Here is a 72,089-nt window from a genome sequence, read left to right on the forward strand (position 1 = left end):
GTGTAGAGTGATCTGCACCCCAGTTGGTGTTGCTCAGGCAGCAGAGGGCAGTGAGGTGCTGCCAGCACTTCCGCTTAAGCTGACGAAGATGGGGAAGCCAAGTCAATCGAGTGTCAAAATCCAGTCCTAAGAATTGATATGTCTCCACTACCATGAGTAGATTGTCATGCAAGTAAAGTTCTGGTTCCGGATGAACGGTACGACGCCGACTGAAGTGCATGACACACAACTTAGCAGCTGAAAACTGGAAGCCGTGGGCTACAGCCCATGACTGTGTCTTGTGAATGGCTCCCTGTAGGCGCCGTTCAGCAACACCAGTACTGGAGGAGCAGTATGAAATGCAGAAGTCACCTGCATACGGAGAAGATGAGAGCAACTGCTAGATAATTAATGGCCACTAAAAACAGAGAGACACTCAATACGAAGCCCTGCGACATGGAAAGTATGGAGTGACGAAGTTTTGGATAAAAATCAGGAGCAAGCCCCAGAGAGCCCACTCATACGATGTGGCAAGGATATGACGGCGCCAGGTCGTGCTGTAAGCTTTATGTAAGTCAAAAAAGATGGCAACCAGGTCTTGGCATCTGGAAAAGGCTGTTTGGATGGTAGACTCGAGGCACACATGATTATCAGTGGTAGAGCGACCCTGGCGGAAACCGACCTGGCATGGAGCCAGTAGTTCCCGTGACTCCAGGAGCCAACACAACTCCTGACTTACCATATGTTCTAACAACTTACAAAGAATATTGGTGAAGCTGATGGGCTGATAGCTATCCACATCAAGCGGGTTTTTGGTGGGTTTGAGCACAGGAATGATGGTGCTCTCCCGCCATTGTGATGGAAAGATGCCATTGTACCAGATCTGGATGAAGATGACGAGGGGATGTCGCTTGTAGGCAGATGAGAGAAGTTTGATCATGTGACTGTGGATCCGATCTGGCCCAAGAGCTGTGTCAGGGCAGTGGGACAGGGCGCTGAGGAGCTCACATTCTGTAAATGGAGCATTATAGGTTTCACTGTGACGTTCAGTGAACGAGAGGACTTTCCTTTCCATCTCTTTTTTAAGGGTGCACAGTGGCTCGAGCATAGTGCTCAGCAAAGTGCTCTGCAATTACGTTTGCGCCATTGATGTTAATCCCAGGGACACCTGTCAGGGTCTGATACCCATAAGCACGTCTGATCTTCGTCCAGACTAGGGAAGGTGACATATGGCACCCAATGGTCGAGACGTACCTCTCACAACACTCCTGTTTAAGTCTTTTTATAAGCTGGCAAATGCGGGCACGGAGTCATTTAATAGCAATTAGGTGCTCTAGGGAAGGGTGCCACTTATGTTGCTGCAGAACTCGCTGACGCTCTTTGATGGCCTCAGCGATTTCCGGCGACCACCAAGGTACTGACTTTCGCCAAGGGCACCCTGAAGAACGAGGGATCACGTTTCCCGCCGCAGAAACGATCGTCCTAGTGACCTGCTCAACCACCACGTCGATGGTACCATGTGGAGGAGAAAGCTTCCCAGTCTGCCTTGTTTAAAGCCCATCTGGGTAGTCATCCATGGGCATGACACTGGGGGAGTGACAGGAAGATGACAGAAAGCTGTGGAAGTGGTCACTACCACACAAGTCATCATGGGCTCTCCAGTGGACAGACGGGAGAAGTCCTGGGCTGCAAAGTGGTAAATCAATGGCCGAGTAAGTACCATGAGCCATACTGAAATGTGTGGAGCCCCAGTATTTAGGAGGCAGAGGTCGAGCTGAAACAGTAAATTTTCGACATCTCTACCTCGGCCAGTAAGCATGGTGCCACCACACAAGGGGTTATGGGCGTTAAAATCTCCCAAAAGTAGGAAAAGTTTAGGGAGTTGATGAATCAGTGCAGCCAAGATGTTCAGCAGTACCGCACCACCTGAAGGAAGGTATATGTTGCAGACAGTTATTTCCTGCGCCGTCCTTATCCTGACAGCCACAGCCTCAAGAGGAGTGTGAAGGAGCACAGGTTCACTAGGCACTGAGTTCGGGACATAGATGCAAGCTCCACCTGACACACTATTATATTCACTATGGTTCTTGTAATATCCCCCATAGCCGTGGAGGGCAGGGGTCCACATTGCCAGGAACCAGGTTTCCTGGTTCGCAATGTAGAAAGCAGGTGTAAAGCTTAACAGTTGCCATAGCTTGGCCAAATGGTGGAAAAAACCGCAGCAATACCACTGGAGGATGACGTTTTCGTGGTACAGGGAACGCATGAAATGCTCAATGAGGCAGTTTACGCCTCAGGGTCACCTTCTGCCACTGACTGAGTACCTGTGCGAACAACATCCATTGTTTCTGGTGGCCCAGCGAGATCTAGGTCCTCAGCAGACGACAGAATCTCCAGCTCATGCTCAGACACAGAGCTTGGGGTAGTGGTGTGGGTGCCACCACAATGTCTGGGTTCTTGGGGGCCTTCTTCTTTTTGGGTTTCTCTCGTTGCTCCTTAGGTTTTTCAGGCTGGGAGGGCTTCACTGATTCAGTCTCAGGGACTGAGGTGGACTGGGAAGCCGTACGACCAGCTACCTGTGGTTGCTTCAGCCACTGGCAAGTGTCTGCTTTGCCACTGGTAGGAACCTGGGAAGGTAGTGACCCAAGGGACCCCTTCCTAGTGAGAGGAGCTAAAGAAGACTTATGCTTCTCCAGCCGAGAAATTGGGACTGATGTCCCCGATGGTTGGGGGGGGGGGGGGGGGTGTTGCTCCTGAAGTAGATGGTGCAGGAGCAACAGGGATAACTGTGCACAGGGATAACAGTGGTCTCTTACAGCACTGGGAGCCAACTGTAAGTGGTGGAATGGATGGGGGCTGGAACAGTAGTTATAGCAGCGGCATAGACTGTTGTCATGCACGCGGGATGGAGCCTTTCAAATTTCCTATCAGCCTCAGTGTATGCCAGTCGGTCGAGGGTCTTTTATTCTATTATTTTCCTTTCTTTCTGTAAAATCCTTAAGTCTAGCAAGCAAGGGGAATGAAGCTCTCTGCAGTTGACACAGGAGGTGGGGCTCATGGAGTATTGGGATGTGAAGGACGCCCACAATCTCGACATGTGACACTGGAAGTACAGAGGAAGTCCTTTAGCACTGCATTGGTGAGGGATATATGGCTTGACATCACCCTTGACTTTCTAAGGTAATGTGTCACGCTCAAAGGACAAGATGAAGGCACCGGTGGCAACCTGATCGTCCCTCGGACCCTGATGGATGCGCCGGACGAAATGAACACCTTGACACTCTAAATTGGCAGACAGTTTGTCGTCAAACTGCAAAAGAAGGTCCCTGTGGAATATAATACCCTGGACCATATTTAAGCTCTTATGGGGCATGATAGTGACAGAAACATCTCCCAGCTTGTCACAAGCGAGTAATGCCCATGACTGGGCAGAGGATGCTGTTTTTATCAAGACTCACCCTGACCACATTTTGGACAATCCCTCCACCTCCCCAAACTTGCCCTATATATGCTCCAGAAAAAACTGAGGCTTCATCGACACAAAGGAGTTCCCATCAGCTCTCGTACATATAAGGTACTGGGGTGAATAAGGTTCGCTGCAATCGTTAGCCTGGTGTTCCTCCCATGGTGTGGCCAGGGAGAGGAATGATTAGGGTCATACTTCCATGCATTGAACTGAGACCTGGAACACTTAGAGACTGCTGGTGTTTGATCACCAGCAAGTGATGACTTGGTACGCTTCATTGCGTGTCATCTGCCCTGTTGCCACCCACTCTCACCAGGGACCCTCCCCATGGGCATCACCCAGCAACAGCACAGGCCACCTGGCAGGATGGCCATTGCCCGGAGTCCCGATGCCCCAGGATGACAGGCATCTACTCCTTGGCATGTGTGGGGAGTTAACGACGCAGGCATCAGCAGATCGATCCCTGTGTAGTCAGGGGGCTACAATAAACACAGTACATGGTGGCCCCACCACAATGGACTGGCAGCCGTACTGGATATGAGGTGCATGGTCATCGTCGGCACAGAAAATGACACTGTATAATGGATGGAGGAAAACGCACCCAGGAAGGTGTCCTCACCCAAGAGATGGAGAATGATTGTAACTGCAAAGCCACAATGATAAAGGATGCTGAAGGTTTCAGTGCATGATGGACACAATGCACCGTGTAAGGCGCCCTTCCCCAATTGGGTCGCTCTTTGGGAAAATTCGGAAAAATGGAGGTCAAACCCTACAGGGGACCATCACATAAAGGCCAAAACATGTGAGACTCCTGTTAGTTGCCTCTTACGACAGGCACGAATACCTTGGGCCTATTCTAACCCCCAGACTCGCAGGAGGGTGGTGTACTGGTCTTTCATCAGTTGACAGTCTGTGGAAGAAGATAGCCCATACTGCCTGCTTCATTTTTAGCAAATCTTCAGTATTATTTCTAATGGCCATTCCATAATATTGTTGTAGCTCATATTTTGTGTGTCAGCTTGCCTCTAATGGTTTTACCATCAGAAAGTTTCTTGTCTCTCAAACTTTGTTTCAACTTCCTCAGCCTGGTGCCCATTCTCTTCTGGACATGACCAACACATTTCGGTTTTGTAATAATCTTCTCACCATAAGGCTGAGCAGCTACTACACTGTTATATGCTTTTGAGCCTCCATCACCTAAGAACTTAGTGTAACACACTCCCCTTTCGTTCACAGATCGACTAAAAATTTCAACAGCTGCAGAGGCCTCCATGCCACCACTTGTTTCTTCATAATTTCTGTTACAGATATGCCCTTCTTCATTCCCTGATTTACATATATAACAGCGTTTGGTTAAAATCTAGAAAACTATTACCTTTCCAGTATCCACACTGGTCACCTTAGCAACAGAATTCTTAGAGCTGTAGCCGCACTTCTGCCAAGTGCCATCAAAAGCTACTGGTATGTCAGACATACCATCATTTATTTCAACAGCTTCGTTTGCAGCAACCTTCATTGTGTCACATGCAACAGGTTCCACAGCAGATCCAATAAATCCTGCATACTTGCCGATTTTACAAGGTGGGCGTGGCATATTCATCATGGCACACATTGTTTCTGCTGCAATGTGTTCTTTGCCAATAGCTCTCAATCCATAAAACTACCTAACATTTACTTCAAAATAATTATCTTCACACTTATCAGAATTCCAAAATGAATGATTACATTTACAACTTGCTAGTTGATTTGATACCTCACTGTCTTCATGTAAACTGACTGGCCCTCCATATATTTTACAACAAACACATTCACCTAATACCCTTGTTAGGATGTGTAAATCTATTGGAATATAACCTAACCTACCATTTACATCACTTTCGTTTTGAGAAAACTATGTATCACAATGTTTTATTTTAATCTTCGAAGCACTAATGGGCGTTTCTCAAGATTATGACGAGTTTGCTTGTATTTCATTGTCTGTAACTTCACGCGCCACATGTTAAAACAGTGTTTCCCTTTATTCGAAAATCTATTACCATGAAACCCACATTTCTTAAAAACACTTCGTTTTGGTGTCATACTTTACTTTTGAGAGATTTATCAATCTATTCATCACTTTCCCTTGAAAAAACATTAGCACTTCGGCATACAATGCGTGTTTATACTATAAAATGATATGATACTGTTTTGGACAGTGTTATCAAGACAAACATGTAATTTAACCTTTATAACACAGCAATCTACAGCCTTCTGTATAAAAAGTTACCTATTTTATTAGAGCGTGAAATAATGCACGTAGAAATTTTAACATTTTCAATCGGTGTAGATTATATTTAAAAAAATAAAATAAAATACTTCCCATGTGAGTTTATAAGTGATACATATATCATTTTATTTGGAAAATTGCAAATTTCAGTTCTAACTCCCCTTACAAGTGGGAGCAACAGCCCAAGATGTGACTGTAGCAAACCCATCACCGAGTTCATATCACAGCGCACCCACATTCACAGCAGTCCATATCACTTTTATCTATCATTTGGAAGTGAGCCACTTTAGGCTTCATTATCTTAATCGATTTGAATACAGAAGATTGTAAGTTTATTATAGAAATCTACAATTTTGTTCCCACCTTGATAAAATTTACAACTCAACCTTTTTTTAGGGAGAAGATGGTAAGATCACGGTCAACATATTTTTTCAGCAAAAATATAACTCCGCCTTTACTATGCTTTGAGTAAATTATGTAAAAGTGGATGTTTAATATGAATATATTAATAGTTTGAGTTTTATATTGTGCTGTTAACAATATTATCAACATACGTAAATATTTAAAATTTGTTTGGCCTCAAATGATAGCTGCCACTGTATTTAACTTACAATTATTTTTAATATTTTGTTGCAGGATGGAGAAGTGGCTTGACCCTTTGGCTGCTATGAATATGCTTGTTACATTCTGTGGAGAACACGGCTTTGTCGTGGTCCTATACTGCTGCCAGCACTGCAAGACCATGATCAGACCACTAACTTGGGCATGCCTATTTCGTCTGCCAATCTGCGTTTCAGTGCCCCAATACAAAAAAAAAATAGTTACTTTAAGTGCACTAATTTACAACTACTCTAGAAAAGAATCACTGTGTAGACAGATACACATGAATGTCAATATTGTTTCACACATAAGAATTGCATCTTTCCTTAAGTTTTTAGTAAAATGTTAAGACTACGACAAAAGCAAAGTGTCACCTTTGATTCATCTCACAAGGGAACCTCCCCATTGCACCCCCCTCAGATTTAGTTATAAGTTGGCACAGTGGATAGGCCTTGAAAAACTGAACACAGATCAATCGACAAAACAGGAAGAAGTTGTGTTAAACTATAAAAAAATAAGCAAAATATACAGAGTAGTCCATCTGCAAGATATGCAACATCTAGAGTAACATAATCTCAGGAGCGCTGTGGTCCTGTGGTTAGAGTGAGCAGCTGCGGAACGAGAGGTCCTTGGTTCAAGTCTACCTTCGAGTAAAAGTTTAACTTTTTATTTTCTGTTTATGTGACAAACTCTTATGTTTTCGTCACTTTTTTGGGAGTTATCATCACCTCCAAAAGAAGACCTAAATCGGGCAAGGTAGAAGAATCTTTTTACCCATTCGCCAAGTGTACAAGTTAGGTGGGTCGACAACATATTCCTGTCATGTGATGCACATGCCGTCACCAGTGTTGTATAGAATATATCAGACGCGTTTTCCTGTGGAGGAATCGGTTGACCTATGACCTTGCGATCAAATGTTTTCGGTTCACATTGGAGAGGCATGTCCTTTCGTCTACTAATTGCACAGTTTTGCTGTGCGGTCGCAAAACACAGACACTAAACTTATTACAGTGAACAGAGACGTCAATGAACGAATGGACAGATCATAACTTTGCGAAAATAAAATTTTCATTCCATGGAAGACTTGAACCCAGGACCTCTTATTCTGCAGCTGCTCACGCTAACCACGGGACCACGAAGCTCCTGAGCTCATACTATCCTAGATGTTACCTATCTTGCACATGGACTACTCAGTTTGTATATTTTGCTTATTTTTTTCATAGTTCCATACAACTTCTTCCTGTTTTCTCGATTGATCTGTGTTCAGTTTTTCAAGGCCTATCCACTGTGCCAACATATAACTAAATCTGAGGGGGGTGTGATGGGGAGGTTCTCTTGTCAGTAACTTATAGTTCTGTCATAGTTACTCTTCCATAAACCTGCTGTCCTACATATAGTCGTAAATGCGAGTACTCCGTGAAAGTATTAATCTATCACTGATATCACTCTAATACATCAGCAGTCATTGGAACTACAGTAATAATGTTTCCACTCCATGCCTGTTGATTCTGTTCATGAATTGTTAGTGACATGGTTGAGCAGACATGTGGCCCACAAATGAAATACTTATCATCTGATTCTAAGAACACTGTCATGTTGATTAATTGGGTTTCTGCTGGTTATTCGCGTCTTTCCTGCACGATATTTCAACTGCATGATTCATAGTCTTCTTCAGGTGCTGTCCGATACTGCTTCCAGTGTGGAATGAGTCCAGTATTTATGGCTACGTTGTGCCAGGCACCACGTCTGGCGCTTTGTCCATGGTGTGCGCTGACCAGTAGCAACGGCTGTAGCATTTTCCTTCTAGCCGCGACTGTTCTGAACGCTGTGCGCGTACTTTGTGTATATTATCAGTTGTCAATCTAGGTGAATTAGGTTCTGAATGATGTCCAAGCTATGCTAGACGTTTTATCTTCTGATTGTCATCATTTGAGCCCTTCTGTGAATTCGGACATTCTGTTCCCATGGTGTGCTGTGTTAAGCATTCCATCCAAAATTCCTGCCCCCCAGGAGTGGCTGCAGTGTTATTTTCAGGCTGATCGTGTTCAAATTGCTGCTGGAGACTCAGAAGAATGTCCTCAGATATTGTGTCTGTTGTCTTAGGTACCATTTCACGTACGTCCTTTCTTTCATGTACTGAGCTGTTATCTCTAATTCTGTCTTTTATACTTGTGTCCCTTGGGGTCTGAACGTTGCCTCTGTTGCATCTTCAGAAGATTGAGTGTTGGGTTCCAAGCCGAGCTCAGCTAGAAACCGGTGTCCTTGTTAATGAGATTCTCCGCGACCTTGATCTCAATAGATTCTTTGATGACACTGTCCCAGTATCTCAATATTTGTGTTAAAACCTTGGCATCATTATACTTCATAGTTCTAAACAATGCTCGGCAATCGCTGACTTGGTTGCCTGTCTCAGCCTGATGTGCCTTTGGTGCTCTTTGCACCTGTGTCAACAGTCCTGGTCATCTGGCTGATGTATGACATACCAATGACAAAGGACAGCATGGGGTGGCAATGGGCAGCCCTCTCTCACTGGTGGTGGCCACTCTCTTTATGGAAAGATTTGAAGAGAATGCACTTACATCAGCCCCAGATCAGCCGAAATGCTTTTTTAGATATGTGGATGACACCTTTGCCATATGGACCCACAGGGGGGAAAAAGCTCGATGTTTTTTTTTTTGGACCACCTAAACTCACGCCACCCAAACATTAAATTCACCATGGAACTGGAGAAGAATGGACTACTCCCTTTCCTAGATGTACTAGTTAAGAGTAAGGCAGATGGTACCTTCAGTCACGATGTGTACCGCAAACCCATTCACACTGACTGGTACCTGCAAGCCAGCAGTTGCCACCACCCGGCACAGAAAAATGGTTTACTCAGAACTCTGGTTCACTAGGCACGAACTCTGTCAGATCCGGATAATTTGGCGATGGAGATAAAACATCTACTATCTGTGTTCTACAAAAGTTGATACTCTTCAAAATCTTCAAAAGGCTCTGCACCCTGTTTCCCCACGAGAGGTTCCTGAAGAGATACAAGAAGAAACGTGAAAGGTGGCATATTTGCCATATGTTGGGCCGATATCTCCCAAAATCAGCACAATTCTCCTCAAACATAACATTAAAAGAGTATTCCATCCACCCACCAAGATTAAGGCTCTGCTAGAGAGGGTGAAGGATGACCTGCATCTACAGAAACCATGTGTTTACCAAGTACCATGTAAATGTGGTATGGCATACATTGGCCAGATGACGATGACAACTGTTCCAACTGTTGACATCAGGTGCAAAGAGCAACAAAGGCACACCAGACAGACAGGCAACCAAGTCAGCGATTGCCGAGCATTGTTTGGAACTCAATCATTCTACAAAGTATAATGATGCCAAAATCTTAACAGAAACATCAAGATACTGGGACAGCATCATCAAAGAATCTATTGAGATTAAGGTCGCGGAGAATCTCATTAACTGGGACACTGGTTCCCAGCTGAGCTCCACTTGGAACCCGACACTCAACCTTCTGAAGATGCAATGGAGGTAACATCCAGACCCCAAGCGACACAAGTATAAAGCCAGAATCAGAGATAACAGTCCAGTATATGTAACAAAGGATGTACCTCAGACAACAGACACACATTCTTCCAAGTCTCGAGTGTCAATTTGAACACAATCAGCCTGAAAATAACACTGCAGCCCTCCTGGGGGTGGGGCAGGAATTTTGGATGGAATGCCTAATACAGCACACCATGGGAACAGAACGTCCAAATTCATAGAACGACTCAAATGGCGGCAATCAGAAGATAAAACGTCTAGCACAGCTTGGACATCATTCTGAACCTAATTCAGCTACATTGACAAGGGATAACAACGACAAAGTACACGCACAGCTTTCGGAACAGTCGCAGCTAGAAGAAAATGCTACAACCATTGCTATTGTTCGGCACACACCACAGACAAAGTGTCAGACATGGCGCAGACCGCAGAGGGAATGCCTAGCACAACGTAGCCATAAATACCGGACTTGTTACACACTGGAATCAGTATCAGACAGCACCTGAAGAAGATTGCGAGTCACACAGTTGAAATATTGTGCAGGAAAGATGTGAATAACTGGCAGAAACCCGATTAATCAACATGACAACACCTCGCCAGGAAAGCCTGAAGAATTACATTTAAGAACACTATTTGGCAAAATTTTAATTCTTTCACTTCTTTGCCTGATGAACTGAATTTCTTTTTGTTATTTGTTTGTGCTGCATCCAGTTAAATAAAACACTGAATGAAATTTTAAGATTTTTGCAGAAGTAAAAACACATTGTGTAGACTTTGCATATGGTTCATTTTAAAACATTGATTGCAGTGTATTAAATGTAGCTAACATATCAGAATCCTACATAAAGATGACAGCAGAGCGATATATATCACTACTCTCAAGATACTGGCTTTTATACCCATGAGAGAGTTCCACATATTGTGTCTGGTGTTCTGGCCATGCGCAACATAAATCATATGGTCATAACAGCTGTTCTATTTCATAAACAGTTCAATTTATTGAAATGAGGTTTTATTTGTAAATAACAGCATGCAGAGAGCTGCATATATTGGTGTATGATTAATACTCTAAACTTTTCTAGCTACCAAGATATAGACGTAACTATAATTTTTTTCAATGGAGAGATGTAGGCTACTTCTTTTAACAGCATTTAATATCTCATCAAAAAAGAATATTGTGGCATTAGACACATTAACATTTACAGTATTCTTCGTGGGATACGAAACCTATTTGTTGTTACATCACAAGATGTACACGCCACTGGAATGGTCTTTATACTAAGGCATCTGATCTTCTACTTCTGTTTCTTTTTTCTGTGATGTCAAGTACCAAGTGTAACTGCCTGTCACCATCCTCATGGTTTCTTCCTCTACACAACCACAGCAACATGCTATTTTCTCAGTCAGAAAAGATGATGGAAACAGCAACACAAATAAGGTCACCACAGCAAACACACACAAACCGAACGATGGAAAGCCGCTTAGTACTGTGGGTGGAAATGCAGCTACTTGGCCGCTCTAACTGGGAACTTGGCCGCTGGGTAACTCGTGCGTTAATGTGTCCAGAGCATACAGAGATCCCAACTGGCCAACCATGTTAATACATAGGAAGCACAAAGGCAGCAGTAAGGGGGGTGCATATATACGGTTTAGAGCATTTGACAGAAAGATCAAAGGTGCACATAAAAGTGTCCAGAGCAGTCAAAGGCTTAAAAAAAAAGAAGGGGGCATTCTAAAGGGTTTTACTGCAGAACCCTTGTCTTCTGCTTTGAACTGAGCCACTAGCTTTTTGCTGGAGATAATTATGACAAGAATGTGAGTGATACCAATGAAGTTATCTCAAAAGAAGATGGGTCAATTAATTACTCTACAAGTAATCAATCCAGAGAAATTATTAAAAAAATTTGGAAATATGTTGAAAGTTACGTATCTTTACAATTCAGAGGCAATAATGAAAATCCTCAGGATATTTTCTCCAGCAAGTCCCCCAAACAGCTCTATGGCTCATTTAGTTTCTATTCATGATGACCTTAAAGAGAAGAAGTCTTCATTCTAAGGCACGATGAACTCAAAGTTACAATACTTATGGTTCAAGGCACAAAAATGAGGATACTTAGTCAGCTATCAGATAGCTGGAACCATGATGATGCCTACTCAGTAGTTTTATTCAAACATTCCACTATGAGACTGGTTAAATGTATGTTAAGTGAAAAATCAGCAAAAGAAACGGCTAAGATCACACTTTCAGTTCTTTAATATATCCTGAGTCTTCTAATGTTGGTAAGCTATCAGTTTATGCGTAGTTAAAATTTCACATTGTCCTTGATTCACTGGTATTGTTTTAGATGCTATCACCTAAATGCATTTCACAACATTAAGAAAAGTTGTATCAAAAACTCCAAATGAAAATGAAGTCCCCTACACAGTTGTAAGGTAAAATAAGAATGTTTTAAGCACTATGTAACTGATCAATTATGTTCTCCACAATTCGGTACTTTCCTGTGATTACAATGCAAAGCAAAATTAATGAAGCAAACAAAAAAAGTCAACACAAAATAAATATATTTATTTTACAAACACCAGAGGACATCACAACAAATCAGGTACTGCAGGATATCAGTAGGAAATAGTAACTAGCATCATATTGTCTTTACATAACGTTTTGCACTGGCGTTTTACAGTTTCAAGCAGAACACTAATCGAAAAGCAAAGGAAATGCATCTGCATCTCAGGTATACATAACAAATAGGAACTAACTGTTAGTGTTAACAGCAACAAAAGACAGAAAATTGAATATTTAAGAGTGTGTCCACTTGAGTTTTTGAAAATAGTTTGCTCAGATTAAGAAGAAATGGCATTAACTGATAGTAGAAAAAAATTTCACATCAACTACAAATATGAATACATTTATCTAATGAAGTTAAGCATATCATTTATATCAAAAGTATTTGTTGAACTATTCACAATAACACCACTGTTAAATGAAAAACTGAAGCTTTGGTCATCAAAAACAAAAATGTGCTTTATGCAGTCTAATTTTCTTTCCTAAAAAAGCAACAGAACAGTGATGTAGATACGTAGATAATACCAGGTGGAGGTTGGGATTTTTAGTAATAATAGGAATATATGAATGTCTCATCTTGTATGTGCTACTGGCAGTTCAAAATGTTAAATGAGTATGTGATATGCAAGACATATCAAAATACAATGACAGATGGCACCTTACAAGTTACAGAATATTTCACCAATTTAAGTATTTTTGTTAACTGAAAGCTTCCGGATACTTTATCAAGTTTTATTGGTTGTTACCCATAAAATATTGTAAACATACAAAGCACATGTATCTCATCCAACATCACTGCAAACATTTAACAATGCATTATGAGTGGCAGGATAAATGTACACGAAATGAAATAATGCAAGTGTATGAAATCAAGCGACATTCCCCTGTGATACCACAATTAGATTACATTTACAAACGATAATAGCTTGTACACTTAATACTGTGAAAATCCAATGCAAGAGAATTAAAGTTTCTCACATGAAGTGAACATCACATGGAAAAATGCATTTATGAAAGTGTGTTGTTTCTGATCAACTAAGAATGTTGAAATGAGAGAGAAAAGTCTTAAATGAACCTATCTATTCTACTGATGATATATTTCACTGAATACAATTAAGTACAGAAACTGATTAACAACCATTAAAATCTGTAACTCAAATTGTTTACATGTTGTTCCACTTATTAAATACTCATACATCCATGTGGAAATTCACAATCATTTGTACTCTCAAATAAAATGCAGCAGACCTCACTATTTTCTGTATGTACAACATTTATTATGTCACAAATTTCCTGAGTTTCAATGTTTTCTTCTCAACACAAAAGTTCTAACTCGCTCACTGTATGCAACCAAACTTATCTGAAAATGTCATACTAATTGTATCTGGTCAAATATTAAAATTCACTAGTTTATTTACAGCAAGGGGAAATCATGTATCTCTTATATGGGCCCTTTGTTATCACAGAAAAATAAATGCTATCACTGTTATAAAGTTCACATAACATAAAGTAATTTTACTAGACATCCACCCTTTTCTAAACCATTTATAAACCCATATACTATGAGTAATCAACCATCTTCTACAAAATAGTTCACTGAAAAGTTTTACAATTATATGGTAACATGAGACTAGATAATATGTACATACCACCACAACTGAGATTCACAACAAATGATTCAATACTTGTTCCTTGCTTTGTCAACATATTGAAGTAGGAAAGTGTTGACAAATTTACTGAGCATCACAAGGCCAAATATTGCTGTTTTACTAGGTGACTAGTGACTAATGATGGCTTTTAAAATATTTATCACTTAATAGAATTGCACATGTAACTTAGTTCACAAAATGCTCAAATTTGAATCATATATATATAACACTACTTATCTGATGACATCCTTTAACTTACATTTTGAACACAGAATTTAATGAGTAAATGATTTAAGTATTTTAATATCTTTCTACAGAAAATTGATAAAAATATTCAGTAATTCAAAAAGCTGAAATACAACTAATGGCAGCAAAGAAATTGCACTGATGTAATGAATTTTTACACGATAACAAACTGTATTCCATGTTAAGGAACAGCACAAATTAATGGCTCTGACATTAGTGCATCTGAATCTGCAGTGCAGTATTTAGACCTCTGTTTAGCATATAATATGGTTACTTAAAAACTGTAATACATGATCATAAAATTGAAAGCTGTTTTTTATAAATTTGGTCACCTAAGCAACTGATGGATAATAATCAGGAGGCAAAATGTGGACAAATGTTAATTTAACTAATAATGTATAGCACAGCAGATATACAATACAATACATTGACTGTTAGCTTGCCACAGATATGGAAATAAGCAAAGTAAAAAAAAATATTCATGATTTACTGTGCTTCATATTTAATCATGGGTCCCGCAACAAAACTATGAATTGTTAATGGGGAACAAACTTTATCCTTCTGAGCTTCTGATTTGTAACATCAAGTATCCCCCTCCACTCCCCAATTTAAAAGAAAAATTATGTAGTTGTGAAAAGAACAATCTTATGAAATCACTGGAATTCAAATCCTCTGATAAAATTTTCTGCATGCATACATTCAGTTAATCACGTTCAGGATAATACTGCTTCAATTTGGGTACAAGCTCATTAGCTAATGACTGAGTTCCAGCACACAACATTCGTCGACTCATGACATCAAGTGGACCTCCTGTAAAAGAATAAATTATTTTCTTCAACAAACAGGAGTGTAACATTTTACATAAAGTCAGAGTTGCCAAAAACTGAATCTTTAATTCTAAATGATGTCGTTTTGTTTTTGTATTGTCAAAACTTCAATTTATTTGCCAGTAAACAGTGCAACAATTTGGTGGTTTGCCAACATTTCTTCTGAGGTGTGGAGTGAGTCAGTCTATGATACGTTGACACTTTGGTAATACAATCTGGAGGGTACAGCTAACACATCATATATAAATGACACAGAACACACACTGAGAAAATGTAGAAGAGTGTTGCCTCAATTAACATTTGTTCACTGTAAGAAATGTAATGTGACATGTTCATTAATGAAATGAATTATTAAAGAATACTCGATCAAAATCTGGTTCACTTGTATTACTTATGGGCTCCAGGGCAAATAAGCAAGACATATATTTTTAAAAAAGACATACACTTATCATTAAATTTTTTTGTTCTTATGTATTATGAGAAATGGTGGACAGAGATTTTATTAAGACAGAAAAAAAACTGGCACTCATGTTGTGTGCATTATCACAAGTTAACACTTCAACATCACGAGGACACCACTATAAATGAACATAATTTAGTTTACATAAGTTCTACAGCGACAATGATTAAATGCATATCATACTGAAACAACCTTTCACATCCAGCACTAGTATTTAGTGAGGCTACCAAATGTTATACTGTTAACAAGAGTTGTGTTGCAGCATCTCGTCAAACAGGCTTTGAACATGTCCCTGAGGAGTGAACCTAGATACCTCACATTTGTGTCTCTAAAACTAAACACTGCCGGTCAATACAAAAGCCCATTAAAAATTAACCAACTACTGAATCAATATCTGAAAAGTCAGGTGATTGGACTGTTCAGGAGAACAGCAGCATTTGTTCTGTAAATAAATATTCAGGTTTCTTGCAACATCTACACAGCTATCTGAAAACTGACATTTACCTTACACAATTGTGCATATGGGCCCTTTAGCGTAATCTAAATTAAAGGAGCATTCATTTTTTTTTAAACAAGTGTGATTAACAGGCTAATTAAAGTCTTTTTTTGATTGCATGCCACTACATCTTATTCATTCAAATTACATCTCATTTGACATCACAAGACAGGGTGCATCCAATTTGAGAGGTAACCACCACCATCCCCAGCAATTAGGAATGATGTTATGTTCCATCTTTGTGGATCAGCCTTATTCATACAATCTCTTCTTCAGCCTTCCAAAACCACATATATCCTAGTCTGTAGTGGTAATTCCGCTCTCACATTCTTTCCACACTGTTCTTCCATTTATTTCTGTATTCACCTATTACACTGTTCACTGTTCAATTTTTAACTTTTTTTTTTTTAATACCTACATTTTTGATTTCATCTAAATTTGTACATCCTTCCACATCCCTTAGAAATATCATATTTCAGATGCTTAAAGCTTATATATCTATTCTTTGGTAGGTGTCGAAGTCTCACCACCATAAAGAAATATAGAAGCTACAATAGTTTTACATAATTTTAGTATATTTCCTCATCTTATTTTTTAAAGTTCTGTTCACAGTATCATGCACATGTACTGAATTTTACATTTTTTATCTACATCATCATCATCATCATCATCATCTGGATAACTTATTTGATTTCCAAGATAGCTGATCTTATATGTTTGACTCCTTTAAATGCCATTACTTCTTAGCAATAGATATTCATATTGTATTCTTGATGCAGTTTCCTCGACTTGTATGCAGTGATTAAGTTGTCTGTCTTTTTGTTCAAATGCCTTCATATAATATATATAGGTATATGCTATGAGGGTTTTGTTAATGTACTCTCTTCTTTTTGCTATTAGTTATTTCATAATAGGCATGTTATCGATACAAGTTCTGCCCTTTAAAAAAAAAACACCCTTGCGAAAGAAGTGCTTCATTCATTATTTGTACTTTTTACACATAATTCTGATGTATATCTTACATTCCATGCCTATTTGAGACACACATCAATAATTTTCACATTCATTTCAATTTTTTTAAAAGAGAGAGCAATGGCATTCCTCTGTGACAAGCACAGGTTATGTAAACACAGTATCCTGATGTTCAGAAATATGCCACCATAATTTATAAAATATACATTAATTCCATGTTCTCCTGTTGCTTTTTGGTTTTTTGTTTTGAAAAGTGATTCACTGAGTTCTTTACTTGTAAGTAAATGCTATGTATAAGCAGTATAAATTTTTAATGAAAGTTCTGGCAGAACGAAAGTACTTCAGGAGCAAAGGAGACTACACACAAAAAGCTGAAGTCTTGAGTCACTGACATGCACACACAAAAAAGAAAGAAAACTTGCTACCCCCCCCCCCCCCCGACACGCCTTTTCAAGTCCTCTTCAGAATTTGTTTGGGAACTGCAGGTAACATATATGTCATAAATAGAATGTGTATGATGTTGTTATGTATTTACAACTACTACAATTTGTGTTTCAATATTTATGTTTCAAGATTAGAAGTGCAGCCCTTTAGGTCAAGCCTTTGCAGAAGATGCACACCAAAGTTTTGGTTATTTATGACTCACATGTTACCTGTAGTTCCTAAACAAATTCTGAAGATGCCTCGAAAATGAAACATGTAAATAAAGTTCCTCCCATCATTTGCAGCTTAGATTGTTTTTCTTACTGAAAATATGACACTAAGGTTGATGCACTATAACCATGGAGTGGAAGGATTCATATACTTCTGCTTTTCGAGGAGTGATCTCTTTTACTCTGTGTATAAACTGCTTATGTTACCTCAGTATCTTCAGCCACATTACTTCTGTTACAGGAGAAAGAAAACTGGCGTTCTACGGATCGGAGTGTGGAATGTCAGATCCCTTAATCGGGCAGGTAGGTTAGAAAATTTAAAAAGGGAAATGGGTAGGTTAAAGTTACAGACGAATGGAAAAACTAGTAGAAGCCGACCTCGGGGAAGATCAGTTCGGATTCCGTAGAAATGTTGGGACACGTGAGGCAATACTGACCCTACGACTTATCTTAGAAGCTAGATTAAGGAAAGGCAAACCTACGTTTCTAGCATTTGTAGACTTAGAGAAAGCTTTTGACAATGTTGACTGGAATACTCTCTTTCAAATTCTGAAGGTGGCAGGGGTAAAATACAGAGAGCGAAAGGCTATTTACAATTTGTACAGAAACCAGATGGCAGTTATAAGAGTGGAGGGGCATGAAAGGGAAGCAGTGGTTGGGAAGGGAGTGAGACAGGGTTGTAGTCTCTCCCCGATGTTATTCAATCTGTATATTGAGCAAGCAGTGAAGGAAACAAAAGAAAAATTCGGAGTTGGTATTAAAATCCATGGAGAAGTAATAAAAACTTTGAGGGTCGCCAATGACATTGCAGTTCTGTCAGAGACAGCAAAGGACTTGGAAGAGCAGTTGAATGGAATGGATAGTGTCTTGAAAGGAGGGTATAAGATGAACATCAACAAAAGCAAAACGAGGATAATGGAATGTAGTCAAATTAAATCGGGTGATGCTGAGGGAATTAGATTAGGAAATGAGACACTTAAAGTAGTAAAGGAATTTTGCTATTTGGGGAGCAAAATAACTGATGATGGTCGAAGTAGAGAGGATATAAAATGCCGTGTACCGCAAGTCTCTAGAGGAACGGAGGGTTCCAAATGATTGGAAAAGAGCACAGATAGTCCCAGTCTTCAAGAAGGGTCGTCGAGCAGATGCGCAAAACTATAGACCTATATCTCTGACGTCGATCTGCTGTAGAATTTTAGAACATGTTTTTTGCTCGAGTATCATGTCGTTTTTGGAAACCCAGAATCTACTATGTAGGAATCAACATGGATTCCGGAAACAGCGATCGTTTGAGACCCAACTCGCTTTATTTGTTCATGAGACCCAGAAAATATTAGATACAGGCTCCCAGGTAGATGCTATTTTTCTTGACTTCCGGAAGGCGTTCAATACAGTTCCGCACTGTCGCCTGATAAACAAAGTAAGAGCCTACGGAATATCAGACCAGCTGTGTAGCTGGATTGAAGAGTTTTTAGCAAACAGAACACAGCATGTTGTTATCAATGGAGAGACGTCTACAGACGTTAAAGTAACCTCTGGCGTGCCACAGGGGAGTGTTATGGGACCATTGCTTTTCACAATATATATAAATGACCTAGTAGATAGTGTCGGAAGTTCCATGCGGCTTTTCGCGGATGATGCTGTAGTATACAGAGAAGTTGCAGCATTAGAAAATTGTAGCGAAATGCAGGAAGATCTGCAGCGGATAGGCACTTGGTGCAGGGAGTGGCAACTGACCCTTAACATAGACAAATGTAATGTATTGCGAATACATAGAAAGAAGGATCCTTTATTGTATGATTATATGATAGTGGAACAAACACTGGTAGCAGTTACTTCTGTAAAATATCTGGGAGTATGCGTGCGGAACGATTTGAAGTGGAATGATCATATAATATTAATTGTTGGTAAGGCGGGTACCAGGTTGAGATTCATTGGGAGAGTGCTTAGAAAATGTAGTCCATCAACAAAGGAGGTGGCTTACAAACCACTCGTTCGACCTATACTTGACTATTGCTCATCAGTGTGGGATCCGTACCAGATCGGTCTGACGGAGGAGATAGAGAAGATCCAAAGAAGAGCGGCGCGTTTCTTCACAGGGTTATTTGGTAACCGTGATAGCGTTATGGAGATGTTTAATAAACTCAAGTGGCAGACTCTGCAAGAGAGGCGCTCTGCATCGCGGTGTAGCTTGCTCGCCAGGTTTCGAGAGGGTGCGTTTCTGGATGAGGTATCGAATATATTGCTTCCCCCTACTTATACCTCCCGAGGAGATCACGAATGTAAAATTAGAGAGATTAGAGCACGCACAGAGGCTTTCAGACAGTCGTTCTTCCCGCGAACCATACGCGACTGGAACAGGAAAGGGAGGTAATGACAGTGGCACGTAAAGTGCCCTCCGCCACACACCGTTGGGTGGCTTGCGGAGTATAAATGTAGATGTAGATGTAGATGTAGACTGGCAATGGCAAGGAAAGCGTTTCTGAAGAAGAGAAATTTGTTAACATCGAGTATAGATTTAAGTGCCAGGAAGTCATTTCTGAAAGTATTTGTATGGAGTGTAGCCATGTATGAAAGTGAAACATGGACGATAAATAGTTTGGACAAGAAGAGAATAGAAGCTTTTGAAATGTGGTGCTACAGAAGAATGCTGAAGATTAGATGGGTAGATCACATAACTAATGAGGAAGTATTGAATAGGATTGGGGAGAAGAGAAGTTTGTGGCACAACTTGACTAGAAGAAGGGATTGGTTGGTAGGACATGTGTTGAGGCATCAAGGGATCACCAATTTAGTATTGGAGGGCAACGTGGAGGGTAAAAATCATAGAGGGAGACCAAGAGATGAGTACACTAAGCAGATTCAGAAGGATGTAGGTTGCAGTAGGTACTGGGAGATGAAGAAGCTTGCACATGATAGAGTAGCATGGAGAGTTGCATTAAACCAGTCTCAGGACTGAAGACCACAACAGCAACAACACGTCATAATACCACAGATTTTCGTAATGTGTAGTATATTTCTTTACCAATGCACTGTTTATATTAGCTGTGTCCTTTTCTTCTTTGTTACAATTTTTCATTACTTCGTAGACCATTGTTTGCTTTCCATGAATGTTGTCTTTGATATTGCTCACAAACTGATCCCATGATTTGTTCATAGTTTCTCGATTTATGCTTTTAATAATATTAATTTGGAAGTATATATAACCTTATCCAAATCTTCACAGGTCTGCAAATAGGCTTTGTAGGTTTTTCTCTTCTCTTCTATAGTTTTACATATTTCATCATTTCATAGCTGTGGGCCTCTTTTTTTGTGTGTTTTCCTAAAGCTTTGGGTGCAGTTTTATGTTTTTCCACTCAGCTTCTTTATTTTTATCTGTCACTTCCAATTGTAGTAGTTATTCAGTCTCTCTGATCTAGTAAATATACTTCCATAGGCTTATTCATTAGCATCTTATTTTTGATCATACATTGTTATTTTTCTACACTGCATATAAAGCTATTATTGCAACTTACAGAAAATAGTCAGAGCATATGTCACTGCAACAGAATACCAAGTCTTGTATTTGCTTACTAATCAAACATAAAATCAACAAATCTGAAGCCAGGAAACTGACCTTCCAAAGGCCTTTAATGTTAATAAGCACATCTGAAACAGATTTCAGATTACACGACAGGTCAACACGAAATTTTATCTCCGCCACTGATATTGCTGAGCATCAATTAAAAAAGTCAAAAAGCATGATATGATATGCTTTAGATCGATATGTGCCGAACAAAGTTGTGAGGAATGGAAAAGAACCAAAATTAGCATAAGGAGGTTCATGCAAGAAGTATTCACCAAATTTGAAAGAAAAATTCTACCAACTTGACGGACAATCCTAAGAAGTTTTGGTCTCATGTTAAATCAGTAAATGGATCAAAGACATCTGTCCGTGACAATAATGGTACGAAACAAAGGACGATCGAGAAATCACCAAAATACTAGTGTCTTTTGCCAAAACTGTTTCACAGAGAAATATAGCACTGTAGTCTCTCTTTTAAATTGTTGTATGAGCCACAAAATGAAGTATTGAAATTAGTAACAAAGGGATGGAAAAGCAACTGAAATCCCTCAACAGAGGAAAGTCTTCTGTATCTGACAGGAAACCAATTTGATTTTGTGTACAGTATATGAAGGAACTTGCTCCTTTGCTAGCAGTAGTGTACCATAGGTCCCTGGTGGAGCGAAGCATTCACAACAATGGAAAAAGCACAGGTCACTCCCATTTTCAAAATGGTCATCGAACAGACACACTAAAATATAGGGCTATATCTCTGACACTGGTCTGTTGTAAAATTTTGGAACATGTTATATGCATACATATAATAACATTTCTAGAGACTGAAAATCTCCTCTGTATGAATTAACATTGGATCCCATAAACAATGATTGTGTGAAGCCCAGCTTACTCCATTCATCGATGAGACCCAGAAAACAGTAGATTTAGGAATCCTGGTAGATGCTGTGTTCCTTGACTGACATCCATTGGAAGAGTTCTCAGGAAGCGTAGTCTATTAACAACAGTAGTAGCTTACGAAACACTTGTTTGATCACTACTTGAATATTACTCATCGGTCTAGGATCCATACCAGATAGGATTTATAAAGGAAATGAAAATCCATGGAAGAACAGCACACTTTGTTATAGGTTCACTCAGTGAGCTCAGTGTCATGGAGAAGCTCAGTTAATTCCAGCGGCAAACACTGCAAGAGAAGCATTCTGTACCACAGTGTGGTTTACTGTTAACGTTCTGAGAGCATATGTTCTTGGAAGGGTCAACAAATATATTGTGCTTCCACCTACACATCTCTCAGACAAAATTATTGAGATTTAGCCCACACACAAACTTACCAGCAACTATTTTCCCTGCGAACCATTCGTGACTGGAACAGGAAAAAGGGAAGTGAAAATGGTACACAAAGTACCCTCCACCACACACTGTAAGGTGGTTTGAGGAGTACAGCTGTAGACAAAACCAGAGGCAACTTCTGACTGATCATACACCTTTGTGCAAGACTGTTATCATAAAGCAACTTTATAAATGCTAGTACACTTCGTGGGAGCTTGGACATCACAGCCCATCTTTGACAATGTACAAGGGCATGCTGAAAAGTAATGCCTCCAAATTTTTAATGTGAAAACTCATGAAGCTTTCTAAATAACACAAACTTTATTAACATTCTACAGCTTTATTCTTCATGTCAACATTTTAATTTCTCAACATAGTCATCTTGACGACTATCATATTTCTGCTAATGAGAGAGAAGTTTATCGATATGTAGAATGTTTGACTTTGTTGACAGAACCACTACCTCACCTCTGCATGCACCACTTCATCACTATCAAATTGTAGTCACTGAAGGTGTTCTTTAAGTTTTAGAAACAGATGAAAATTGGATTGGGCAAAGTTGGAGCTGTTTGGAGGATGATCAATGACAGTGAACCCAAGACTGTTGCAGATGTCGCATTGCTCATGTATGTTATGGCTTTTTTTATACTGAAGGAGAGGGTGTTTCACGTGTAGACAAACTCTTCTCCAGTTAAAAACACTGTTTCCTGCCCATGAACATAATTACATTTACACACCGCTTTCTCACATGCTACAATTTGGCCACCCCCACAAGTAGAGGGTTGCAATGTGTGTTAGCGAAGTGGGAATGTCAACTGAGTAATAAGCAACACAAACAATACCTCAAACCGATATTGAAAATGGAATAAAAATTTCAGAGGTATCACTTTTCAGCATGCTCCCGTATGAGAACAGAGGATCTGTCTGAAGTTCTTGCTCAGCTATTAGCTTTTAGTGTGTGAATGATTGGTGTAAGCACAACTATGAATGGAAACTGAAACATGTTAAGATTGTCTCAAGATATGTAAACAGGGGGAAAAAATCGTTACTGGTTCCAACTCTGCATGGAGTGATGTAGGAGACTTTATTAATGCCTATCAATCCAACCACACCATTTTCAAAGGAACTGTCCCAGGAAAAATCACAAGAAACCACAGTCTGGATGGCCAGACTGTTTCGAACACTACTCCTCCTCAGTAAGAACCTAATGTCTTTCATGCTGTGCCATTTTGCTCAGTAATAGTTATCATCAGATTCCGGCTAACCGATTCTTTATAGCAACGGGAATGTCCCTGCAAAACGAGCCAGTCCATCACAAATTTTCACTGTCATCATTCCATTATACAGCTGATAGTAGTCCATATTCACAACTGTGAATACTTTTCATGATGGCTGTAGTCACCGCAGCGTCTGTTCCTTTAGATATGCATGCATGTCCAAATGAACTTCACATCATATTTCGGAATAACACAGGCACTGCAACATTAGATAATTTAATGTTTGACAATAAGTGTGGAAGGGTATGAGAGGGAGGGGGAGAAAGAAACATAGAAGGGGAAAGGACTGTGTAGGCACATTGGAGGGGGAGGGGGGGGAGATGAAACAGAAGGCATGTCTGAGGCTTAAGAGGGAGCAGCGAAGGACGTAGAAACAGGTCGAAGACAGGAAGTTATAGAATCATGGACGTATGGAACATGGCTTCTAGGTCTTTTACAGCAATATGGGCCATGGAGTAAGATGTAGGAGCAAGAGTGAAATAAAAGCAAATAAGGATACTGCATACTCCTTGTCTTACCCCCAACCACCAAGCATACCTGTATAATCATTGCCCTTCTCTCCTTTCAATGTGCCTGTCTGCCACTCAACACTACCTCTATGTGCTGTGTAGTTATCTATCCTGTTTCATGTTATTAAATCCTGGAATTTTTTTTTGACTGATGATAAAATCAAGCAGTTTGCGGGGGATATTTCTCATTTAAGGACACAATAAGCGAAAGTCCTAATCCTGGCCACCCACAAAACCTACCCAATATCCTTGTCCATCACTACTCTACTCCTTGTCTTACCCCCAACCACCAAGCATACCTGTATAATCATTGCCCTTCTCTCCTTTCAATGTGCCTGTCTGCCACTCAACACTACCTCTATGTGCTGTGTAGTTATCTATCCTGTTTCATGTTATTAAATCCTGGAATTTTTTTTGACTGATGATAAAATCAAGCACAATGTGTTGGGTTGGCACACTCAGCTGCCTCAAAGTCTTGTAAGGGATCCGTGATCCCACGACAATAGATGCTAGTATCCGACGCCCAGGTCGATAGTAGACAGGAGTCGATTGTCAAGCGCTGCAGGAGGCAGTGAGACGAGTGTCGAGTGCAGAGTAGTACTAGACAGCGTCGAGTGAGAAGTAGTGCGGGAAAGACGGGCAAGAATGGTGGTCGAGTAAAATTCACCGGAGTATGACGAGTGAGCACGTCCCCCTGATCGTCGTGGGGTTGACCCTCACTAATACCGATTCGCGAGTGATGTGAAACCAAAGGTGACAAGTGCCGAATTACGTGTTTCGCGTCAACCGCGTCGGCCAGCAACAACCATGGATTGTAGTGAGGATTGTTGTGAATGTTAACCATCAGCATTGCGTGTGACGAAGGACTGGAAATCAGCAACCAATAAAAGATATAACTGTGATTAGTCGTGTAAGGCGAAGGCAGCAACTGCCCCAGCATTTGTGTGTTAGTAGGAAATATATATATCAGTTTGTACATCGCAACCTTTGTGGTCCTTAATAATAGACAAACTTTCTATCATTTCCATTATTCAATCTCAGAACAGCCGCATTCGGTTGAAATGCCCCCGAAACCAGCAGGAAAAATGATAGCCTTCATCCATTAAGCACACAGTCATATAATCATAATAATTAACTGTTTGGTGGCTTCAATAAATTACACAAAACCCAATAAGAAATTAAATGGGTGTGTTTCAGTCTGTAGCATCTGAATTCTTCTCACTGACACCAGGTTTATGAACTGTGCAGGTGAGAATTGTCCACACAGAATATTCTTCATTCCTATGATCACTTAGGCCTCGATCTTCAGTAGTCCTGTCATCCAAATGGCTTTATACCATTTCTTGCTCTCAATCTAACCTCTCACATACATGTCATACCCTATCAAAGCCATGGCCATCTGTGAAAGCTCCGTGTGGTCTACCAACTGAGCTGCAACCACATTTCATCTCCATAGTGCTATACTTCTGCTCCCTCCTCTCCTTTACCACTCCAGCACAGCCTCCCATTCTTTCAAGTTGTCTTCTTTGTTTTATGGTGGGTCCAAGGTCATCAAGAGAGTATGTTAGCAAGCTGAGCCTCAGATATTTCTCTTTTCATCAACACTTCAACCTCAACACCCTTCTGATAGCAGGAAATTGCTATGTATAGCCACCAGTGCAAATGAAACTGAAAATGAAACTGCATTCTCAATGCAGTTCAGCAGAACATTTTGTATCTCCAATCATGAGTGGGACAAAGTGGTTTGTGTACACTGTTCCATCCATCCACATGCCTCAGAGGTTAATTTCAAGTTTAGAATGTGCAGGCATTAGTACTTTACAGTGGAACAGGTCGCCATGAGAGGAAGTTGCCTACCAAATTTGCATACACCACATAATGCCATTCAAACATGCAACCGCTCTCGTGAAACTAACCTGAAAGATCTGCCTCTTAGTGGTTGCCAAAGGCCAACACAAGCCAGTGACTACTAAATACAAATTATGGCTTGTAGGTATTCCAAATAGAAGGCAATACAGCTGTGCACTGCCTTTTCTTCTTTTAATGCAATTAGGATGGTGTCAATCCAGACAGTACGCACCTGTGTCCACATGAACAATTTCGTATCTAGGCATGAATTATGAGCAGCAGTACAAACCTGAAGCATAGTGCATACGAAAGATGGGCAAGGGAACACCTGCAATGAAATCTGGATCAGTGACATTGGGTTGTCTTTACCAACAAGTGTAGGATTTCTCAGCTGCCAGATGATCATCACTGAAAGGTACTAATGCACATTTCAGGCATGCAGTCGCATAGGCACAACGGAGAGGACCGTCAAGTCATGTTTTGGACTAGTACACATACAAATATTAGATACAAATGTTATCAAGAGTAATTTGAGAGCTGCGCAGTATGAGACAGACACCTTCACCTTATTATCTAACTCCCGAGTTAATATTTTGGTAACAGATTAATCAATTCAAGACTATAGTATATAAGCACACTGCACAATCCTCACTAACACCTTCCTCCAGGACACATCTGCATGTGGTATTCACTGGCATGAATCCGAATGAATGTGTTTGGGACCTGTTGCGACATGTAGCGCATCATTGCAACAACTCTATCCACACACCAGATGACATCAGGAGGACCACTGTCAATGAGTGGTACATGTCTCTACCACCTAGTGGAGCACCACAACAATAGATTATGATGTGCAGAATGCCTTTATTTTCATTATTATTGTGGTTTTTTTTCCATCACAATGCTCATATTTTTAGTTTTCATAAAGCTTTTTTTGCTATTCCCTGCTCCCCTTAGATTTAAGCCTACACACATTCACATGGGTGCAGGTGGTGGAAAACCTTTTTCATCAGTTCATACATAAAAAAAACCAAGTTGAACTGCTATCCTTTACTTTAATTTTTGACTATGCATGTAAGAAACCTTAAACTGCTGAGCTGTATCACAGAAGAGGGTATACATCTTTGCCAGAAAGGTAACAATAGGTTTCTAGATAACATCTGTCTGTGTTTGTTGTAGTATTTACAAGTATATTTTGAACATCATAAAGATGTTAAGAGTTATGAACAATATGTCAAATCAAAACACCTTTCACCTGTCTAAATTTCCAAATTGTTATTTTTATTGAGCAACCAGTTTTAGCAATATATTACGTCCTCTTCAGGCCCCTGACCCACGTGTAGGAAGATTACCACCTACGGTCCAGTCAAAATAGGGGCCAGCATTCAACAACTGATATCTGTAAATTTCTGACACAGCAATCCCTTCAATCATCATTAGCTGATAAGAGATGATTGAAGGGATCACTGTGTCAAAAATCTATGGACACCAGTAACTGAATGCTAGCCCCTGTTTTGACTTGACCACAGGTGGGAATCTTCCTACATGTTAGTCTGAGAGCCTGAAGATGGCATAATACCATATTTATCCCAAGTATAAGATGGCCCTGAATATAAGACAACCCCTATTTTTAAAAGGCTCCTTGAGAAAAATTTATTGTTTAACATGTTCTGACTAATCAAAATTACAACATTTTATTGATATAAGGTATCTGCTTAAAAAGGACCTAGTCTCAACTTATGCCATCTACTGCTTGTCTTCGCCATTATAATACAAGGTGAAATAAAATAAACAAAAAGTAATTGTTTAGATTAATTTTTACCTTTACTGCCTTTTTTGTTTAGTTAGCCTGTCATCTGTGCTACCACTTCTTAATCATCATCATCATCATCATCATCATCATCATCATCATCATCATCATCATCATCATCCTAACAGGGCAGCTGTGAAACTTAAATCATCATTGTTACAAATATTTGGCTGTTTCTTTTTAACACATTGTGTTTTTTTTAACACACAGCGAGCGAATTTTGCTTCTAAATTGTTACAAAGACATATCATCTGCCCGCTGCTTTCTCACTGGTTGTGTAGAGCGAGCAGCCAACACATCCCTCCAATCATTTTCATCATACCCCATGGAGAGCATATACAACATTGCAGCAAGTAATGCTCCGATCTAGAGTTTTAGCATCTCCTATATTAATGTATGCTATTTTGAATATTTATCCAATTTTAAAGTCAGTTTGATTCAGAGTACAAATGGATTCAGGCAAACTGCCGCTTAAACAAGGTAGATGTTCATAAAAAGCCAGAGTACACAGTACAGCTTTCCAGTGTCGGAAGCAAGACAAAATTTGCTGCCAATTCAGCATTTCCATCCCTGCACATTATAGTTTTAAGCTAAGCTTCTGTGACGCTGTGCTTGAGCAACAGTGAAACACGGATGGCTATATCTTCTAGGACACCTGTTACATTTGGTGTATGTAGTATTTTTAGTAGACCTGTTGCGTTTTCTAAGTGTTCTACCAAGAACTCACAGTCTTTGGTTTACTTTCCACACAGCATTATCCATGTGATCATTGCAATGTAAGTTTTTCATAATTGTAAACCCTAAGTATTTAGTTGAATATACAACCTCCAGAAATGTGTGTTTTATCCTGTAATCGGAAATTTAGTGGATTCCTTTTAATGCTCATACGGATGACTTCAGACTTTTCATTATTTAGTGTCAATTGCCACTTTTTCCACCACACATATCATTTCTAAATTGTTTTTTAATTTCCTACAATCATCTGATGACTTTATAAGATGGTAAATCACAGTATCGTCTGCAAACAGTGTAAGAGGGCTGCTCAGATTGCCTCCTATATCATTTATGAGATCAGGAATAGCAGAAAGCCTAAAACACTTCCTTGCAAATGCCATATATCATTTCTGTTTTACTCGATGATTTTCTGTCAATTACTACATACTGTGACCCTTCTAACAGGAAATCACAAATTCAGTCACACACTTAAGACAATACTCCATAGACATGCAATTTAATTAAAGTTCCTTGTGAGGAACTTTAAGTTTATTGCCATCACCCGACATATTCATTTGTAATTTACACTAAATGTTTACAGATACACACTTACAGCTACACTGCTACATGAAAGTAACATTGATATCTGAACGAATAATCTGGTCGCTCTGTGAATGAAACTGCACTGTCGCGAAATTCGGCAACAACGCAGCCTGCAGAAGAGAGATTCTGGTAGTCTAGTTTGTAGCTCACGGCTAGGTGCTCGGAGAGAGAATGAATCTTACTGGCTGCTAGCAGTTCAGGGTGGGGGATGCACAGAATGGTTGAAAATAGGACTGCCTTCCTACATTATGCGAACTACAGGATTTATTTGATAACAAAAACACATTTGCAAGATAGCTTATTCAGCAACAAAGAAGAATTGCAGGTAACTGCCCACGAGTGGGTAAATAATATCCTAAAAAAGTGATACCATGATGCAATAATGAAGTTGTCAGAAAGCTGGCAGGTATTTATTGATGTTGGTGGGCTGTACAATATACTGAGAGATCTCATGTACATTGACTCATGTTAATCACTAAATTAGGTACAAAAAATATTGTTGTAAATCATTTTTGATTACCCACATCCAAGAGTGTTCACTTATGCACCAACTGAAGCAATAATGTTTTCTTTACTCCTCTTTGGAGGGGGAGTGGGGGGGAACAATGAGGAAAAAATGGAAGACCTTTTTGCAGATAAATTTAAAAAAACAGTAAATTATTTCCTGCACCCGCAGGTGAAGAAAATGAGTGAGGAGGAAGCATATCATTTCTGAAGGAGGAAGACAACAGTTTAATGTCTCATCAGTGGTGAGGTCACTGAAAATGGAGCAAAAGATTAGATAGGAGGAGGATGTGGAAAATAATTGACAGTGTCCTTTTGTAAGGAATTATCTTGGCATTCACCTTCACAGATTTAGTGACACATGAGAAACTAAATCTGGATGCCTGAGTAGCAATTTGTAGCACATTCCTTTGCAAAGTTATTATAGTGCTTTAACCTCGATACCATCTCACCAGGTGAAATATGTTCTGCATAGCACTATTTTACCAACTCACGTTACATATGAATCTTGTGACTGATACTCTGTGCATGGCTGAGCGATTTGCTTTCATCATCTTACTTGTTTCTACCAAACAAAGCTACATTATGTAAACAGAGACAGACACATCCCTTACTTTAACTGATTAAACACATCAGTTACTAGACTCCTACAATTTTTCCTGTATACATCATTTAAAGAATTTACTTAAAAAAAGTATGAGTTATGTGTGAAATTTAAAGCTGATTCATCATTTAAAGTTTTTGTGTTTTCAGTTTCTTACTCAATATGAAACACTAAAAAAAAGAAGTTGCTGTGTACATACCTGCAGGATCCAAACACACACCACCTGCCTCTCTTACAATAAGATCTCCAGCTGCAATGTCCCAAGCATGGATTCCAAACTCATAATAAGCATCAGCAGCACCCAGGGCTACCATGGCCATATTCATTGCTGCAGACCCTAGTGATCGAGTGCTAAATAAAATGTGATGAAAATAATGAGGTTATTAATTCTCAATATGGAAGTAGGAAATGCAATTTTTAAAATCAAATTTACAAGTAAAAGAAACTAGTGATTTTCTTTGTACCCACACCACAAGCGGAAAGAATGAAAAATTATCTTATCTCATAATGAAGTCATATATACTGGCAATGTAAGCACAATAAACAAGGCAATTTTATAATTATTTGTGTATATACTTCTCACTCTAGCAATTAAATGAGAATTTTTTTTAATGTACCGAGTGATAAAGTCAGCATAAATTTGAAAACTTAATAAACCATGGAATAATGTAGACAGAGGGGTAAAAATTGACACACGTGCTTGGAATGACATGGGGTTTTATTAGAGAGAGGAGAAAAAAAAAACAGTTTGAAGTATTGCTAGATGCATGAAAGATCTCTTGCGCGTGTCGTTTGGTGATGATCATGTGCTGAGCCGCCACTTTCGTCATGCTTGGCCTCCCAGGTCCCCAGACCTCAGTCTGTGCGATTATTGGCTTTGGGGTTACCTGAAGTCGCAAGTGTATGGCTGAAAGACAATATCAGACACCAATGCCTCACCATAACTCCGGACATGCTTTACAGCGCTGTTCACAACATTATTCCTCGACTACAGCTATTGTTGAGGAATGATGGTGGACATATTGAGCATTTCCTGTAAAGAACATCATCTTTGCTTTGTCTTACTTTGTTATGCTAATTATTGCTATTCTGATCAGATGAAGCGCCATCTGTCAGACATTTTTTGAACATTTGTATGTTTTTGGTTCTAATAAAACCCCATATCGTTCCAAGCTTGTGTGTCAATTTGTACCTCTCTATATACATTATTCCATGATTTATTCAGTTTTCAAATTTGTACTGACTTTTTGATCACCTGGTACAATTATGACTAACACAGTATGTTTTTGTAATTGGAAGTTGTTTTTTTTTGTTTTAGTAACATCAACAACATAATCACCATACTTCTTCAATTTTTCCATAAGTGTATGTACACTATCTGATAAAATGTCTCTGCTCAACTGTTGGTGGACATTAATGCGGTGTGTGTCCACCCTTCACATATATGATGGCATGATCTCTGCTGATGACTCTTTCAATGAGGTACCTGAATGTCTGGAGGAACTGCAGCCAATTCTTCCTCAAGATCCAAAACCAGAGAATGTAGTCATGTCAGATGCTGGGCTCTGGAGTGAAGTCGACATTTTAACTCATGCCAAAGATGACCCATTAGGTAAAAGTTGAGACTTTGGGCGGGTCAGGCTATTGCAGGAATGCTATTGTCCACAAAACATTGCCTCAAAGGTGCTCCTTTATGACAGGGTGCACTGTTACAAAAATGCTTGACTCCGAACCATTCCTTTACTAATGCAGTACACAGTGAGATAAAATACGTTCATATCCTTCTGGATTTCATGTTTTCTTTAAGCATAATAAGGGGCCACACACTAACCACAAAAAGTATCCCCATAATTTAACACCTCCTCCTCCATACTTCACTGCTGACACTACATAAAATGGTACGTAATGTTCTCCAGGTTTCCACGAGATCAAAACACTTCCACTGGACTGCTACTGTGTATAGTATGATTCATCACTCTAAATCTCTCATTACCAGCCATCCAGTGTCCAGATGCGGCACCCTCTACACCATCTCTAGTACTTCCTAGCAATGACTAATAAAATGTGGGGCTTATGATGAACTGCTCTATCTCTGTACTTTATCCATTTTAACTGCTGACACACAGTCACTGTGCTAGTTGGTCTAGTGGCAGCACTCTGGGAATCATAAGTGATTATTTCTTCTGATTTTATGTGAATTTTTATGACTACCCTCTGAAATGTTGGATAGTCCCTAGTCCCTGTCTGTCAGTACATGAGGTCCACCTTCCCTTGTTATAAGCTGTGGTTGTTCTTCGTATTTCTACTTCACAATCATGTCACCAATAGTCGACGTGGGCAGCTTCAGAAGGGTTGAAATGTCCCTGATGGGTCTGTTACTCACATGACATCCAATGACTAGTTCACTTTTGAAGTCACTGAGCTCTCCTGACCAGACCATTCCACTGTTACTGCTCCTCTACTGACAACACAATACTTCCTGCCTCCTTTTATACTAGCAGGTCCATCTCTTGTAATATCTAGTGGTTAATTCCACATTACATAGGGGTGCCTGGATACTTTTGATCAGATATGTACATTACAGATGTACAGTAACATGAACCAATGAATGTTTAACAATAGAAAATCCAGGTAGGAATGTAGGAAAAGACAGATTGCTACTTACCATAAGACGACACGTTAAGTTTCACACTGGCATAATTAAAATACTCTTAGATAAAGCTTTCGGCCACAGCCTTCAACAGAAAAAGAGAGACATACATCATTCATACATACCTCACATGCACACGACTGCCAACTCCTGCATCTCGGGCCAGAATGCAACTAGCACATGGGATTCAAGCACCAGTGTGGAGGTGGTGGGGAAGGGGAAGAGATAATAGTGTATGGGTGGGGACAGATACGAACACTGTCTAGGGAAGTATGCAGGGACTAGAATGCCAACAGGTGCAGTGTCAGGAGGTTGTGGGGCAGGGAGGTGGGGAAAAAATGAGTGAAACATGAGGGGAGTGGAGAAATGTGGGAGGACCCTTTGGCAGAGCAAACGGAAAGGTTGGGAGATGAGAATGGAAAGGATATAATAGAGCAGAGGGGGTGGAAACTGTTGAGTGGAGGGTGTGGGGACAATTACATTACTGTATGTTGAGGCCAGGATAATTACATGGAGCAGAGAATGTGTTATAAGGATAACACCCATCTGCGCAGATCAGAAAAGCTACTGGTGGGGTGAAGGATCCACATGGCTTTGTTTGTGAAGCAGCCATTAAAATCAAGTGTGTGATGTTCGGCTGCATGTTGTGCCACAGAGTGCTTTACTTTGCTCTTGGCCACAGTTTGGCCGTGGCCGTTCATCCTGGTGAACAACTGGTTGGTAGTCATACCAACATAAAAAGCTGTTCAATGATTGCAGCAGAGATGGTAGATGACATGGCTACTTTCACAGGTGGCCCAGCCCCTGATGGGGTAGGATAAAAATGTGACAGGACTGCAATAGGAAGTGGTTGGATTGGATGGTTTTTTTTGCACCTGGATCTTCCACAGGTATATGATGCTTGGGGCAAGGGGTTGGGACTGAAAGTGGCTAGAATGGACTAGGATGTTGTGGAGGTTCCGTGGAAGATGGAACACCACTTTAGGGGAGGTGAGAAGTATCTCAGGTAGGATGTCCCTCATTTCAGGGTATGACAATAGGTAAACAAAGCCCTGACGAAGGATGTGTTTCAGCTGTTCCAGTCCCAGATGGCACTGGGTGATCAAGGGGACATTCCTTTGTGGCTGGTTCTTGGGGGTGGTGGGAGGATTGAAGATGTGAGGGAGAAATGGCATGGGAGATCTGTTTGCGGACTAGGTATAATGCATATCTGTGGAGGCCTTGGTGAGACCCTCACTATACAGAGCAAGGAAGTTTCTGTGACTGCAGATATGCCATACCCTGGTGGCCAGGTTGTATGCGAGGGATTATTTGATGTGAAAGGGATGACAGCTGTCAAACTGCCGGTACTGTTGGTGGTTGGTGGGATTAAAGTGGACAGAGGTGCAGATGGAGCCATCAGAGAGGAGTAGGTCAACATCTAGAAGGGTGGCACGCTGGGTTGACAAGGACCACATGAAGCAGATGGGAGAGAAGGTGTTGAGGTTGTGAAGGAATGAAGATAGAGTGTCTTAGCCCTGAGTCCAGATCATGGAGATATCGTCAATCAATCTGAACCAGACTATGGGTTTGACATTCTGGGAGGCTAGGAAGTCTCCTCTAGATAGTCCATAAAAAGGCTAGTCTATGAGAGTACCATGCAGGTGCTCATAACTGTGTCGCAGATTTGTTCATATACCTTCCCTTCAAAGGAGAAGTAGTTCCGGGTTAGGATAATATTAGTGAGGCGTATGAGGAATGAGGCAGTGGGTTTTGAGTCTGAAGGACATCGGGGAAAGGTAGTGTTCAATAGCAGTACAACCATGGGCATGAGGGAGGTTGGTATATAGGGAGGTGGCATCAACAGTGTTGAGCAGGGATGCAGGACATAAAGGGGTGGGGATGGACAAGAGTCGGTGAAGGAAATGGTTCATGTCTTTGATGCTGGAAGCTACATTGTGGACATTTAGTTGGAGGTGTTGGTCAATGAGGGCCGAAATTCTTTCAGTGGGGGCACAATAACCAACCACAATGGGGCATCCAGGATTGTTGGGTTTGAGGATTTTGGGGAGCATGTAGAAGATGGGTGCGCTGGGTGTCATAGGGGTGATGAGGGAAACGGATTCAGGGAGGGGAGATGTTCTGGGAAGGTCCTAAGGCTTTAAGCACAGATTGAAGATTGTATTTGACTTCTGGGATGAGATCACTATGGCACCGTTTACAGGTGGAGGAGTTAGATAATTGGCGGAGGCCTTCTGCCAGGTAGTCACTGAAATTCGTAACAACAGTAGTGGAACCTTTGTCTGCAGTTAGTATGATTAGGTCAGGATTTGTTTTGAGGTTGTGTATGGCTGTTGTCTCTTCTACTGAAAGGTTGGTGTTCTGAGGAAGGGACCTGGGGAAGGATGGTGAGGCTAAGTTGGAGGTAAGGAATTCCTGGAAGGTGACCAGCAAGTGGTTAGATGGGAAGGGAGGTTGGAATATGGTTGGAAGGTGGTATGAACTGGAAGAGGCAAGGTTCAATGTTGGAATTAGGGTGGTTTGGTTGGATGGATAAGGAGTGCTTCCACTGCAGGGATTGGGAGAAGGACAGTAGATCTTTGACAAGTCCAGCATGGTTATATTTGGGTGTAGGGTTAAAGGTGAGGCCTTTGGATAGAACTAAAACTTCAGTGGGGCTGAAGGTTTGGGTGGAAAGATTAACAACAGTGTTATAGGAATGTTCTGGCTCTGGATTTGGTGGGGAGTCGGTAGGGAGTTTTGGGTGATGTTGCAAGTTGAAAAGGTCAGCTAGGCACAGTTTAGCTGCTATGAGGGGTGGACGAAGAGGAACACTGTGGGTACAATAGGGGCTGGATAGCAGTGCCCCAAGGCGGCAGTAGGTTGTCAGCAGGTTGGATAGCTTCTGGAGGTGACATCTGGAATGCTCCTCCAAATGCTGAAGAGTAAGGGAATCAATTACAGAAAGGTGATGATGGAGTAGGGACTGCAGAGAAGTAGTATCTTGTGGAGGGAGCAGAGGTAGTTCTGGGGAGTCTGTGCTATGGATGTGTGTTTTTGCAGTATCATGTTAGTGAGGGTCAGGGTTTGGCAGAATCTGAAAAGGTGAAAAGGTCATTGTGAAAGGAGGGGTGGGATCCACAGAAAGGAATCTTTATGATTAGGCCCTTTGGGGGAATCCGTGGTTTAGGCAGCACTTGAGAAACACGATGTGGAACTGCATTTTACCCAGGGAATAAGATTTTTTTCGTAAACTGGTGCAGAAAGATGGAGCAAGGTCCATTGTGCAGGAGTGGTGTAAAGGAAATGGGAATGATGCAGTAATGGGCAAAATAGGTGTGAGTGGTTGTGAGAGGAGCTGGATAAGTGAAAACGACATGTAAAAATGCATAAAAAATATGTAAAGACACATAGAAACATGATCTGATAAATAAAAATACGCACAGATATGTAAAAATATCCACAAATATGTAAAAACATGAAAAAACAGGTCAAACTCAGTGAAACCACATAAAAATACACATACATATGTCAAAAACATACAGAAACTTGGAAGTAAAGAAATGATGAGATATGTGTGTGTGTGTGCGCGCGCGTGTGTTACGATAAGCGAAGGTGGTGGGGGATGAGAGGGGGAGGGATGGATTAGGTCAAGGATCAATGGTTCGTGTGGCATGGGCAGGTGTGGAAAACAAAATACTGAAGTATGTCAGGATGGATGGCGTTCCATTGCCCACCCACAACCTCCTAGTCCATACCTATGCCACTCCTAATAACTGTTTTCCACAAGCATCACATACCTGTGCAAGTCACAGGTGCAAAACCCATCCAGCACTTCGTATTCCAGTCCTGTCACAGGTTTATCCTACCCCCTCAGGTGCCAGACCATCTGTGAAAGCAGCCATGTCATTTACCAGCTTTGCTGGAATTATTGCACAGTTTTTTATATTGGTATGATTATCAACCAGCTGTCCACCATGATGAACAGCCACTGCCAAACTGTGGCCAAGAGCAAAATAGACCTGTGGCACAACATGCAGCTGAACAACACACATTTAATTTAATGGCTGCTTCACTACCTGTGCCATCTGAACCCCTCCCTCCACCATCAGCTTTTCTGAACTGCGCAGATAGAAGTTATCCTTACAACACATTCTCTGCTCCTGTAATTATCCCAGCCTCAACCTAGAGTAACATACTACAGTAACATACTGTCCCCCCAACCTCCACCCAACAGTTTCCACCCCCTCTGTCCTATCATCTCCACGCCATTCTCACCTCCCACCCTGCTTATTTGTCATCCTCTGCCAATGCATACACAAGTCTTTCCTCACTCCTCTCCTGGTTTGATCCTTTTTTCCCCACCTTCCTGCCCCACAACCTCCTGATGCTGCACCTGTTGGCATTCTAGTCCCTCCACATTCCATAAGGCATTGTTCGTCTCTCTCCCCAGCCATACACTACTATCCCTTTCCCTTCCTCGCTCCCTCCAGATTGCTGCTTGAATCCCATGAGTAGCAGCATTCTGGTCTGGCAGTCACATGTGCATGAGGTGTGCTTGTTTATGTGTATGAATGATGTGTGTCTCTCTTTTACTGATGAAGGTTGTGGCCGAAAGCTTTGCGTAAATGTCGTAATTGTGCCTGTCTGCAACCTGTCTTCTTTATGATAAGTAGCAATCTGTCTTTGCCTACACTGTCAATGAAAATTTGAGGAGATAGTATAAGAACTTACACAAAAATTAAACCCGGAAGAGAATATTAAAATTCATAATTACCCATGAACTATTGGCACCAATTCTGTGACATTCTCCAAAACAACTTTCAGTTTTTCAGGGTCACGACTTGTTCCCATTTCAACCAGCAGTAGGGCTTTCGATAATTCTAACAGGAAAAAAAGAATTACAATTAATATATGAAAACAACTGAAGCCACAGGTAACTTCTTATTTAAATTTTGAATAATTTGCATCACTACATACAACATCAGTTACCTGAAATTTGCTAGCATAGGTGCAGGCACACCCCCACTGGTTTATGATAACACATAGGTACAGAAAGAACCACATTCATGAAATATTGCCAAGATGACACTGCTCTGCCACTTGATTTCTTTCTTTCTTTCTATTTTTTGTTTTGTTTTGTTTTTTGGGGGGTGGTGGGGAGGGGGGTGGTGGGGGTGGGGGGGTGGGGGGGGGGAGATATTGCAATCCATAGTATATTCTACTAACACAGACTAGGAGGAAAGGAATCAAAGGGGAAACTGCTTGGTACAATTGTGAACAGAAGACAATTTAATAATATCTAATCTAATACTTAGGTTAATAGTCATGTCTTTAGAAGGTTTCATATAGGCCTAGGTTATATAATGGCAAGGGTTTTCAAACTAAGATTTTAAACTGTATCTGTGGACTGACCATAATTTATTGGTTACGAACTGCAGGTTAAAACTGAAAAGATTTCAGAAGACCCGGATAAATTGAAAGAACCTGAGATCACAGAGTTTCAATTGGAGTATTAGGCAAAAATTCATGGAAATGGCGAAGGAATACAATAGAGAGCAAATGGATACCTTTGGGAGAAGAAATAGTGAAATAAATAGTGAAGGCAGAACTAAAACAAAAAGGTAAAGCCCAACAGAAATTCTTGGACAGCATGAGATGGTGAATTTAGATGACTGAAGGAGGAAAATAAAAAAAAAAGGAAACAAATGAATCAGGGAGTACACACATCTAAAAATGGAGACCAGAAAATTGCAAAATGGCTAAGGCAGAAAGAATACAGGAGAAAACCAACGTCGTAGCATCACTCTTGAATGTGGGAAAGATAGTTGCTGCTTATAAGAAATGGTAACAATTTTATTAACTAAAAATTTTGTTATACACAGTACACATACTCAAAAATGGTCACCAAAACTGTTGGCACATTTATCCCATTGCGACACTAGCTGGTCAATTCCATCCTTGAAGAAGCTAGTAGGCTGCTGTTAGATCTTGACCTGGACCCAGTCACACACTTTGTCATCCGTTGTGAATCGATGTCCGCGAATTGCTTGTTTTAGAGGTCCAGACATATGAGTCTCACAGTGAAAGGTTGAGACCGTATGGTAGATGTTCCAGCATTTCCCATCGAAACTGCTGCAATATAGTCTTCACTGCATTGGCAGATTTTTCAAAAGTTCAAGTGTTGATATATTATGGTGTGGGCAGCAGCCACACTAATACCCAGTAACCAATGGATCCCATCCGCGGTGATTCTGTGGTTGTCCAAGACTAAGGCATTCACTTCCACAACCATTTCCAGTGTGATGACATGATGAGCCTGTCCAGGACAAGCATCGTCTTCTAGTAACTTGCACCCCTCAAGGAATCATTTGTGCCATTCCACAATACTTGAACAACACAGACTGTACTCACCATCGATACGTTTCATGGCCTCCAACTCCTTCCATTGCCAAAAATCAAATCACTCCTTGTTGTTCCTGCTTACTCGTCTGTATGTTCAGTAGTGGACGATACCTTGTGTGACCATCTTCTCTCCAGCGTAAAACTACACTGGCGCTACGAAACATCACACGTTGTGCATGCGTCAGTCTCTTTACCAATGGATAGCGCTACCATAACCGCTGTTTTGTGGTGCCACCTTATGTGTTAAGGCAAAGGTAGACGCTCTGACCAGGTTTTATTTGAATGAACCCCATACATAGCAATGATGAAACAAGTCACCTGGAATAGGGGACATTCCCCAAGATTTTTTAAGGTCTTTGGGAAATCCAACCAATACAAAACTATCCTATGTGGCATGTACGATATAACAGACAGCCAAATTACCTACTTTTGAACAGAAACCAGACTACAGTAACAAGAGTCTGTGTACATGAAAAGGAAGCAGTAGTTGAGAAAGGAGTGAAAGAGGGCTGTAAACTATTTCTGTTATTATCTGATCTGTGCATTGAGCATTTAGTGAAGGAAAATAAGGAAACAAATCTAAGTTGAAACAAGTCACCTGGAGTAGAGGATGTTTCCTTAGGATTGTGAAGATTTTTTGGAAAATCAACCAAGACAAAACTGTTACACATTGCACAATGAGAAATTTGGACGGAGAGTTAAAGTTCAGGAGAAGAAAGAAAAAAATTGATGTTTTTTTGATGGTACTCCAATTCTGTTAAGAGTCATTAAAGGACTTGGAGGACCAGTTGAACAGAATCCAACAGTGGATTCAAAACAGATTATAAGATGAACATTAACCAAAGCAAAACAAGGGTAATTGAATATAGTCTAATTACTTGCAGCAATGCCAAGGGAACTAGATTAGGGAATCAGATATTAATAGTTTCAGATGAATTTGCTATTTGGATAGTAAAATTGCTGACAATGGCTGAAGAACTGAGAAGCTATAGAATTCAGAATGGCAATAGGAAGGAAAGTGTTTCCGGAAGTATTTGTCTTGAGTGTACACTTGTACAAAAGTGAAATGAAAACAATAAACATCACACAAATGGAGAAAATAGAAGCATTTGGGATGTGGTGCTACGGAGGAGTCCTTGTACCACTGAAAAGATGAACGTAAGTTTTAGTGTCAAAGGTGTTGAGAAACAGCTGAGATTGCTAAAACTTCACAAAGCTCCAGGGCCCAACAAAATCCCTGTCAGATTCTATACTGATTTTTCAGCTGAGTTACCCCCTCTTCTAACTATAATCTACCTTATATCCCTCAAATAAAAACTATGCCCAGTTCTTGGAAAAAGGCAGAGGCACACCCGTCTATAAGAAGTGATCCACAAAACTACCATCCAATATACTTTACATCGATTTGTTTTAGAATCTTAAAATATTTTCTGAGCTCAAACATAATGAGGTAGCTCCAACAGAATGATCTCAATGCCAACCAGCATGGATTTCGAAAACATCAATCGTGTAAAAGCCAACACACACTTTTCTCACATGACATACAGAAAGCTTTGGATAATAGCAACCAGGTAAATGCAGTATTTCTTGATTTCTGAAAAGCATTTGACTTGGTGCCACACTTACATGTAGATTTAGATGTAGATGCTGAATGCTGCAGATTAGATTGGTAGATCAGGTAATTAATGATGAATGATGATGATCTGTATCAAATCTGGGAGAAATGAAATTTATAGCACACTAGACTAAAAGACAAATGGCGACAATAAAAATATTGAAATTGAGATGATATTCGCTCGCAAACACTCACATCAGCCATTTTCAAGCAGATCTATGACATATGTCAAACAGCTCACACGTTTCTCTTAGCTGAAAACTATAGACACATCAGGTGGCGGTCAAAGTAATTACTGATAAATACATCCAGCTTTAATATTTTTACTATGACCATCAGTCTGTATGTTTAAAGATTAGGCTATTATAAAATGGAATCTTTTGATAGCATGTGGAACCTAGAAAAGCCTACAGCTGCAAAATTTGTAGTGAATTAAGGTTTAAAATATTAACTGCACAGGCCTAAATAAATAAATAAATAAATAAAAAGAGAGTTGACACCAGTTAGATTAGAACACTCGTCCTTTACGTTTGTAAACCATCAGTCTACCCACTCAGACATTGAAACAGGTGCAAACACTCATTGTTGGAGTTCTTATAATCCAACCATTTCTACATACTCAAATAACGATTTTTGAACAAAATGATACGATGAGTTAAAGTGCAATGAATCTCAACATATACTGTATCCTAACTATTATATTGCTTCTATTTGACAATGTAAACACCAAGCTAAAGCTTCACAGACTGCCAGAGTTGTGGACACTAGCATTTATGAACTTGGGCATGTATTGTATTGAATAGTGTATTTATTGGTCCTGTGAATCACACATTGTACAGGGCTACATAATGATGTAGGACAAGTCAAATAATTGCAATAAAGTCTAGCAGAAAACTGTTGTATGGTTTCCAGTATATATCAATATAAGTAACATATGGGAACAAAATTTCACAAATAAACAAATTTTACACATACACATTTCTTACTTTCGGCCTTGATTATCAGATACACACATATGTAATAAACCATATATAATACACAGATAAATCTAAATGTACACATTTCTATTTTGGCCTTAATTGTAAAACTATTTAAATTTTTCACATTTTTCATTGTAGATAAAAATTCATCAACACTATAGTAGCAATTCTGTAGCAAGTAGTCACTCACTGCAGTTTTGAATTTATGCATGCCAGTTACTGCTGTAATTATTTTTAAAATAGGTAGTTTGTATACAGTTTTTCTCCTGCTTGCAAGGGTCCTTTTTGTTTTAGTGTTGTATGTGAAAACTGCATATGTAAATCTGGATTATTCCCTGTGTTGTACAAATGGATATTTAGGTTTTTTGGAGCAATCTTGCTATTTTCATCTACGATTTTCCTTATAAACATTATTGTTTCTAGGATATTAGGCATGGTAATGGAAGAATATGAAGCTTTTTAAATGAAGGTTTGCATGAAGATCGAGCTGCTGTGCCTTCCATGGCTCTTATAATTCTTTTTTTGTGCAACGAAACAGCTTTTGCTGGGTGGTGAATTTCCCCAGAAAATTAAACCACATCTTAGTAGCGATTCTGCTTGGGCATAGTACACATTCTTTATGACTTGCTGTGCATCCAGCAAGAATTTTTATACTATAAAAAATGGTATTTAATTAACTACATAGGTGTTGTGTATGTTTCTGCCATCTTAGGTCATCTTGGATCCAAACTCCCAGAAATTTGGTGCTATTTACAATTTCAAGTCTTTTGCCTAACAGTTCTATGGTTGCAGTTAAAGGCTTTTTATTCTGCACTGTGTGTAGATGCATAGTGTTTGTTTTATGTGTGTTTATTATTAAGTTGTTCATTGTGAACCATTTTGATACATGTGAAGTGCTCTTTTTTTATTTCACTTTGGAGCTCTTCTGGAGTCTTTCCTTTGATAAGTATATTTGTATCATTGGCATATTTTATGTACTTATAGTTAGAGCTGGATGGTTCCAAGTCATTTACAAACAGCAAGAACAAGATTGGTCCCAGTGCGGAACCCTGTGTCACACCGTATTTAACACACTGTTTTTCTGATTGATAGGAAATTAAATTTTTTCCTTCTTTGTACAAGACTTCAACTATTTGGAGTCTGTTTTGTAGATATGACTTTACCCACTCATAAGCTGGGCCTCTGACACCAACATTTTCTAGCTTTCTAAGCAATAGACCAGGGTTAATGATGTCAAATGCTTTTGAAAGATCTAGGAATATTGCTGCTATGTGCTCTTTTTTATCTAATGCATTTAAAGCTTCATTTAAGAAGTCGATAATAGCTGTCTCGGAGGATTTACGTTTTCGGAAACCATGCTCTGTAGCTGAGAAAAGTTTATTTTTTTAAATGAAATCTACAAGTCTTTTATAAAAAATATTTCAGTTATTTTAGAAAAAACAGATTGTAGGAGACTGGCCTGTAATTTTTTATATCTGTTTTTTTCACCCTTTTTGTACAATGGCTTCACTTTAGCTATTTTTAACCTTTCTACTAAGGGTGTACATTTTTTAATGATATGGTCTGGTATGCTGTCAGTACCAGAGGAAAATTTTGATTTTAGCTCTCCTATTGTTTTTAGCATCTCCTGTTCATCTGTTGGGTATAGGAAGAGAGACTTGTTACTAGGGATAGTTTTAATCTGATTTGCAGTGGCAGCATATGGAAAGTTTTACTTCACCAGAATCTCAGCTGCCTGAGAGAAATATGAGTTAAAGTTATTTGCTATCTGCTGGGGATCAGATACAGAAGAGTTTTCTTTCAGTTTGATATTATGGTATTCTCTCCATTTTACTCCTGTTTCATGCCTTATAATGTCCCATGTGGCTTTCATTTTATTTGGTGCATTTGCTTTGAAGGAACTATTTGCCATTCTTTTTGCTTCTTTTATTACTTTAGTTAAAATCTTTTTGTAATTCTTAAAATAGGAATCAATTCTGGGGATATGGTGTGCCGTCTAGATATTTCATGAAGTAATCTCTTTTTCTTCGCAGATATTTGTATCCCTATTATCACCCATTTTATTTTCAGATCCTTTTTTGTGACTGTCTTTTTATGTAGTGGAAAGCAAAGCTCAAAATAATAGCAAAAACTATTGAGGAGTTTGTTGAACTTACCATTTCTACTTTTACATTCATAGATGTCACCCCAAGTTTCTTTACTCAGGTAGTTAAGGAAATGTTGTATATTCCGGTCATTATACTTCCTAGATGTAGTTGTTAGACATTCAGTTGAGCCAGACTGTTTTCCTAATCTTATACTAATTTCTTGGGCTGTGTGGTACCCAAAGCCTGTATTGTGAGTTTGTGTTGAATATTGCAAGGGCACATTTGAAAATATTTGATCAGGGATTGTGGCTGAGGGTTTTGTGATGTGTGTTGGTGTTTCTGTAGTAGCCTTTAAATTGAAAGTTGCTAAAAGGTTCAGTAAAGCATTTTTTTGTTTGGACTCACTTGCAAAGTCAATGTTGAAATCCCCACATATAATTAGTTTTCTATTTTTTTGTGTGGTCTTGTGTAAGATATTTTCAAGGTTCTTTAACAAGATGTTAATATCATCAATTGGCGCCCTGTATAGACAAATTATAGCAATTTTTTCAGCCAGGATTTCAGTTCCATTTACCTCAATATCTTTCTCTATGGATAATTTTTCTACGTAAGGCATACATTTAAAATTTATGCTATTTTTAACATAAATGCAGCTACCACCATGTTTATACAGTTTCCAACAAAAACAACTACTCAATACAAAATTTGGAATGCATACCATATGCAGTTTCTCTTTGTCAAGACAATGTTCAGTAAAACATAATACAGGAGTATTTTTCATGTCATTTTCTAACAAAATATGGAATTCATTTACTTTGTTGGATAGCGATTGTACATTTTGATGAAATACTGTCAGGTTTGGAGTTAAACTGAAACTTAGTACTTATATTTAGTCCTTAGTCCTTATATTTATATTGGAAATTCGTACTTATATTTATATTGGAAATTCTGCCTGGAAGATATTTTTTTTTATTTTCAATTCTCACTTTTGAATTGTACAGTGCTCTGTTCTTGAACTCTGAATTATTCAAGCCAGGCAATCTTTTTGCCCCTTAAAATATTGTACAATATGATTTCATAATAGAAACTAATGATAATCATACAAACCTGTTTCCTTTGAAGCATGAATTCTAGTGCCATTCATGTATGAACCTTGTCCTTTTCTTGCAGTGAAAAGCTGCTCTAGCACAGGATTGTATATGATACCAATTTCTGCTGTTTTGTTCTTCCATAAGCCTATAGATATACAAACATTTGGGAAGCCATGAACAAAGTTCATTGTTCCATCGACAGGGTCAATGATCCATGTTGGATCATCTGTTAGTACACATTTCTCACCAGCTGCTGTTGCCTCTTCACCAATAAATCTGAAATATTTTACAAACAGTGATAACGAACTCCTTAAAAGACAGACAGTACTTATACCACCAGCATTAATCATTAAAGAATGCACTTATACGTGAATAACTAGAATTAAAGTAATTATTTAACACTAAACACATCATGAGAAACACTACATACATCAATTACTAAAACAGTACATGTTCTGTACTAAATTCTCAGATTACATCATTCTCCTAAAAGCAAGCACAGTTATGGAGCAGAAAGCTGTTGGAATCTCTCTGTCACAGAATTGTTATCTTTAAAGCACAGAAACTTAAAGTTAGACAATATACCACACTGAGAATCTGACGAATTTCTACTCCAGAAGGATTTTTCTTTCTTGAGCAAATGGTCTCTCGCACAAAGAGACTAGAAAATTTAGAAAAATGAAAATAGGAGAAAAAAAGAATTTACCCATAAGAACTGATATACATATAATGCAGCTACAGAGCACAAGCAGTCGAACAGAAATTATAAATGTGTAAACAAAATCTTCCCTTCAAAACTAAAGAAGTCAGTTTTAGTACAGGTGAGAAGAAGAAACAATTTAAAACAGCAATACTTCTCACATTTAAGGAAACATCTGTTACCATGTTTCAATGTGTAGTCCGCATCCATAGCACAGCGATAGCGTTACTGCCTACCATGCAAGGGGGACCAGGTTCGATTCCCAGCAGGGGACTGGGTGTTGTGCGTCCTTCATCATTATTGACACACAAGTGGTGTCAACTAAAAAGACTTGCAATACAGCGCCGAACCCCAAAGGGGATATCCCAGCCAATAAAAGCCATAGGATCATTTAATGTCTTTCTTTTTTCTATGTGAATTCTTTGACTTAATTTACACTGTGATGTTTCATCAAAATTCATCAACTCTGTGGTAGTAGATGAGTTTAATACAGACATGCTCTTGCACTGTTTAGAATGGATAAACTGCTTACCTTTAATGTAGCAACAACGAAAACTGCAGGTAAAAATGTTTCGAGCAGTGAAAGGATCAAACGCAGATGTGAGGGCTCAAATGGAACATATTTTGGATCTGACCATCATGAGTTAGACATTTGCTAAGTACATAAATTTGCATAATAGTTCTTATTTTTGTATCATTTGAACTCCATTTGAACTCAAGGATTGTAACAACAGCTTTTAATATCTTAGACAGAATTATGGATAAAAGGAGTCAATGTTTTGAAAACAATCCACTAATCTTGTTGAATCACCATTTAACAGATTCAACTTACATTAGATCATGTAAGATGATAATCAATCAGACTAAGTCCAAATGTTTGACATATCAGTCAGGTTTACCGTATTTGTTACTTGTTACTTACAAATGCTTGCATAAGTTTTACGGAAAAATTTGGAAACAACTGTATAAGACAAAATTTGACGTGACCTGAAGTAGACTTAATACGTATTACACACTGAGAATACATATTACACACTGAGTGGAAAAACGTCACCTTTATTCGACAAACTTATGGCTGTGTTCCAAACTATGAAGAAAGTTCAGTGCATCAGCAACAAGGAAACACGATGCGCTATGCAGAAAATTTTGTAAAGTTGACATCTTTTTTATATTACATCATCTGCCCATGCAACATGCAATGTTTTTCACAGTTTTTAAGATAAGCTGTTGATACTCTGAAATATAATCTATGTCATTCAAATAGCAATGGTAGCTTCCCACCTGACATTTCCCATGTACCATTTTTTATGCTCAGAGCCCATGTGTTCATTTCCAAAAGGAGGAAAAACAAGTTTTCAAAAAGTTAATAACACTGTTAAAAGGAAGAAAATTTTTGCTGTAAACTAAAATGAAAACACGAGAGACCTTGAACTTCTCAGTAGTCCTAACAAAGTAAGCCACAATCAGTGAATAAAGGTAATCATAATTAAATCCATGGCCTCAAAGTGTGGGTTTGTACACTGAACGCAAGAATCTCTGATTGACAAGTCAAGGAGTAAATACAAAAGTCAAAATAACCTCAGAAATATCTTCAGAGAGCAAATATAGCAGATGAAACTAAAATAAATTAGTATGTGAGAGTTGAAACCTCACTGGAAAATTTCATAGTCCTCAAAGAAATCGAGAGACAAATTTAAAGATGACTCTCTAAGAGCATTAGGTGACATCAGCCTTTGGAGGAACAACACATTAGCCAGGAGGAATACTGTTTTTCACGTCATATGTTTCTAAAATGACTTTGGGGATCATAACAAGAGGACATAACATGTTTGCTCAAATGACTGGTAAATACGGTGAGCAATAACTGCTCACATTCAGCAATCTCTGGGGAAGCTGGAAGTGCAAAATATTCTGCATGTGATAAGATATTATTATTAACTTTTTAGTCAAAGACGATAATATCAGAGTCACAGCAATTTGTGACCTGTTGTTACCCAGCACAGTTATTGTGTACGGTTAGTGATCAAATGTCATCATTGTGAATTACACCAAAGTTGCATGTCCCAAGTTCAACTGATGTAATAAGTGAATGTTTACAGAAAGAAAAAAACTACCTGTGTTTGTCAACATGCTAAAGTAGAGCAGCCTGTTGCAAATCTGAATCAAAATGACAGCCTCACAGGGTAACAATGCAAACACTCTTAAAGGTTGATTGGTGACAAAATTTTCTGTCAGAGCCTGAATTTCACTTTCTTCATCTTATGAATGGATGTTAAAGTGTCACATATGGTTGAAAAAACTTGCACATATTAAATCAAAAACAAGAGCTGACAGTAACACATTGATTAGCAAATATTATGGGGTTATCTTAAATTCACATGAATGGCAAATGAACAATTCATTATTAATCCAAGCTCATTATATAGATACTCAACCACCTTTCCTCCAGCAATTGTGCTATGCATTACAGTTATAACATGTACAGATTATAGAATTTACCAGCATTAAAATCATTTCCTGTCTAACTAGTCTCACTATACTCAAGTGATCATTTCAGATGTATTGCCAACTGCACCCAAAGAGTTTGTCACATGTAATGACAATCTGATTTAATAGTATTACAAAAACAATATCCTAAATGTAATGTGACTCTCAGATCATACAAAGTCTATAGTAAACCTTTATGTTTTTAAATCAATTTTCAACATCTCTGGTACACATCTTTCGCAATATTTCTCACAGTTTTATGTTTCAACGTTTGCTAGTTACGGATGTGGGAATGAAGTTCAAAGAGTAGGTCCCTGCATGTCACAATGGAGGATAACATGCTACGCGTGGTTAAATTCCTACAGTTATTTGGTTTAACTGCCAAGTATGTGCAGTGTTGTATCTGTGGAGAAAGTGTGAGACTGGTGAAAGTTGCTGCATCATATCAGCCTTGCTTTTTTGCAGGAATTGTTTTTGGATTTCTGTCACATTGTTGCTCTTTCAAATGAACTATATAGATCAATTACGGTTGTCGATACCCTGTTTTATTAGATTGTGATTTTTTGCCAGGTACATACTGTGATTTATTTTCAGATTTCTGTTTTGATCTTTCGCTATATCATGTTTCTGCCATTGTTAAATTTTGTATATTTCATTATTCATGTGATTTTGTGGCTGTTGTGTTAGATTTCAGTCTGTTCCCACACAACACCCCAAATTTCCCGTGGTCATTCCATTAGCTTTAATATTTATCATGAGGAATTTGTATGATTTTGTATTTTATAGTTACGTTTTCAAACCACAAACGATTTTAAGATTATATGCCACCATTTGCAAATCGTTTTTGTGTTGCATCTTGGAGCAAAGCTGATAAATGCACACTGTAAGGTAACTGTCAAAAATCTTTTATAAAATAAGACATTTCATAAAATATTTGAAATGTGCACTGGAGTGCTTTTATAATACATTTTTTTTAAGTTAACACCTAGTCCTATCTTTTTATAAAAAGTTTGTCAAAGATCTTTGACAGCATAACATGGGCCCAGGTAATAACAATGAACAATGACTCAATGACAGAGAATTAAATGGCAATTAAAAAACCTGTTCAATGCTGCAAGAGCTCATAAACTAACCATCATACCGCATAATCACCTACAAAATCAATATTTAAAACTATGGATGCTTAAAATCTACATTGAAGAACTGGCCACATATATTCTACTGTTATGAATTAGGCATGGGTTTAGCTGTAACAATTAACATATCAAAAGGAACATTCACTTGAGGAAACTAATTACTGGAAAACCTGTCATCAAGAAGTAATGTCTTAAACACTCCTGACAGAAACACACAAAAGTAGAAAGTACTGTCCTAGCTTTTGGGATTGTTAGTTCCTTAATCAGATAGGAAAGGGGTGCACTTTGAGAAGAGTTAGGAAGGATGGGTAAGTTACTCAGACCTCATGCAGCAAATGAACCACCTGTTGCAAGGAGATCTATTAACATAAAATATATATATATATATATATATATATATATAAATATGTCTGCTTGTGTCTGTATGTGTGGATGGATATGTGCGTGTGTGCGAGTGTATACCTGTCCTTTTTTCCCCCTAAGGTAAGTCTTTCCGCTCCCGAGATTGGAATGACTCCTTACCCTCTCCCTTAAAACCCACTTCCTTTCGTCTTCCCCTCTCCTTCCCTCTTTCCTGATGAGGCAACAGTTTGTTGCGAAAGCTTGAATTTTGTGTGTATGTTTGTGTTTGTTTGTGTGTCTATCGACCTGCCAGCGCTTTTGTTCGGTAAGTCACCTCATCTTTGTTTTTTTATATATATATATATATATATATATATATACACAAAGTATGACACTAAACGTTTAATGGAAAATTTGAGGTCTTTCTTTTGATTTTTATGAAGGTATTTGATATAGCACATACTCACTTATGTGACGGAAAATGTGATGATAGTCCAGAGATCAAGAGCTTCTCAACTTCTTTGTCAGTCTCTGTTACAAGGTCAACTTCACACGATTTAAATTCAATATCCTTTTTCTTCCATATACGATCTCTCACTAACTGCAATAAAATGCAAACAACCAGTAACTTGTGATTTTTGAATCTAAACTCTCAAAAAAGCAAATATATGGTAGGATGTCACAGGAGACATGATGGTGTTTTTGACATCTCTAAGGAAAAACAAAATGACAGCTGTGACCCAATACACTATTCATGTACACAAAATTTTATGAACAAATAACACTTTATTGGTATCTCAAATTGTTTCTAAAGAAACTAGAAACAGAAGCTTAATGCCAGACAAACCATACATATGAAATATACAAAACAATTTTCAGATACTTAAATGACATTTACGCTTTTGTATATCAGTAATAACAAGACAAGGCCCTTTGAATAACTGATGAAAAATGGGCATTCTTCCCTGTATCTGTTAGACGAACATTAACTCAAAAATGTTTATTTTGTTAAAGTATGATTTTTGTTAAAGGGACAAACTGGTATATTCAGAAAAGAACAGCTGAAACTATGAGCATTGGTGAATATATTAAAAGACTTCCCTCCGGTAGGGAAAGAAGTATAATGAAAACAAGATCAATAGAGACAGCATTCAAAGATTTCCTGAGACAAATAAAGCTTTTAACATGCACAATGAATCGGTACAGATATTCCCTTGGACAACGTTTTCAACATGTGGTTACAGTCCAGAATGAGATTTTCACTCTGCAGCGGAGTGTGCGCTGATATGAAACTTCCTGGCAGATTAAAACTGTGTGCCCGACCGAGACTCGAACTCGGGACCTTTGCCTTTCGCGGGCAAGTGCTCTCTTGGTAGAGCACTTGCCCGCGAAAGGCAAAGGTCCCGAGTTCGAGTCTCGGTCGGGCACACAGTTTTAATCTGCCAGGAAGTTTCATGTGGTTACAGTGTTTTGCGACTGATCATGTACCTATGTGGCCACAAGCAGCCAGTCTTGTGTATGCGAGTTTAAGCCCCAATTCATACTCAAGCAACTGAAAATGACCAGCTTCCTTACACACTCACTTACCTTTCAAACTATTTAATCTAAATCAAACTGTACATTCATAAATGCTTTTACCTGTTATGCGAGGTACACAACCACCACAAATGTAAACTTGAGAAATGGGAAAATGACTATACTGTGGACACCAAACAACTAGGGACAACCAACATCTGTGCAAGGAAAAAATTAAAAGAGAGTTGTGGCAGGATCAGAAAAAAGCTGCAAGTATGACAGGGCAATTACATCCCACAGTAATCAACCATGGAGTTCCGTAGACAGTATCTCCAGGATATTGCCAAGAGGATCAGGAAGGATAACAGAAATTCATAATGACCAGATTATGCACAACTGTATTAGGTGTAATGCCAATTCTCTCCACATAATGTCAAGGAATGTGGCTCAAGTTAGTGATGACTAACATATCCACTTAACGATGGCCCCACACCTAACCCTATCCTGCTTTGAAAATATTTTACATGTGTGTATATTTTATTTATGTAATGTGTAAATAGTAGTTTAGGCAGGCTTACTGCTAAGCAAAAGTATCTGGACACCTGCCTGAAGATGACTTACAAGTTCATGGTGCACTCCATTGGTAATGTTGGATTTCAATATGGTGTTGGCCCATCCTTTGCCTTGATAACAGCTTCCACTCTCACAGGCATATGTTCAAACAGGTGCTGGGAGGTTTCATGGGGAATTGCAGCCCATTCTTCACAGAGTGCTGCACTGAGGAGAGGTACTGCTGTCGGTCGGTGAGGCATGGCCTGAAGTCAGTGTTCCAAAACATCCCGAAAGTGTTCTATAGGATTCAGGACAGGACTCTGTGCAGGCCAGTCCAAATTACAGGGATGTTATTGTCGTGTAACCACTCCACCACAGGCCGTGCATTATGAACAGGTGCTCGATCATGTTGAAAGATGCAGTCACCATCCCTGAATTGCTCTTCAACAGTGGGAAGCAAGAAGGTGCTCAAAACATCAATGTAGGCCTGTGCTGTGATACTGCCACGAAAAACAAGGGGTGCATCCCCTCTCCATGAAAAACACAACCACCGGCCCCGAATTTTACTGTTGGCACTACATACGCTGGCAGATGATGTTCACCAGGCATTTGCCATCTCCACACCCTGTGTGATGGTCTGGATAGACTTCTGCATATTACACATTACAACCCTCTTCAACTGTCGGCGGTCTCTGTCAGTCAACAGATGAGATCGGCCTGTACGTTTTTGTGCTGTACATGTCTCTTCATGTTTCCACTTCACTATCACATTGGAACCAGTGGACATAGGGATGTTTAGGAGTGTGGAAATCTCGCATGCAGCCATATGACACAAGTGAGGCTCAATCACCTGACCCCTTTTTAAGTCCGTGAGTTTCGTGGAGTGCCCCATTCTGGTCTCTCACAATATCTAATCACTACTGAGGTTGCTGATATGGAGTACCTGGCAAAAGGTGGCCGCACAACGCACCTAATATGAAGAACGTTTTTTTGGGGGGTGTCCATATACTTTTGATCACTTAGTGTACTTTACAGGAGGATGGAATGTGTAGTAGAGACAGTTCTTCATCTCCCTCTCATCCCAATCATCCAGAATCCAATACTGTATCACAGCCAGATACAATTATATACCTGGGATTCACAGTCGGGAAACGAGGCACTAATGATAAACTACTATCAGGACCTTACCCATAGCTGGAAATTGGCATAAAGCTAACAAATGACTGTGAGACTGACTGTTTCCAGATAAAATGTTTAGATGTTTATTTATTACTCTTTCAGTATGTTTACCATGCAATTGCCTTCATCAATTCAAGTTATACACGTGCACATACTTTCAGTTAAATGCATATAGTTTTTAACATATACACAAATTGATGATTTGATTACATAATTTACATTCTAGTATATTTCATTACATATCTACACAATTTCACATAAAAATACATCCTCTCTTCCATGATATATTATATGCATATTAATTGCAGTTAGGGGTATTGCAAATTTGGGTGATAAACATATCAATAAATTAGCCTACTATGCTTATTTTCATTCGATGCTTTCATATGGCATCATACTTTTGGGTAATTCATCACTATGAGATAAAGTATTCACTGCACAAAAACATGTAATGAGAATATTCGAAGGGGCCCACCCAAGATCACCTTGCAGATACTTATTTAAGGAAATGGGGTGTTCACAGAACCTTCGCAATACATGTATTTATGTATCAAATTTGTTATTAAGAACCCACCCCAGTTAAAAAGGAAGAAAAAAAAAGCAGCAAAGAACATAGCTACAACACTATAAGAAAGGATGATCTTCACTATTCTGTGTTAAAGTTGACTTTAATACAGAAAGGGACGAATTATGCTGCCACAAAAATCTTTGGACACCCACCAAATAGCTTTAAAAGTCTGACAGAAAGCCAATCAGTGTTAAAAAATGAATTAAAAGACTTTCTGAACGACAACTACTCCCACTCAATAGATTATGATCACTTATATTTTATTATTATTTACTAGTAATGAGTGTTTTCACCCTCATTATAGATGAGGTTACTTTGAAGGTATTTTTGCCACTAATAATACACCATATTTTGAACTAAACTTCTAACACTGCCTTAAATTTAGTTACATTGGGGATTTTTACTGACTGCGGCAGTTTATTATACATCTTCAGACTTAGGTGTTTGTGGCTATTTGTACCAATGAGAGCCTTGAATATAGTATGTCTAGAATGGAGTTGTTTCTGGTACTGTGCATATGTACATTCATTCTTGGAGTAAATTTCTGTATATTTAATTTGACATATATTAAGCAATCATAAATATGAAGACTTTGGAGTGTCATTATACTGAGTTCACATAGAATGTTTCTTATAGGATTCTCTAGGGCCCAATCCTTGAATCCATCTGACTGCTTTTTTTCTGCCATCCGAAAATGCACTTTGTACAGTTAATTTTCCCATAATATCACACCATACAGCATCTGTGACAGAAAGAATGTATGGTAACAGAGAACCAGTAACTTTTTGTGGCTAGAGTATTTTAGTTTGTATGGTAGCAAAATCACATGTGCACATTTACCAGTCAGATATTTTATATACTTGCCCCAAGAGGGTAGTCTATTTTGAGGCTCAACAGTGCGCTGACTACATGCCCCATTGTATCCGAATGCGGTGACGGCTAAGGACTGAGGAAGATATGCCGACCGGTCATTACCGTTGGGCCTTCAAGACCTGTTTGGACAGTGCTTGTTATATAGTTTGAGGAGTCATTAACATAAACAATAAAAAGGAATGGCCCAGAGAAAGAGCCTTGTGGGATTCCTCCACTAAATTTTATTAGTTTTGACCTCTCCTTGTTTACATGCACTAATTGCTGTCTGTTGCTTCAGTAGTATTTAACTAAATTTAGTGGTTTACCTACAAAACCATAGTAAACTGTCTTTTTTGCAATAATCTCATGTGATACAGAATCGAAAGCTGTACCAAAGTCTATATGTGAGACACGGGTGATTAGTTTCCTTTCATAAACATTATGAATTGCAATTTACAGACTCTCAATAGCTTTTATGGTTTATTGGTCTGACCTGAATCCAAACTGTCTTTCATTCAGTAAATTGTTATTCTCAAAATACTAGTAGGTATATGTATGTATGCAGCTCTCTCTGATCTTAAATATTATAGGAACAATTGATATTAGTCTATAGTCACCTGGTAAGGCTCTGTCACCCTTTTTTTGTAAATTGGAAGAGTAGCTGTAATTTTAAGGCATTCATGAACAGTGCTATCATCAAGAATTTTGTTTATAAGATAGAGAAGAGGCTTTCTGATTTCTTTAATTATAGATTTTAGAACATAGTTACTGAACCTATAGTAGTCCTCTGTTCTGGGACTGTTCAACTTATTTATGACATTAATGATATGAATATAATAGAGGGAAACATTCCACGTGGGAAAAATATATCTAAAAACACAGATGATGTGACTTACCGAACGAAAGTGCTGGCAGGTCGATAGACACACAAACATACACATGAAATTCAAGCTTTCGCAACAAACTGTTGCCTCATCAGGAAAGAGGGAAGGAGAGGGAAAGACGAAAGGATGTGGGTTTTAAGGGAGAGGGTAAGGAGTCATTGCAATCCCGGGAGCGGAAAGACTTACCTTAGGGGGAAAAAAGGGGTATACACTCGCGCGCGCACGCACACACACATCCATCCGCACGTACACACACACAAGCAGACATTTGTAAAGGCAAATGTCTGCTTGTGTCTGTGTACGTGCGGATGGATATGTGTGTGTGTGCGAGTGTATACCCCTTTTTTCCTCCTAAGGTAAGTCTTTCCGCTCCCGGGATTGGAATGACTCCTTACCCTCTCCCTTAAAACCCACATCCTTTCGTCTTTCCCTCTCCTTCCCTCTTTCCTGATGAGGCAACAGTTTGTTGTGAAAGCTTGAATTTCATGTGTATGTTTGTGTGTCTATCGACCTGCCAGCACTTTCGTTCGGTAAGTCACATCATCTGTGTTTTTAGATATATTTATGGCATTAGTAATGTTTGTAGCAATAATTCTTTTCCAAGCGAATCTTTCATTTGGTTTACTCTGTGACTGCAAAAGGAAGGTCTCAGCATCAGATGTATTATCACTTTGTGATACAAGAGAACTTTCAGAGTTTACAAAATATTTGTTGTGAGTTTCTTTCCTGTGTTTATCTCACTTTCAATATAATCCAAACTGCTTTACACTTATTTTTAAAATTCTAGATGTACTCTTCATTTACTTTGATTTTTGCTACTCTGATTTCAGATTTGTAAATTTTTCTTCAGTTTAAAAAGCCTAGTTGAATTTCTTCACACAAGTGTCATCAATTCTGTCCTTCTGTTGGAGTAAAACTATCCTGATTCTACTGAGTTTTTGTTATGTACCACATTTTTGTATGTTGCGTTTTGTGCCTGTTGCATCTTTTAGTAACAAATGAACACATCCTGTCTAGTGCATGAATTACAAAGGAAATTAATGTGGAGAAACATTCAGTAATGTCTTTCCACTGGTTAATATATTGGACCACTATTTTGGTCTCAGTCATTCCTTATTATTTCAATATTCTTTTCACTGAGAAGTCATATGCAGTTAACATCTTGGAATTATCAATAGTCAGGTTTCCAACTTTGAGCCGAATGTCATCATTGTCAGTTATTCTTAATTTGATGGTGTTACAGTCTACTCAACTTCTAAACAGATTGCTAATTACATTGTGAAGGTATGCTTCCATCCTAGCTGGTTTAGTCACTTAAGCAGTAAAAATTCATTGATCTTAACATATGCAGTATACAAATCACATTTTTGTCTTTATTCGCATATAGGTCAATACCTCCTTTGATAAAAATTTTATGATGCTTACATTTAGCAGTCTTGAAAATTAAAGCAGGGAGTTTTCTGCAGCTGTTTCTTCATCAAACGCTGGTGTTTGGTAAACAGATGCAATAACGTGTTTTAAGGCTTGCCCTTTATGTGTAACATAATGAGCTCATTTTTGCTGCAACAACGTACGGTGTTTATGCTGGGCCTAGCTTGTTTATTCACTTTTAGGGTGTGTTATTTATGCTCTTTGTTTTGACCAGGGCCAATACATCTCAAGATTGGTCGGGATCATATGTTTCCTTGATCTGGTTCTGAAGGTTGGGAGATGCCACCTGACTTGTTAGAGCCTGCTACTTTATTATGCACCATTAAGTTCCTTTTTTTGTTTTTTAAAACTTAATAAAAACGACGTACGTAAAACAAATGCATTCTCGTTAAACGACTTTTGTTCCCCGGCATTTAACTGATGGAACACATTTTCACATTTCACGGTTTTACTATTATCTCCACATAAAAGTACTGACAGTGTATAAATCTAGAGCCCGTGGGGACGGTAAAAAAGACTAACTCACTTTGCCAGCATCCTTTGCAAGCTGAAGAACCACCTGATAGCACTCATCCATACTTCCATCCGCCATAACTCGTATATTATCTGAGTATCTGGTAACAGTAGCAACACGGTAGCAGTAAGCAGACTAGCAGCCGGGGCAGAACATCAGCTGATTTTACATAACGAAGTGTACATTTGTCAACGTTCTTCGAATGTCAAGACCCCCACACTCCGAACCAATGGAACTGCTCTGAACATGACAGATTCAAGGAGGTTACAAAACCTTGTTTTAACTTTCGTATGCGTGAAGGCCCGTCCATACGCAACGATATAATTGCGCAGAAAGACAATGGCATGTAGACGAGAGGTTTGCACAGAAATTTGACGTGCACAAACGTGGAGGTTGCAGTTGGGGTTTGAAGAAACTTACTCAAATCTGTGGGCCTCAAACACATATGGGTCGACAAATTGTAGCGTGTGGACAGGAGATAGCAGCAAATATGGCGCGTGTTTCTTGTCTGTGTGCCCACAGTGAATTATAAATGGTAGATGCATGTCAGGGCTTTAGTGGTTTTCATTGTTGAATTTATTGAAATGTATAGGGAGATGGCTGCAGGCACTGCAGGTAACTAAGAGCTATCCTCAGTCCCTCTTGTAGGTGCTACTGATAGGAATCATTTCATCAAACTGAAGTGGCACTAGCATAAGGTTAACTCGATCAAAATTCTCAGATCTGCTTGCTTTGCACTTAGAAATCGCTCTCATTATGAAAGAAAATTTTCAGTTTTCAAGCCTTGTCATTTCCAAAAGCACACTCAAGACTTTTTGTTCCTGATGGGGAGGCAGAGATAGCCGTCAACAGCTCGAGTACTTTATCCAAAATGACGTAAAGATGTAATCTTATGTGACAGTCTAGCAAAAACAAGTATACCCCGTTTATTCTTAAGAAGAGTGCAGTCAGAATATTGTGGTAATGGAATATCTTGTAACAGTGCCTTCAGATAAATAGTGATCTTACACTTTTTTTTATTTCCTAACATAGCATGTGGTTCACAACAACAGTGAACTGGAGGTGAAATGTACTACAGTATCAAATAAAAATACTTCGCTACTACAATACCAGGACTAAAACTTTCCACACAGAGTACGAGTTCATATTTTATAGTTCAGAAAGGAGCTTTATATTCTGGTGCAAATGAATATAAACAGATTTCTGGTAGACTTCGTACAGAGAACTGAAAATCCAGACGCAGAAACAAACTACACTGCAGCTCATTGGGAACACCTACAGTTTCTAAAAATATATTGAGTTTCAAATACATATAAAACTGTAAAAATATAATCCGTAATTTCTCAGGATTGATATATTACGATACTGAATACAGGTACATCATTTGCCTTGATGAAATATTCTTTCACGACAACATGAATAGCTTTGCATTGGTTGGGTACGATATCATTTTGAACTCAATGCTCGTTTCGCAATGGCAGTAGAAAATTCTAGATCTTTGTACTACTATAGCCAGAAATCTTAACACCACCGTCAGCTGCTTATGTGGAAATTGCTTTACTCGAACAATTATTTTTTCTTATTACACGAGAAGCTGTGAAAGTTGAAAGATAATTGTATGTTTCCAGATCCATCCGCAAATAATTGCGCCAGTCGTAGTGTTCGCCCTGCAACTCGAGAAGTAAATTTATATCAGAAAACTGGCTTCGCTTAAGCAGCCGCTGTCTAGATCATTTTGATCGGTTTTCCTGTTTCTTACATTTTATTTGCTTTTCTTTGCAACACAAACCGTGAACACAGAGAATAACAGGACTTTCCCATTTACGAATTTCTGAGTAACGGAAATAAACTTCGAGGTTAAGAGATAGTAGTCATTTGCCGCTGAAATTTCTTTCGTAGACAGATGGCGAGCGATCACTATATTGGATAGGCTCTCTAGACTCAACACATCTGCAACATTTTATTGTATTCACAGACGCTTACGCAGAAATCTGCGCAAGCAGATCGTTGCTGTGAACGGGCTTTGGCATACCCGTGCAAGTAGCGTGCTTCTGCTCACATCACATCTGGGCAGTGAGATGTGCGCAAACCTGGAAGTTGGAGTTTTGAGCGAAACTGCTCAAATCTGTGGGTTCAAAACACCCCTGTGCAGACAAGCAGGAGCGCGTGGACAGGAGATCGCCGCAAATCTGGCGTGTGAAATGTGTTTGAGTTATCTGTTTGTTCACTCTAATGTTTCTCATCCGTGTTTGAGTGATGAATTTTAAAATAACAAATGTACTTCAGTGCTTTAAAAAGTTCATTGCTGAATTTATCGAAATATATAGTAGTTACATATGTTTGTGGAAATTCAAGAGCAGGAAAAACACTGCTGAAAAAAAAGGCATCTGCTTACAATTCTTTAATACAGAAAATACGTGCAGTCGACTCTACAGCAAATAGAAACGGCAATAAAAGATAGACTTCGTTACCACAATACTATAAGTAAAACTTTACAAACAGACTATGAATTCCTGTCCAGAGTTCACAATGGAGATTTATATTTTGGTGCAAAGGTTTTGAAGAGGTCGCTGGTGTACTTCAGGCAGGGACTTAAAAATCCTGACTTAGAAGCAAACTAAACTATCACTCATTGGTCACACATATAATTACAAAGAATACACTGTGTTTCAAACTCATCTACAACTAAAAATTGATAACTATCCTACAGGACGTGTGCAATGGAAGACATCTACACTCTTGAATTCTTCCTCGTTGCCTCCAAACACGATCAAGCGTTAAGACCTAACTTGTCAGAACTGCGGTACAGTACTTTACTTGCATTTGTGAAATCCTCCTCCAACACAGTATAAATAGCTTCGCATGTGTTGAGTATAATTTTCCTTCATGCCTTTTTCGAAACTGAGTAGAAGATTGTAGGTCTTTGTAGCTCCTTCCTGTCGCCAAGGATCTTATTGTCACTGTCAGCCGCTTATGTGGAGAAATTGCTCTCTTCACACAAGTATTTTTCCATCTTACACGAGAAGTTAAGAGCGTCAAAAGACAATTACACCTACGAAATTTAAAATCCCGGCGAATTGAATGTTGAAAGAGTTATCCAAAAAGATTTCGGGCTTGCAGCCGGTTGTCGTTAGCTTCCATCCATGATATTTCGACTGGACAACTGCCAGCCATCCTCAGATGAGCCATCGAAGACTGACGAAGACGCCCTCCGTTCCGCAATGTATAGCGTGCAGCGAGTATTCCGCGCATGCGTCAAAATCATATTGATTATTGACAGACGAACCGCACCGCCCGCCAGCAGCGCCCTCGCTAGTGGATCTGCAGAACTCAGCTGTCTTCGGCGTCGTCAATTGCCGCGGCCATCGGAGTACTCTGACGCTTTCGTCTGGAGCAGATCTTAGAGATGACGGGGTTCCACGCTTTATCTAGCTGGTAGCCATTGTCACGGTTCATAAGATTGTGTGTTATGCGAATCTCCAATGATTCTTTTTATGACGGAGTCCCAAAAGGATGTTGCTGTGGCCAAAATTGTTGTCTTGTCCTACTCCATTGAGTGTCCAGTGGAAATTCAATGCTCAGCAATTGCAGACTTGCTAGGTTACAAAAGGCGAGTACAGCGCTGATGTTCAGTGCAACGTTCTCCTACTGTTCGCAATGTTTGTCCTATATATGACATGCCACACTGACAAGGTATTTTATAAATTCCCGACTTCCGAAATACCAGATCATCTTCCACTGATCCCAGCAGGTCGGAAATGTTCGATGGTGGATGGAAAATCACTTTCACTTCGAAACTGGGGAGGATTCTTGCAATTTTGAAGGAAATGTTGCCAACAAAGGGAAGAAAAGCTAAAGATTTAGTAGGCGTGCTCTCTTCTTTCTCCACTCCCTGTTTCTTTGGCTTAATTGCAAGTGCCTTGCTAATTTGCTGGGTAGAATATCCATTCTCTTTGAAAACCCTCTTCAGGTGGGCAAGCTCTTCAGGCAAACTATCTGCATCTGACACTACATGAGCTCTGTGTACAAGTGTTTTAAGTACACTCATTGTTTGCAATTGGTGATGGCAGCTGGACGAATTTAAATACAAGTCAGTATGTGTAGGCCTTCGATAAACTGAATGCCCCAGAGAACCATCACTCTTCCATCTAACTAGCACATCCAAGAAGGGGAGGCAACCATTTTTCTTTAATGCCATGGTAAACCAAATGTTCTCATGGTGGAGTTGAGGCGATCTAAAAACTCCATTAATTTGTCTTCTCCATGAGGCCACACTATGAAAGTGTCATCCACGTACCTCCAAAAAACAGTTGGTTTGAGAGCTGCCGATTCAAGTGCTCTCTCCTCAAAATCCTCCATAAAAAGGCTTGGGTTGGGTTGGGCTGGGTTGTTTGGGGGAAGAGACCAAACAGCGAGGTCATTGGATCAGGGAAGAAAGTCGGCCGTGCCCTTTCAAAGGAACTATCCCAGCATTTGCCTGGAGCGATTTAGGGAAATCACGGAAAACCTAAATCAGGATGGCTGGACGTGGGATTGAACCGTCGTCCTCCCGAATGAATAAAAAGGTTGGCCACCAAGGGAGACAAGGGGCTACCCATGGAGACGCCTTCAATCTGTTCAAAATATTCTTGGTTGAACATAAAATATGTTGAGGAGAGAGCGTGGCGAAACAAAGCAGTGATTCCCACCTGAAACTTATTGCCAATCAGTGCCAAGGAGTCTGCAAGGGGTACCTTTGTAAAAAGAGACACCACATCAAAACTAACTAAAAGATCAGAAGTACTTAGGCGGAGAGCCCCCAGTCTGTTGATAAAATCGGTCGAGTTTCGTATGTGATGTGAACATTTGAGCATAAATGGCCTCAGCAAGGATGCAAGATGTTTGGCTGAATCGTAAGTGGGGGCCCCAATATCGCTGACTATTGACCGTAAGGGTAGTCTGTCTTTATGTACCTTTGGAAAGCCATACAGTCTTGGAGGTATGCTGCCATGAGGTCTTAAGCACTTGATCGTCTTTGGAGGCAACGAGGAAGAATTCAGGAGTGTAGATGTCTTCCATTGCACATGTCCTGTAGGATAGTTATCAATCTTTCTGTAGGCAGAATCACTTAGCAGACCATACAACTTATCCACATACAAACTGCGAGGTAACAGTACATTTAAATTGTCTTTATCGGCCTTCAGTACCACAACATCCGGATCTTCTTGGAGATTTCACAGTGCAGCCCTTTCTGCAGAGGTTATGTTACTGTGTAGAGGAGGAGCTTTAAGAAGAGCACAGCAAGTTTCCCTCCTTACTTCTTCTGCAGTTTCCATAGGAAGGTGTCGTACGGCTTCTTCAACACCACTCACAAAACTTATCAGAGGTGGTGCTCTAGGTGTAGGTGCAAAATTCAAACCCTTACTTAATACCAACAGCGTCGCGTCGTCCAAATTCTTGTCCGTGAAGTTAACGATGGAACATCGTGCAGTAATCCCCTTTGGCGATGACTGTTTTGGCACAAGACGATCAAATTTTGACATCTGCCGATAACTTGCATCCTTGTGTACCCACGCAAATTTGGCGGAAGTCACTCCATCAACCCAGTCCCATAATACAGTAGACAGATGTGCTGCAATCTTCAGATGCAAGTGGAACAATTCTTCTGAAATGGCAGCCAATCTTTGTCTTGTGTGGCAAATCCTCTCTTTAACAACAGCGTGACTGGCCTTTTCCATTATCTTCCGTGCAGTGGCAGTCTTAATAAAATGTGTCACTCTGGCAAATTTTGGTATTATGCCATGGTCCCAACATCTCAATAAAAAGGTCAAAGAACACAAAAGCTTAGTTCTCTTACCACATAGTTTGTCAAAACTTCTTACATGTGAGGTCATCTCCTCCCCGTAAAGGCATCTGTTGTGAAATGTAAAATTTTCCCGACGAACTATATATTCAAAAAGATTTTGGGCTTGCAGCTGGTCGTTGTTAGCTTCCATCCACAATATTTCGACTGGACAACTGCCAGCCATCCTCAGATGAGCCATCGAAGACTGACGAAGACGCCCTCTGTTCTGCAATATATGGCGTGCAGCGAGCATTCCGTGCATGCGACAAAATCATATTGTCAGACGAACCACACCGCCCACCAGCAGTGCCCTCACTGGTGGAACTGCAGAACTCAGCTGTCTTCGGCGTTGTCAATTGCCGCGGCTATCGGAGTACTCTGACGTCTTCATCTGGAGCAGATCTTAGAGATGACGAGGTTCCATGCACTATCTAGCTGGTAGCCATTGTCACGGTTCATAAGATTGTGTGTCATGTGAATTTCCACTGATTCTTTTATGACGGAGTCCCAAATGGATGTTGCCCTGTGGCCAAAATTGTTGTCTTGTCATACTCCATCGAGTGTCAGGGGAAATTTAATGCTCAGCAATTGCAGACTTGCTACGTTGCAAAAGGCGAGTACAGCGTTGATGTTTAGTGCAACATTCTTCTACTGTTCGCAATGTTTGTCCAAATATATGACATGCCACACTGACAAGGTATTTTATAAATTCCCGCCTTCCGCAGTACCAGATTGTCTTTCACTGATTCCAGCAGGTTGGAAATCTTCGATGGTGGGCAGAAAATCACTTTCACTTTGAAACTGTGGAAGATTCTTGCAATTTTGAAAGAAATGTTGCCAGTGTGCCCAGTGTGCATACACCTCCCATGTAGTCCCCAGAAAACGCATGTAACAATCAGAAAGGAATTAGAGAAACACTGTGTATAAAATTAGTACTGTACCAGGCCTGCCAATCTGCCACAAAATGTGCAGACTGGCAACAGGCAGACTATGTGCAGCTAAAACTGTTATTGATCCATCCAGCACAGCTGGCACAGGGACTGCTCAGACTGATGTCAACACTCACATCACTCCAGAGTGTGAAAGAGCTTCAAACATTGAGAATACTGACAATGCATTCAATGTGAGACTTAATATGCAATAATTCTAGTTAAATGACATAAATGTGAAACTGGTAGATGACTTTGTCACATTTGAAGACAATGAGGAATGTCACCTTAATAATTGTTTTACTTCCAGACAGCTTACTTGCAGCTACAAACTATGTCACAGCGTGGCAAAAACATTGTAGCAGTCAGCAACCAGTTTACTAACGATCACAGCTCCTAGGAAATAACTGCTGCCAGCAATCCTGCAGGTGGAGATGGATAATACCACACCTCCTGTCTGGTCACCTCCACAGCTGAGCACTCTGCCACTGCAACTTAATAATCTCAATGCCGACCAGCATTCCTTAATTGTCCCTGATAACAACCCCCCCCCCCCCCCTCAATTTAGCCATTATCACCTGTAATAAGGAGGGGAGAGGGACACAAGAACTACACTCCGTCTTCTTGTTGTGAAGCAAGCCAGCTATGAGTAGTTATCATTTGAGAGTTCTAGAGCAGGCAATAAAAGCTAATGAAACCGTCAGCTCGATTATCATACCCCCTTTTTTTTCCCTAACATAAGAACCACAATTTTTCACATCAAAAAATTCCTGTCCTAACACAGCAATAACAGTGTGATTAATACTAAGAGATTCCAAACAGTAAAAATTAAAACTTCCTGGCAGATTAAAACTGCGTGCTGGACCGAGACTCGAACTCAGGACCTTTGCCTTTTCGTGGGCAAGTGCTCTACCGACTGAGCTACCCAAGCACGAATCACTCCCCGTCATCACAGCTTTACTTCCGCCAGTACCTCGTCTCCTACCTTCCAAACAAATTAGATAAACCTATTTATATTGGAATGAGTATTTTAGATATTTCTAAAATTTAATTCTATTATTTTCATGTTCGGTGGCAGGAGGAACAAGACATTTGGTCAGGTGAATACAGGGTTATAAATACAACATCAAATAGGGGTAATGCAGGAGTAGGTTTAATAATGAATAAAGAAATAGGAGTGCGGGTAAGCTACTACAAACAGCATAGTGAATGCATTATTGTGGCCAAGATAGACATGAAGCCTATGCTTACTACAGTAGTACAACTTTATATGCCAACTAGCTCTGCAGATGATGAAGAAATTGATGAAATGTATGATGAGATAAAAGAAATTATTCAGGTAGTGAAAGGAGACGAAAATTTAATAGTCATGGGTGACTGTAATTCGAGAGTAGGAAAAGGGAGAGAAGGAAACATAGTAGGAGAATATGGATTGGGGGTAAGAAATGAAAGAGGAAGCCGTCTGGTAGAATTTTGCACAGAGCATAACTTGATCATAGCTAACACTTGGTTCAAGAATCATGAAAGAAGGTTGTATACATGGAAGAGTCCTGGAGATACTAAAATGTATCAGATAGATTATATAATGGTAAGACAGAGATTTAGGAACCAGGTTTTAAATTGTAAGACATTTCCAGGGGCAGATGTGGACTCTGACCACAATCTATTGGTTATAAACAGTAGATTAAAACTGAAGAAACTGCAAAAAGGTAGGAATTTAAGGAGATGGGACCTGGGTAAACTGACTAAACCAGAGGTTGTACAGAGTTTCAGGAAGAGCATAAGGGAACAATTGTCAGGAATGGGGGAAAGAAATACAGTAGAAGAAGAATGAGTAGCTTTGAGGGATGAAATAGTGAAGGCAGCAGAGGATCAAGTAGGTAAAAAGACGAGGGTTAGTAGAAAACCTTGGGTAACAGAAGATATACTGAATTTAATTGATGAAAGGAGAAAATATAAAAATGCAGTAAATGAAGCAGGCAAAAAGGAATAGAAACGTCTCAAAAATGAGATTGACAGGAAGTGGAAAATGGCTAAGCAGGGATGGCTAGAGGACAAATGTAAGGATGTAGAGGCTTATCTCACTAGGGGCAAGATAGATACTGCCTACAGGAAAATTAAAGAGACCTTTGGAGAGAAGAGAACCACTTGTATGAATATCAAGAGCTCAGATGGAAACCCAGTTCTAAGCAAAGAAGGGAAAGCAGAAAGGTGGAAGGAGTATATAGAGGGTCTATACAAGGGCGATGTACTTGAGGACAATATTATGGAAATGGAAGAGGATGTAGATGCAGATGAAATGGGAGATACGACACTGCGTGAAGAGTTTGACAGAGCACTGAAAGACCTGAGTTGAAACAAGGCCCCGGGAGTAGACAACATTCCATTAGCACTACTGACAGCCATGGGAGAGTCAGTCCTGACAAAACTCTACCATCTGGTGAGCAAGATGTATGAGACAGGCGAAATACCCTCAGACTTCAAGAACAATATAATAATTCCAATCCCAAAGAAAGCAGGTGTTGACAGATGTGAAAATTACCGAACTACCAGTTTAATAAGTCACAGCTGCAAAATACTAATGCGAATTCTTTACAGACGAATGGAAAAACTGGTAGAAGCTGACCTCGGGGAAGATCAGTTTGGATTCCGTAGAAATGTTGGAACACGTGACGCAATACTGACCTTACGACTTATCTTTGAAGAAAGATTAAGAAAAGGCAAATCTACATTTCTAGCATTTGTAGACTTAGAGGAAGCTTTTGACAATGTTGACCGGAATACTCTCTTTCAAATTCTATAGGTGGCAGGGGTAAAATACAGGGAGCGAAAGGCTATTTACAATTTGTACGGAAGGGAATGAGACAGGGTTGTAGCCTCTTCCCAATGTTATTCAATCTGTATATTGAGCAAGCAGTAAAGGAAACAAAAGAAAAATTCGGAGTAGGTATTAAAATCCATGGAGAAGAAATAAAAACTTTGAGGTTCGCCGATGACATTGTAATTCTGTCAGAGACAGCAAAGGACTTGGAAGAGCAGTTGGATGGAATGGACAGTGTCTTGAAAGGCTGATATAAGATGAACATCAACAAAAGCAAAATGAGGATAATGGAATGTAGTCAAATTAAATCGGGTGATGCTGAGGGAATTAGATTAGGAAATGAGACACTTCAAGTAATAAAGGAGTTTTGCTATTTGGGGAGCAAAATAACTGATGATGGTCGAAGTAGAGAGGATATAAAATGTAGACTGGCAATGGCAAGGAAAGCGTTTCTGAAGAAGAGAAATTTGTTAACATCGAGTTTAGATTTAAGTGTCAGGAAGTCATTTCTGAAAGTATTTGTATGGAGTGTAGCCATGTATGAAAGTGAAACATGGACGATAAATAGTTTGGACAAGAAGAGAATAGAAGCTTTTGAAATGTGGTGCTACAGAAGAATGCTGAAGATTAGATGGGTAGTTCACATAACTAATGAGGAGGTATTGAATAGAATTGGGGAGAAGAGGAGTTTGTGGCACAACTTGAGAAGAAGAAGGGACTGGTTGGTAGGACATGTTCTGAGGCATCAGGGGATCACAAATTTGGCATTGGACGGCACCGTGGAGGGTAAAAATCGTAGAGGGAGACCAAGAGATGAATACACTAAGCAGATTCAGAAGGATGTAGGTTGCAGTAAGTACTGGGAGATGAAGAAGCTTGCACAGGATAGAGTAGCATGGAGAGCTAGATCAAACCAGTCTCAGGACTGAAGACCACCACCACCACAACAACAACAACAACATTTTCATTATAATGTTATGGAAACAAAAAAATGGAGAAAATATCAATTTATGTTGTATGGATACAGATTCTTTTATATATGGTAGAAGAACTGGAGATTTTTGTACCAATATAAAACCAATGATAAGCGAATTTGATGGAAGTGATTATTAAAAACATAATATTTATGGATTACCACTAGTAAACAAAAAATGTTTAGGAAAAATCAAAGATGAAAATGTGAAAAAAAATATGTTAGAACATGTTTGCTTAAAATCCATCATGAATGCTGGAATGAAGTAGAGTATAAAGCTTGTGAAGGGGTTAAGGAATCTAAACAATCTAAAGGAGTTAAAAAAAACTGTAGTAAAAAGTGAAATTACTTTCAATGATTAAAAAAATATTTAGACAATAAAATAAAACAATATAGGAAAATGGATTTAATTAGACCTTATAAACATGAATTTCATACTGTTGAATGCAGTAAAACCATTAAAGTGCCAGTGATGATAAAAGATGCATATTAGGAAACAGAATAGACACTTTACCACACAGACATTATAAAATAAAAGAATTACATGTAAACAAATAAAAATTAATTCTGATTAAAAAAAATTGATTCTGATCAGACTTTAGTATTTTTCCCTGAAAATCTAATTTCTGATGATTTTTAAATTAATTCCAGATACAAATTTTCCACAAAAACATTCAACTTTTTCACAATATTTTGATTCACATTTTTTAATTAAAAAGCTTTGCTACACTGTTTACAGTACTTGTTGTTACAACAATTTAAACATTTCCTTTCTTTATTTTGGAGGCCTATAATTACATTAATGAATATGAACAATCTTCTACCTCTTTTTTACAATCTTTGCAAATACATGTTTATTGACTCCAGTTTTTAGGCAGATCTTTTATATGTCTGAAATTATTTTTTGTATTGGCTTCATTTTTTATGCAATCCATGTAAACTGTTTTTGAGGGTATTCCTTTTTGTTATTTTTATTTCTTTATTAATTTCTTTTTCTTGTTTGTACAAGGGACAAATCAGTTTAATTGCACTCTCTGCTTTTTATAAATATATTTAGCAAATAAAAAAATGAAAAAAATAAAAATTTACATTAAAATTTTGTTTAGACCTTGTTAACAACATGCTTAAATATAATAACAAAGTTTTAATAATTATTGATGGCAGAAAATCTGATTTTTAATTGGAACAGAGAGAGTGACAACTCTGTTCACTAGCCAGTATGTACACTAATAAACAAAGCAGAGGAAAGATGACAATGAAGTAAAGGAGGTGGAAGGGAACGGCACAGCTCAACAGCAGTGCAGTCTTGCAAACCTGTCCAATGCTCTCCAGTATGGCAAACTGCCTGCACAATGCTCCATCCATTATGAGCTGAACATCAGTGCCTACAATGTGCTATGTATTCCTTTATGTGTATGTTAAATGGTTGGATTCTCTATTTGCCTACAGCTGCATAAATTAGGAAGGTTTATGCAGTAGTCTTGTTTCTGGAACATCGCTGGATGATCCAGTTGTGATGAAACAATCCCCATAATCTGTGGCACAATAAATCTGCAGCAACCTTGCCATCTTGTTGCAGTTTGCTCTGATACATGCATTCAAATCACAAATCCATATCAGTATGACTGGCAGGCACAGCAAAACCTACTGTCCTGTGAGATTTGGTGCAAGAACTACATTGGTTAAAATTTAACATAGTGATTAGCAAAGAAACTTAAGACTTGCACTACTTTAGAAAGTGTAGATTTATTCATGCTAGAATACCCAACATATCTAACATGTAATAAAGATCTACAGCCAGCGCGCTTACAGCAACAGATGCTTGAGCAATGGAGTTGATGACCAGTGGCAAAAGATACGTTGATTTATATGAGGGTTTAAGTTAGATTAATGGAGTAGGCACACATACTAACAACCCCTATAATATTATTGGCTGGCCACAGAAGATTTATTCTTGAATTATTTCTTATTTGCACAGTAGATCATATCAGGCAAACAATTAAGAGATGGCAAAGTACTGACTGGAAAGTAAATTACGTATCCTCACCCCCTTTTACGTTTGCTTAAGCCACCGATGTGCTTTGCTACAGTCATCAATCAACATAAATCTGCTAACCTCAGAAGCCTTCAGCCAAATAGGACATTTGCTTTAGCATGTGCTCACTGACCATTGAGATCCTACAATATATCCCAAAGCAGCAGCAACAATTCGACTGCTGCACATGAGTCAGCTGTGTACATGTTAGTTGTATCAGTGATGCTCCCTGTGTAGTGATTTGAGAATTTCTGTGTTTATTCTAGAACCACTCAGCCTTCTACTGTCCTGAACACACGATATTCTAGATATGATTGTGGGATGGTAGAATCTTACCTACTGCATGTCGCACATGTTTGTGTGTGCAGATTTAAAATCAGTTGCGGGAAGAAGGTAGACGCGGCGGTTGAACGGCACCGACAAGTACCTGTCGGGCAATCCATAGAGGTTTTAATGGATATGTAAGGAAGAACCATGAAGCTTTATACCGCTCTGTGCTTATTGTGTCATTGACTATTGTTATGTGAAACAAGAACAGTTGAAAAAGTACTCATAGAGACTCTTGATTTTCTGATTCATTTTAAGAAAGTCATGATAGTCAAGCCATCTTTCTTTTTACTGTAACTCATTTTGTTTCTAATGTTCGATGGTATGAGGTACTTGCAGGAAGTTGCATATGTATATTGGAAGTGTGAATTATGTTGTGCATGAAAGCCAAATACATCTTTAACTGACGAAAAGGAAAGTTTGTATGTCTACTCATTTTTTAAGTAGAAAGAGGCTTAAAACTTCCTGTACCTATCTCTATTCGATGGAGAAGAAGTCAAGAGACTTTCCAGCAGCCGACTATCCTGTAAAGAAGAGGGGCTGCAAAATTCCAAGTAAGTCATTTCGTAAAGAAGTGGAATGTGGCTTGGGGAAATACATCAGGATAACCCGCATCCACACTCACACTTTAAATTGTCAGAGTGTTAGACCTGTTGCTACACAATCCATGTAATGATAGATGTCTATTTTGCAGTAGTTGCTTTTTTATGACAAGATGACATTGTGATGGCAGCTTGTGTCTACAGTCAATGGCTAAGGAAAATGGTACATTTTGTAGGTAGAAGATAGAAAATGGTACATTTTTTAGGTAGAAGATAGAATATGAGTGGTAGGAGGACTTGTAGAACTCATGTACCTCTCCCTGTAAACTCTTAACTTTTTTTTTCTCCAGTTAGGTTTTGTGCCCCATCTGTTCCTGCACACTTAGCAGGACTTTTCTCTCCTTGCCCTAATGAGGGCCAGGCCACCACCATGAAGCTGTCCACAGCTGCTGTATGAATTCTGCTAAATAAAATATGTTGTTGAGACCACTACTCTTATTTTCCCATGACAGCTGACGAACTGGTTCTTTGCATCCACTACTCAGTCAACCATTCTGAGATCGTTTCCCGACATTTTACAGTGTCAATAACGTTCAGACCATTCTGCCCAATAATAACTGGTGTCAGAACTGACCAGTGACATTTGGAGTCAACTTACAGCATCTTTAGTGTTGTGTGGTGAGTGGAAACAAACTCTTTTTCCTCTGGCTGTACTCCCTTCAAGTACTTTGCAAATTGAATAGTGCCAAGAATTGTTACACTAGTGCTGAGATTAAGTGTCCCTGTGTTTGTTCTATTGTGTCTTGTCCCTGTGTGTTAGATACAGGCTTTACAATGAGTGAATCAAAGGCACCAGGGATTACCACTCAGGAAGCGGTTCAAACATTACTACAGCAAGTAGCTCAAATGAGGACACAAAATGTAGGCCTGAGTAACGGACAAAGCAATAGGGAAACCTGAAGCAGAATCAGAGCCCAGAACCATAACAAGGCTGCTGCCAGCCAGCAGGTGCTGGTCAATGAACTACATCATCAGCATCTGTGTCATCAGACCATCAGTGCCAGAAACTGGCCATCAGCCCGATATCACATAATCGACACAGCTTGACCAACCCATTGCTGGTTATGACACACCTTCTGGGCATAGACATGCTGTAGATGCTTCAGCATGACTGAGAAACAT

At 39.3% G+C, this 72,089-nt stretch overlaps 1 protein-coding gene across 1 annotated transcript; it reads right to left on the bottom strand.

Moving 5' to 3' along the window:
• Positions 1 to 12,408: 12,408 nt before the first annotated feature.
• On the bottom strand, positions 12,409 to 57,672 carry LOC124794872 (inositol monophosphatase 2-like). The gene is made up of 6 exons (XM_047258552.1): positions 57,469 to 57,672; positions 50,429 to 50,562; positions 45,313 to 45,572; positions 37,896 to 38,001; positions 30,689 to 30,840; positions 12,409 to 15,131 (listed from the first exon to the last, which is right to left on the bottom strand). Exons 1-6 carry the CDS (start codon positions 57,532 to 57,534, stop codon positions 15,025 to 15,027), a joined length of 825 nt encoding a protein of 274 aa, XP_047114508.1. The 5' UTR covers positions 57,535 to 57,672; the 3' UTR covers positions 12,409 to 15,024.
• Positions 57,673 to 72,089: the final 14,417 nt, after the last annotated feature.

This window comes from Schistocerca piceifrons, chromosome 4 (assembly GCF_021461385.2).
Source record: "Schistocerca piceifrons isolate TAMUIC-IGC-003096 chromosome 4, iqSchPice1.1, whole genome shotgun sequence".
NCBI lineage: Eukaryota > Metazoa > Arthropoda > Insecta > Orthoptera > Acrididae > Schistocerca > Schistocerca piceifrons.

Excerpts from the sequence above, each read along its gene's own strand:
- LOC124794872 (XM_047258552.1), bottom strand. The coding sequence starts at position 57,534 with ATGGCGGATGGAAGTATGGATGAGTGCTATCAGGTGGTTCTTCAGCTT. Across the intron at positions 50,563-57,468 it reads TTGCAAAGGATGCTGGCAAA|TTAGTGAGAGATCGTATATG; the intron begins GTGAGTTAGTCT and ends ATTTTATTGCAG. Across the intron at positions 15,132-30,688 it reads TGTGTGTTTGGATCCTGCAG|GAGGTCCACTTGATGTCATG; the intron begins GTATGTACACAG and ends ATTCTTTTACAG.